Here is a 58,832-nt window from a genome sequence, read left to right on the forward strand (position 1 = left end):
TTATGATAATACATAACATATATATAAAGGTTAAGGATGAACACGAATGCGGCCACTTTCATTTTTGACAATAACCATCTGAAAAATGACGTTTTTTGGCATATTTGAGAGATTTTTCATATTTTAGCTTGAATCGGATCGTTTTTAATGACTAAATTAGTTAAAATCTTTCACAAAAACTAATTGAATCAAGTGAAATAGACATTTAAGTGTTTAAAAAGTGGTCAAAACCTTTCGTCAGATGAAACTGAAATTCGAGGCCAAAATGAGTCCTTACCGGACCTTCTCCTTTCCTATTAAATAATTTTAAAGATATACCGTTACATTGTGCATCTACAACGTATCCAATAATTGATGAACTTTTAACAACGGTTCTCATGCAACCTTGATTTTCAAATATTTGGCTTTAAACGTTTCTGGTGAAGGTAAATCCATGAACACGCTTCGATCGCATAGAAGTTATAAAACTTTTTTTTATTTTAATCTTTTGAAATAACATCAAGTCAGAAAAGGCTTATTCTGAAATTTGGTCATTCCTGAATTCCCTTTTTGATCCTATACATTTTCTTAGTGCGTTAGTTATACATCTCTTGGCCACGAGAGTTTCTGATCATGATATAAAAGGTAAATTCAGAAAAGTGGTTTGGACTCAACACATTTATAAACTTTATTTCCGAATTGTAAAATGTACCAGTAACAAGAAATTTAATTGTTGCTGTATCGAAATATTGAACATTTTAACCTAACTTTTTGTTTTTTTAAGAGCTTTTGTAATCATTGTTTGAGTATGCCTAAAAGAAATTATGGGTAATGTCAATAGAATTGAAAATTGCAACACCTTGGGACAATAGCTTAACATAATCGAAGTTAACATGGAACTATCGCGCATTCAGATATCTTCAGGAAATTTAACAAAAAGTAAATTACTGAAAACATAATATCAAAACATATAACGTTTTTAAAATTATTAAAATTCTAACGATTTTTATTAAATTTTCCTTGAATACAAAAATGTGAGTGTATTTTAAGTATTTTTGAAATGTTTCTTTTGGTCATATAAGTACTCACTGAGCCGCTATATAACATTGTCTTCTAAGTGTTTTGCTTTGAGTCTTCCTTTTGAAGATAGATGAATGGACTTTGGACACATCAAATTTATGAAGTGTAATTTTGTTTCCTTTTAAATCTGACGTCTAGATGAATACCGTTTGTTTATGTTGATTTTTGATTGATTTCCCAATTTTGATTCTCAATGTTATTGCATGATCAAGCAAAACTGGAATCCTCAATTCCGTACCTATTGATCTTTTTGTAAAAGAATAGCAAATGGTGTTCAGGCATACATGTATGTTATGAGCAGCTGATTCAAGGGGATATTTTGTAAAAAAGTTTATATATGTTAAACATGTATTATCAAAAAGGATGTATACATGAGTTAGGATAGGAAGGGGGTATTTACGGAGTTCTTCTTTCACCTTATGCCACCATACAATATCTTGATGTCAAATCTTAAAATGTTGATGTATTTACGGATCATTTGGAAAATTCAAAGAGAAATTAGAAAAGTAAAGTAGATTTCAAACGGGGTTATTTATCATACTTAGAAGACATGACGAAAGTTTTATATCCAAGATATTTCCGACGGACGAACAGACTGACTGAATGACAATTCGGATCGGGTCACTAGAACTGCTTTGCCGTTAGCGATGAGCGAGATATTAAAAAATATTAAAAGCCAAGGTAATAGATAAGTTCCAGGAAAGACAGTTAATGTCAGTTTACATATACTTCAAAAAATGTAAATAGGATATATAACTATAATACTAGTACTAGTTCTATTTTCATGGTTTAGCTGTTATATCCCTAGCATTGGTTTGCAATGAAACTTGAACTTAACTATACTAGAACTAGTTCTGTTTGGGCTATATCTGTCCTACGCCCTATAATAAATATCGTCTTGGAATGCTACTTAAATTTAACTAGAACTAGTTCTGTTTCGGCTCTCTAGCTGTCTTACCCCTATCATAAATATCGACTTGGAATGCTACTTGAATTTAACTAAAACTAGTTTTGTTTCGGCTATATCTGACCTACCCCCTATCATAAATATCGACTTGGAATGCTACTTGAATTTAACTAAAACTAGTTTTGTTTCGGCTATATCTGACCTACCCCCTATCATAAATATCGACTTGGAATGCTACTTGAATTTAACTAGAACTAGTTCTGTTTTGTCGGTCTAACTGTCCTACCCCTATCATAAATATCGACATGGAATGCTACTTGAACTTAAGACCTAGTTTTGTTTCTGCTATATCTGACCTACCCTTATTATAGATATCGACTTGGAATAATATTTGATTTAACTAGAACTTGTTCTGTTTCGGCTGTCTAGCTGTCCTACCCCTATCATGAATATCGACTTGGAAAGCTACTTGAATTTAACTAGAGCTGGTTCAGTTTTCTCTGTCTAGCTGTCCTATCCCTATCATAAATATCGACTTGGAAAGCTACTTGAACTTAACAATAGACCTAGTTTTGTTTCGGCTATATCTGACCAACCCCCTATCATGAATATCGACTTGGAATGCTACTTGAATTTAACTAGAACTGGTTCTGTTTCGGCTATATCTGACCAACACCTATCATAAATATCGACTTGGAATGCTACTTGAACCTAACTATAGCACTAGTTTTGATTCGGCTATATCTGGCCAACCCCCTATCATGAATATCGACTTGGAATGCTACTTGAATTTAACTTGAACTAGTTCTGTTTCGGCTGTCTAGCTGTCCTACCCCTATCATAAATATCGACATGGAATGCTACTTGAACTTAAGACCTAGTTTTGTTTCGGCTATATCTGACCTACCCTTATTATAGATATCGACTTGGAATAATATTTGATTTAACTAGAACTTGTTCTGTTTCGGCTGTCTAGCTGTCCTACCCCTATCATGAATATCGACTTGGAAAGCTACTTGAATTTAACTTGAACTTGTTCAGTTTCGGCTGTCTAGCTGTCCTACCCCTATCATAAATATCGACTTGGAAAGCTACTTGAATTTAACTAGAGCTGGTTCAGTTTTCTCTGTCTAGCTGTCCTATCCCTATCATAAATATCGACTTGGAAAGCTACTTGAACTTAACAATAGACCTAGTTTTGTTTCGGCTATATCTGACCAACCCCCTATCATGAATATCGACTTGGAATGCTACTTGAATTTAACTAGAACTGGTTCTGTTTCGGCTATATCTGACCAACACCTATCATAAATATCGACTTGGAATGCTACTTGAACCTAACTATAGCACTAGTTTTGATTCGGCTATATCTGGCCAACCCCCTATCATGAATATCGACTTGGAATGCTACTTGAATTTAACTTGAACTAGTTCTGTTTCGGCTGTCTAGCTGTCCTACCCCTATCATAAATATCGACATGGAATGCTACTTGAACTTAAGACCTAGTTTTGTTTCGGCTATATCTGACCTACCCTTATTATAGATATCGACTTGGAATAATATTTGATTTAACTAGAACTTGTTCTGTTTCGGCTGTCTAGCTGTCCTACCCCTATCATGAATATCGACTTGGAAAGCTACTTGAATTTAACTTGAACTTGTTCAGTTTCGGCTGTCTAGCTGTCCTACCCCTATCATAAATATCGACTTGGAAAGCTACTTGAATTTAACTAGAGCTGGTTCAGTTTTCTCTGTCTAGCTGTCCTATCCCTATCATAAATATCGACTTTGAAAGCTACTTGAACTTAACAATAGACCTAGTTTTGTTTCGGCTATATCTGACCAACCCCCTATCATGAATATCGACTTGGAATGCTACTTGAATTTAACTAGAACTGGTTCTGTTTCGGCTATATCTGACCAACCCCCTATCATAAATATCGACTTGGAATGCTACTTGAACCTAACTATAGCACTAGTTTTGTTTCGGCTATATCTGGCCAACCCCCTATCATGAATATTGACTTGGAATGCTACTTGAATTTAACTTGAACTAGTTCTGTTTCGGCTGTCTAGCTCTCCTACCCCTATCATAAATATCGACTTGGAATGCTACTTGACTTTAACTAGAACTGGTTTTGTTTTGTCGGTCTAGCTGTCCTATCCCTATCATAAATATCGACTTGGAATGCTACTTGAACTTAACTATAGAACTAGTTTTGTTTCGGCTATATCTGAGCTACCCCCTATCATAAATATCGACTGTGAATGCTACTTCAACTAGAACTGGTTCTGTTTTCTCTGTCCATAACGTTTACTCAGATGATAGTTGAACTTAATCAACTCCTAGTATGGACACTGGGGTTAATCATTCAAAAAATCTAGTATATTAGATCAAAAGAAAATAATTTATTTTCTATTCTTTACTTTTTTCTCAAAGGGTCCAGATTGGTGATGAATGTTTTTTTCTCATTTAACCACCCAGAAATTTATGACTTTCCATCAAAGTTACATTTAAATGATAAATAAATCAGGCTTAAATAGTATCATCCCTTTGAATATGATAATGATAACATTAGAGCGATCATTCGGAATAAAAGGAAGATTTCAATTTAAAAGACCAACAAAGATATTGATGTTGCTCATCATTTTGCGTTCTTGAGATATAATTGACGCCGTATATACGATCATTGTTAACCTCGTGCCTTTCAAATAGTTTCGACTACGTATTTTATTTCTAATAAATGCATTAAAATACTTTATTATGAAAAGTTGGCTTAGGTTAATTTACCATCCGAAGTAGTTGTGAAAACATTTATATCATATTATAATCATACAAATAACGTGTTTTCTGTTTGTGTAATATAGCATAGCAAGAAGCTGTTTTCTACACCGTGTATTAAAAGTCAAATATTAGTTTTTGGATTGTCTTTTTGCACATGAACTGGATATCAAAGACGACAAAAGGAATTTATTCCATTTTTATTATGAATAATTCTATAAAATGATATGAAGAACGCCTTCATTTTTCCGGGTTAAAAGATTCCCATTTATCAGAAGTAAGATGGCTAACAGGATTTATAACGGTGGCCAGATCCCGAGAAAACCTAGGGGCAGGTGCCCGTGGCCAAACTAGCAGATGACTGGTGTTGATTAGAAATTTAAATTAATTAACAAACCAAAATTAACCATTATCCCTTTTTAAACATTTATCATCTTGTGGTCTTTTTGTAATCGGATAGTTAGTACAGTATCTTGTATTCCGTCATAAGATGAATGCGTTATTCGATGTCTAAAAATATCAAATTGAATAATAACTTGGAAAAAATAACATCCCAAAAATTGTGACAATTTTGAGAAAGTTTATTTTTTAATCTAAATTCATTTGTAGCTTAAATGTTTACCTTTCTAAGGTGAAAGTATCAACTTATTGCTCTTATAACTACAATTTATTTAGATTTGATTTCAATAGAGAGGTTGAAATTTGATAAATCATCTGTTTCGTCTTGTCTCGTCTTGTCTTTTTAACAGCTACTGAAAACATACTTTATTATTATTGTATAGCAATAAAATATTTTCCACAGAACGTAACCAAAAGTTAGCGTGCAATAAATCTCTAAAATTCATGACGTCATCAACGTTTAAATCTTAGTTTAAACCATTTTTTACTTTCAAATATTATATTGCTATACCATTAAAGGGTTATTGCATGAATCTTGGGGAATATTGTCCCTCGTAGAACATATATTGCACTCGCAAGCTCGTGCAATATAAGATTCTACTCGGGACAATATTCCCCAATATTCATGCAATAACCCTATATTATCATTATTATTATTATTATTATTATTATTATTATTATTACGGAATACAAGATACTGTAGAATTATTATTATTATTATTATTTTATCATTATTTTATTATTATTATTATTATTATTATTATTATTATTATTATTATTATTATTATTATTATTATTATATTATTATTATTATTATTATTATTATTATTATTATTATTATTATTATTATTATTATTATTATTATTATTATTATTATTATTATTATCATCAATAGTGTTAGGCGTTGCAGCACTGATGCAGTAAAAGTATTTATTTTTAAAAGTCGCAATGACATATTCGATCGAATTACAATTAAGAAAATAATATAGTTCATTGAGTAAGCGTGCATTGAACAGAAGAATCAACGTAGAATATGTTTATATTTTCCCTTTCATCTGCAACCCCACGTCACTACGGTTACAATAAAAATGCAAGCTGATTTTACAATGCAAAAGTCAACAACTGCATGTTTATATCGTTTTTATTTGCTCTCTATTATATTCGATTATAACGGTAAATACCGTTAAAATCACCTGTCAGATATCAACCATACATTTAAATCTGATTGGTCAATCTACCATGCATTCATTCACGCCCCATCGCCCATACTTATTTTCCAATATTTTAATTGTATTTCCGTTGTAAATCGAGTATATGCACAGATACTTGTATTTAGAATGCGATATCACACCTTTCAAAAGGGAGAAATTACTAAATAAAATAGTATATCTATAGAATACGGCAGTATCTATCAACAGATTAATTGCGTAAAACATTCCCATCAGGAATAAAACTGAACAAGATGCACAAAACATTTATGAAAAAAAATGTATCTTAATATAGTTTAAAGTAGACAATCACACACACCTAACGTCTTTACTCGTATACATTCTAGGTATATATAAAATCTTATTTTCTATTCAAAATCTTAAAATAACTCAAACCAATATTCAATTATGAGACAAACAAACTGTAGGAAGTCGAGTTCGGCCAAATATATCTAGGACGAAAAATAAACAACGCTTTTGTTTCATTCGTACGAGAACTTTTTTTAGAGGGATGCGGGTATGTGGTTTATGACATTATTTGAAAGATTATTTAAAAAGCATAAATTTTTCACACTGAAATATATCAAAATTATTAAATCATTTTTATAGTCGATCTATAATGATAGCATCCGAACATTTTAAACGCTCGTGAGTAAACCGCTGCATCCTAGAAACCAGTTTTAGGGGAAATTATGCTATTTTTATTATAACTGACCGATGCAAAAACAATTTGTCACCGTCTTGTGATTTAATTTATTCTTGCAGCACATGTATTGTCAATAAAACGCGAGAAAATTGTTTACAAAATGCATTTTGACAGATTCCTGGTGCGATATTTTGCTAGCCGTGATTATTGGTCACACGTCCACCAGAAATTTATGATGGTCAATTTGCGTAACAATGGCAAAACACGAATTAAAGTCAAAATACATCATGGCAGTTTGAAGATTGAACGATTAAAGTAAAGTGATGATTACATACTGACCATAACGTTTAACAAAGGGATAATGTTAGTAGCCCGGTTACAACTTGTAATTTTTGTGTCAGCACTTCACCGTGATAATAAAAAAAACCTTCCGAACGGCTTCAAACTTTGTCCAGCTTTATTTATACTTAATTGGAATTGAAACAAGACTATAATTATAAATATTTTTCAATAAGAAAACCATGCAAAACAAATTTCAGTGGTCGAGTGACCGTTATAGGGATGAATATTAAATGACAATGGTTAAAATATTTCGTGTGGTTATGAAAATTGAAACTATTCAGAATCTATACATAACATCATGAAACACACATTATACAAGGCAAATCGAGTAATATAAATCATTGAATGTGTTGTTTTAGTCACATGCATGTATTTATACTTAAAACACAGAATTTAAGAATGTGAGAATTAACATCTGTATTTTATGAAATGAAACTTTAAAGTGTCAGAAAATGTCACAATAACTCTTATTTAACGTTTTGGCATTTCTTGTTTACTACTTTTGGGAACATAATTGCTACATATGGAAACTCTATGTTAATAGACCGTATTACTCTGCATTTTCGGTGTTGATGGTTAATGGGGATATTGTATTTTTAAAAATGTAGTTAGTAGAATCAGAGCGTATAATATGTCTCTGGTAGAATTCATACGATGTCCTAAGTCCTGTATCTAAACCGTTTATTTTTTACTGAGATCACATACAAATCTGAGCACACATATACTGGTATATGAATAAGGAGAAGTGTATGCTTGTCAATAAGACAATCTATGTATCCATCAGAGAATAAGCAACTAAAAGTCAACGTGTGGTCTCAGCATACGTTAAACAAAACATACTTGAAAGGCCCGACAGGCTAAAAGAAAATCTCACTTAGATCTTCCTACATAGGATTATAGTTATATATTTCAAAATAATTTTGATCTGAAAGTCAAAAAGAAGAAAAAAAACAAGGATCTAGAAAATATTTACAAAACATGTATGTGTCCCTTAATAGCTTGTTGTTTGGTGTGAGCCAAGGCTTCGCGTTGAAGGCTGTATTTTGATCTATAATGGTTTACTGTTTACAAATTGTGACTTGGATAGAGGGTTGTCTCATTGAAACTCATACCACATCTTTTTATATCTTTATACTAAAAACTAAACTATCAATATATAGTTAAGAGGTGAAAAGTAGCCTTTGATATATGAACAAGGTCCAAGATAGCTTCAACTGGATGAAAAAGTTGTGCAGTTTTAGAACTTACCCGGAATGGAATGAAGAGTGATCAGGTGTATTGTCGCCTATATAGAAAACAATTGTATACAGTTTTCTATTTACAACTGTGTGAAAATTAAAATCTCCCAAACATTCTGTAATAAAAACATTTTTTCCTGATATTCTCCTTCGAAAGTACTATTTTAAGTCTTTAATTTCAACTTTGACTTTCAAAAATCAGTAATCAATGATTACTTAAGAAAAGTAACATAAGAAATTCGGGTTGTATTAACAGATATCTGTTCCGAACAAGCACATGCATATTTTTTTTTAAATCAAAGGCATTTATCGTTTTAAAAATGATCTGAAATGATAAGCTGAAAACAAAAAATAATATGGGAGACTTTGACAAGGTCCTCCAAAAAAAATGTCCCCATTCAATTTTTGCTGGTTATCGAACTCTAACCAGCTTTAACTTTCACATGATTTGAAGAGGATCTAAAACCAAATAAAAATTCTATCTCGTTATAATTAGAATTAATTTGCCATAGTAATGTCAAAACCATTTTGTTTTATTATTATTTACGAACTTAATCGAGTTTTTAATATGTGGAAACTTCTTTTATAGACATTTTAAGAAGAACTGATAAAAATGGAGGAGTAAATGTTCGGGATTTGTTTTTATTTTCATTTTAAGTCTTCCAAAATATGTCCACATTTTAATATCTGATTATTGAACTCATCAAAATTTTGACAAATGATAATCTCGTTTCAAATTTGAAAATAATTTGAAAAATGTAGGCGCTGTCATTTCGACAACAAAGTTGTAGTGTGGTGACCTTAATAATCGGTCAATAGTCCTATACCTCCCGCAATATCTTTACGTTCTGTTTTGATTTTATACCAAAACTTGACAGAAATCATAAATAGTTATTTCTTTTTAATATGTAAATAAACGGAACCTTCTTAAACTGCTTTACTGTAACCTGCTATAGCATACATTTATACACTTTTATTATAATAAAAATGCTTTTATCGAATTTCGTTTTCTTTTAATCACCGCCAAAATTAAATTGATCTGGAGAAGATTTATTGAAAAAGAAGGTAGAACTAATTTGGATTACTTCCCTTGCCTCTGAACCATCACACTTTTTCTGTTGAGATGAAACTGTACTAATACTATACTGAAACTTTACCAAGATACTGTACTGACACAAAGCGATCAAATGTGTTAATAAACAATTTGCTTTATATGATCAGGACGCAAATATTGCACACACACAATACCATTAGATTAGACAAAAATGTGTTTCCGAAAATATAAACAGTATCAATTCAAAAGTGAGTGAGACAGAGTTTTAACATATCGGGGTAAACTTTATATGACAAAAGAAAAGTATAAACTAAACATATCACATCTCTCTTTTTGTGAACAGTCTTGCTTTAGATTGGGCGAAGTAAAGCAGAGTCTAGATTGAGTTTGGTAAAGCAGAGTTTTGACTTAACATTGAGGCAAAATCTGAACTAACCTTTTTTTCATCAATGCGGTTAATTCAAAAAAAAGATGAGGTATGATTGCCAATGAGACAACTCTCGACAGGAGACTTAATGTCACAGAAATTAACAACTTTAGGTCACCGTACGGCCTTCAACAATGAGCAAAGCCTATGCCGCATAGTCAGCTATAAAAGCTCTGAAATAAAGATGTAAAACAATTCAAACGAGAAAACTAACGGTCTAATTTATGTACTGAATACAGGCTCCTGACTTGGGACAGGCACATTCATAGAGAATGTGGCGGAGTTAGACATGTAAGCGGGATACCAGCACTCTAATCTGGTGTTATATGATGCATTGGCCCATGCATTTCCTTAACATTATGATAACTAGAAGTTCGTTTCATATAACTTTAAATAATTGTTGATTTTAAAAAAAACAATGCTAGAAATATAGTTGAATAACAATATAATTCTTCAAAATTGCCGCGGTAATGCAGAGTATTGCTACTCCAAGAATAGATGAGCTCGGAACAAACGGTACACAATTTCAGTAAAAAAAAAGAACAAACATATAGTCTTGCTCTTAAAAGTAAATCAAAGTATTGATGCGAAATACTGTTTCTTAAGTACTTTTAAACAAGTTTAGTCCAAAAATGTGTGAAACAAAGGTTTTAGAATTACTCACATCGATTAAAATCCGTAGATTATTCAATTTGGAGATATTCTAAAATTCGTTATTACGAATGAAAACAATGCCTTTGAAGAGACCATAGCATTTTTGTTTATAAATATGACAAGTTCAAAACACAAGATAATTTCATTTTACACGATTTATCATTGGGTATTTCACTACAACAACAGTGCAGTATGTCAACATGCATGCATTTCAACCTAGCTAGAGTACGGTATTAAAACTTTTTTTTTTAAAGTTTTGTTTGATATGATTTTTCATCTATTTTCAATGTTTACAATAAGGTTTGCTCAGACATCCTCTTGTCGGTTATAAACTTTTTAACAAAGAATTGGTTTGTACATTCAATAGTAAACTTATCATTGCCCGGGTGTTGGCTGATTGTTTATTGTAAAGAATTCCTTGCTAGCTTACGTATAAAGAAAGTTGACACGAAGGTTATCAAGATTTGTTAATACAGGTCGTACACTGGTGTCCCCTGCGGTGTCACTGCCGCTTAGAAATCTTATTAACTAACCTTCGGGTATTTTGCATTTAACCCCAGTTCCGTTACAAAACAGATTGACTTTGGGATTAGGGTAATCCGCCTAACAATGCTTAGATTTAGATTTGTATTAGAAACATTTTTTGTTCGGCAAGTCGATAATTTTTCATTTAACATGAAATTCGGATACTTTCTTCCGTTGACGGTAAACACCCTGGACATCGAAAGGAAATGATTAATTCGTATACGTGACAAATTTATCTTTTTATGAAAAGATTCATCCTCGTTAGATCCCCTTTCTTTGTTTGCATTTACTTCACAGTTATAAAGTATTGAAGGTTCTTACCAAATGCAGTTTATAGAAAAAAAAATACATATAAACAAACACTATCGTAAGACTTGGGATAAATGTCGCATGACGTTGCTATGGATACGTAGTGGTCATAGTGGAACGGGTATGATATAGTTGTTAACAAACTTCTCCTTGTTATTTTAAAGAAGAAACACGTTTGCATGTTTTAATTATAACTAGTCTAATAGATAGTCTGTCGTCACAAGCAAAATGTATCTTTTTAAATGAAATGCATACATGGAAATGATAATTTTTTGTTAGATTATGAAGCGACAAAAGAAAAGAACAAAAACCCAAATATTAGTGTAAGCGAATCAAGATTAAACCTATATAATTAAGTTATTTGGGTTGCAAAAAAGTCTAATGACAAACATAATTTGTATTTTCCGGACAATGAAATATAATTTATTATGCAGAATTATTCTCTGTATACCCCAACGTAATATTTGCTGTGCTAAATAACGAAGCAACAATCCCCACGCAATGCATGGCGCTGAGCCTGGACACTTTATTTTGACTCTGACTCGACCATTTCATGAAACCATGATGTGTAACATATTTGTTTTTCGTTCATTTTTTGTACATAAATAAGGCCGTTAGTTGTCTCGTTAGAATTGTTTTACATTTTTCATTTCGAAGCCTTTTATAACTGACTATGCGGTATTGACTTCGCTCATTGTTGAAGGCCGTGCGGTAAACTATAGTTGTTAATTTCTGTGTCATTTGGGCTCTTGTGGAGAGTTGTCTCATTTGCAATCATGCCACATCTTCTTTTTTATATCGACCAGTCGTTCTTCTTACTCTTGAATAATGAATGGTTAGTCAACAAGTACCAATCTTAGAGTCTTTGACTGGACGTCGTCATGAGAAATTGTATTTTAGAAATAATACGACATGGAATGATTTCCAATGAGACAACTGTCCAGCAGATAGACTTCCGTCAAATGAAAACATTTTGCGTCTTTGATACACAAAGGAAGTCAAAATTAAAGTACTGAAGTTGTTTGCTATGAATTTTAATTTAAGAAAAACATACTGTTAAAAAGGTTATAGTCAATATAGCAGACATATGCAGTGTATTCATCTAAACTGTACTGTAGTGTATTCATCTAAACAGGTACAGTTACAAAGGATGCTTCTAAACAACAGTCAAGGTTTACTACAATGATAAGGATGTCCAATGTTGCTTTAGATAATGATATTGTTTAGTTTAGTATAGTATGCTACATACAATAACGTAGGAGCAGACATTTGTCTTAATGGGTATAAGAGTAAAAGTCAAGAGGGTGTATATACCAATAGGTTAAACTTTTGTCAACTGGGGGAAACGAGCAAGAAATTTTAGTGAGAGACCAAAAGCCGAATTGAAACAAATCAGAATAGAAGGATGAATTTTGCATTTAGGCAAGTTAGGGTGATTGAATTTTTTTATCTTATCTCATTTTGGTAACGCTGTTGCCCGTATCTAGTTTTGATGTAATTGACACTTCTGACAATTTTTTGTATGCTTCCTAAGATGCAAGAAGTATGATGGTCTGAGCGAATATCTCAGACCAAATTAAAACATATCATCACAGATATCTGAAAGACAAACGCATAATGAGCATCGGTAAGTAAAACATATCACCAATGCTAAATGTTTAACCCCGCTTTTTTGTGCCTGTACCCAGTCAGGAGCCTCTGGCCTTTGTTAGTCTTGATTTTTAATTTTAGTTTCTTGTGTATATTTCGGAGTTTAGCGTGACGTCCATTATCAACAAATGGAAGTTTTTAACGACCTTGACTGGCTATACAGCCCTTGCACGGTCGGCTTGTCCATTATCACTGAACTAGTATACGTTTTTGTTAGGGACCAGCTGATCATGAAGAACCCCTCCGGGTGCGGGAGTTTCTCGCTGCATTGAAGACCGATTGGTAGCCTTTGGCTGTTTTCTGCTTTTTGGTCGGGTTGTTGTTTCTTTGACACATATCACATTTCCATTCTCATTTTAACCTGACAACAAGAATTGGTTACCATTAACGAACATCCAATCGTTTCACCAAATTTGATTGGCCACTTATATTAAAAAAATCTGAATAAAAGCAGACTTGAAGTTACCAGGAGTATACCTCTTTTTTCAAAAGAAAACCTTTCAATTCCGAGATTTCAAAATGTATATATACCACCATGGTATTATTTAATCAAATGAAATATAAAAAAAAATATAGTCGATTCGGATATACAATACCGCCGGTATAAAGACCAAAAAGTCTAAACACTACAGAAGTTAAAAAGGAACATCCGTCCAAAGAAAATAAAATTCAATTAACTCTTGAAAGTTAACAGTTTGTAAATGTAAGTTGTGAAATGTTTGTAACAATCGGATTTAGAAACCTGTGAATTTTAACACGTTTTGTACAAACATATCACTACCTAATGGAATGTCAATGGCATATGTATAAATTCAACCCCTAAAAAATAGCTGCAGAACTTTATTTGAACTGTTATCTGAAAGGAGAATTCCAAATTTGTTCAAGCTGTATCTATTTCAATGTGTACTGAAGATTTCTAAATATTGCTTTATTCGACAAAACTTTCAAATCAAAACGTTAAACAGTACGCATTAGCTTGACGAAATCAATTAGTCTCTGAAATTATTTGTAAAATGCATTACAAGACACGCCATTGTTATGAAAGGTCATACATAGACAGGTCCCTATCCAGACACTGAATTTAAAAATTGTCTGACTATACCAAAAAATAGTTTATGGAAATTATGGACCATAGAGCCGACAACAGCTGAAGGCCACTAATGGGTCTTCAATGTAGCGAGAAACTCCCGCACCTGTAGGCGTTCTTCAGCTGGCCCCTTAAAAATATGTATATATATGCGAAAGATATATCATAGTCTATCCGCTTCAAACAATAGTTGTTTACGAACTTGCGGCCAGGCTGGTCAAAAATTTCCATGTGCACTGTGACAATATTTAAACGACCCCAACAAGTCACAAAGAAGACCGTCAAACGCCAGAAATGTATCGGGATAGCGAAATAACAAACTATTTTCATTCAGAATATGATTTTCTTATTAGGGTTAAGGTTTCATATTGGTAAATTTTAAGATGTTCATTGGAAAGATTAGCGGAGGCGATTACAATTTAGCTGACCGGTTTTTTGAATATCTAATATGAACCAACCGTAACCAACAGAATGGGTGCCTCATATATAGCAAGATCAGTATACCGTTTCAGAGCACACCAGATAACCCCGAGTTTTCTTTCAGTGGAATAATGGTGCGGCTTAGTCTTTACAACAACTTTAGGTTCACGCTTACTTTTTAATTTATACAACATTTTCGCCAAATATAAACAGTGCACCTTTTGCATTCGTCTCAACTCGGCCGATTCCGTGTCATCATCTAAGAGGATAAAAAGAAGGATAGTCATAGACGGAGAGTAACGGATTCTACCGAGGATTGCCGAATGCAACCTTTTGCATTCGTCTCAACTCGGCCGATTCCGTGTCCTCATCTAAGAGGATAAAAGGAAAGAGAGTCATAGACGGAGAGTAGCGGATTCTACCGAGGATTGCCGAATGCAACCTTTTGCATTCGTCTCAACTCGGCCGATTCCGTGTCCTCATCTAAGAGGATAAAAAGAAGGAGAGTCATAGACGGAGAGTAGCGGATTCTACCGAGGATTGCCGAATGCAACCTTTTGATGTCAAACGCTACTACAAGAGATCATCGTAAAGAAAGCGATTTATTTAATTGTTCTATATACTGATGCATATCGATGCCACCACTCGGTTATAAGTATGATTGTCGAGTTATAATTGGAGAAAAACAACATATATACATACTACCAGCAAAATAATCATACCAAAATCAAATTTGAATACATCAAATATAAACATGAAATCCAGGAATCCGTAAATCTTCCATAGCGATTTTTCAATCTTTAAAATTAAAGACAACTTGTGATAAAATGTAAAATGATATCTGTTACTCATAGGTTTTATACGAATTACGGTTTCAAAGCTTAGATTAATCGCGTAGTTTTTAATTTGTATATTTTATACCAACGTGTTAATGCAATCACTTTTTTTTATAAAATTTAATACTTTTTTCAGTTAATATAATTTTGTTCTAATTTTTATGCAAAAAGCAAAATAAAAATGATATTTCCTTAACATACTTTTACTTCAGACCAAAAAGAATGGTTGTTTTATAAATAACGCATATTTAACTCGTTTTCTCTTTTGACTAAACAGTAACGGGAATTTCATACACTATATGAGAGGTGATATTATTAAAGATCTGAAATTTTCAACGGCCTTCCATACTGAAATCACGTACATTATATTTAGTAAATAAAAGTTCAGTTAAAGCCTGGAAACTTCTTTCATGAGATTATATGACTCTTTATTTACTAAGAATATTCAAAATAATTTATTATTTGCATTTTTTGCAGTATTTTGCATTATTTGCATTTGTTGCATTATTTGCATTTTTTGAATTATTTGCATTTGTGGAAAAAGTATGTGAAGACTTTCTAGATTTTTAATATAGCATGTAATATAAAACCACAGTGTTTTGTATATTTTGTGTGAATTAAAAGTGAATCGCAGTTTATTAGGGTATAACAGACCAAATTATCTGTTAAAGTAGATAGTTTGCTAAATGGTAAAGACGTAATGGTAAAAGTCCATATTTTGAATATACCCTTTTACAAAATTGATGAAAAATGTTCTTTAGATAATAATTACAGGCAAAACATTAAAAAAAGTAAAAAAACATTATTATTTCTAAAATAAAAATATGTTACATGTATGATATATACAAACATATTATACATTCGCAACTCTTATCCCTCTGAAAAGTTTACCAATAAGATTAAACAAAGAAACATAGATGCATTGTAATAATTCAGCCAAATGTATGTTGTACTTTCTATTAGTACAAAATATTTTGAATTGATGGGAAATTGCAACACAAAATAATTTTATAAAATAAACGTAACTACACAGTGCCCTTAAAAATTTGCAGTAGGTAATATAAAAAGTAGATTTAATCCTCAAATAAACAACACGATATATGAGTCCATTTCTTAAAAAGAAAACAACCGTTTCAACAGTACACAAAAGGCTTTAAAGTTTTTCGATTCATCCCCGAATTATTGCAGCCATTTTCCTCAAAGATGACTGAAGCATTTGGAACATTTGCATGTTTGACTTGCATCGTCTATAATCTGTATCAATAATACATTTATACAACGGCTAGACAAAATATCCTGCCTCTCAAAAAACAAAGAGCTAATAATAATTCCTTAGGCACCCTGTTTATATTTTGGATGCATGGATCACTAGAAACTGAAACATGTCTTCTTAGTGATAACTTTAAAACAAAAACATTCTGTACACATATTTTACTACAAGTCGTTTTTAGGTTTTTTTTGGTCACAAGTAACTTTATAAACAATTATCAAGCAGGCTGTGATCGAGCGCCTTTGTTGACATTTCAGTCTTATACGACTTCCTGATGACACATGAGAAAATAAAATACAAATCTTCTATTGTGGATAGAAAATTATCTCATTAGAATAATTAAGACAGTAAAATAAACAAAGCAATAACAAGTGATAATACATATCAAATCTAGTAATTATTCATTGCTTTTTCAGATACAGCACCAGTATTTTTAGATGTTTTACTACTAAATTCTTTTTTAGCTTCAAACCCACAACCCACATGAAGAGACAAGCAAAGACCATATAAGATAAATCCTTTGCAAGATCAAATTGAAGCAATACTGTATATAGTAAATAGAAGGACGTACATTTGATTTTCCGGGACATTAAGATGTTTTCCTTTCGAAATTGTCCTACATGTTTTAAGAAGAATATTCAAAATTAATTCTAAAAATACTCTACCTCAAACAAAACTCATAATATAAACATTTTCAAGGAGCACTACACATGTGATAAAAAAAAAACTCAAAACCGGTACATTCGAGACCAAACGTTTCTAGGGCTGAAAGCATTAAAAGAGGGACGAATAATACCAGAGGGACAGACAACAAAGAGCATCGACAATCAGAGGGAATAAACTTGATATGTACACTGATTTATTTTATATCATTCAGATCTGAAATACTAACTGTTGATATTATTGTAACTTCGGGGATTGGCAGTCCACAGTCTACAGCTACTTTACTCTGTGTACTTTTTACTTCTAAAACACACTTTAATATAATGCAAGTTTCTAGTATTGCAAAAGTTTTGTATAATTCCAGTACCATACTTGCACAGTCCTGGATGTGTAGTCCGAGTTGTTAGTTATGATTTTATACTTTAGTGTGTAGTAAAGTTTAGATACAAAAAAATATTTTGTACCAGTCCAGTACTTCTCATTTAATTGTACTTTTAATAAACTTACCTATGAAATCATTATAATAAAAAGTACAATTCATTGGTTGAACCTGTATGGTACTACAAAACAGTTAGTAGTACAAAACGGGTGCTTTAAATAGTTCAATACATTCATTACTGTAAAACAGGTACTGAAAAATATATTGGGTAGTCAAACTCATGCCCCTTAAAATGTATGTTTGTTGCCCTCTTGGTGTTTTTTTTTATTATTAATGTCGAGTTACTGTGTCGTAGAAGCTAAATTTGTTTAGGGTTATTCTTTCAGGGGAGTTGCCACTAAAATTGGGAATTATCAAAACATAAATTCTTTAGAAAATTCCATCATTTAAATTATGCAAATACTTAGCACTGCCTACTGAGATAATTACACAATTGGTGATCTACAAATCACTAACAATTCTATGGACTTATGTAACAATGATTAAACACGTGTTTCTGGAATAACCTTCCAATGGCACGCTCAAGGTCACAATAGTTTGTGAAGTCAAATTACCAGAAGCAAACATCAACAATACCAAAAGGGGCGTTTAATGTTCATCAGCTGTCCAATCATTAAGGTATTTTGACAGTGACCACAAAATAACAGGAGAAGGGTTGAATTATGTGAATGTGTAGATCATTTATAATTTCTTTTTACCTTATTAAGATCTAGTAGTACTATAGCGGACATGTCCGGGATTCACTGACAACTGGAAAAAGTATTTCATCATCCATTCAGTAATTGCAAATATGTATTTATACGGTATTATCAGAGACCTATATGTCCGAGACAGTATGTGGTATTATCAGGGACGATTATATTGTCTATATAAGTCCTTGGTATTATTTAATGCTTTTTTTTCCCGTATGTCTTGTGACTGTCTTGGTTTCTTTAATTGTTCATTTGATGAATTTGAAATTTTTCGTCTCAATCAAAAAACTAATATAACTGCGTGTGATTTAGGATCTCCGATATGCAATTAACGCTTGCTTTCCCATGGCAGGAGTTTGCTCATTTGAGTGTGCAATTGTTTTACACTTTTCCCTGATCTATTCGGACATTCTTATATCGACGTAAAAACCAGTCAATCTAATCCACGTCATTTTGGTGGATATTTGCCTTGATCGTTGGCAACCGTTCTACATCTCCTTATTTCATATTCTTCATTTTAAGTAACTCGTCTAATTTAAATAAAATAACAAGGAGGTGTAAAAGATAGTTTTTGACCATGACTTAATAAAATATTATTGTCAAAGTTGTAGATTCTACTTCTTTCTGTTTGAGTGGTATTAAAACTGGTATGCTTTGCCAGATCATGTAAAAGGTAATCATGTGAATTCAAATATAGAATTAAAACATGAAGCAAAAACTCATGAGTAAACTGAGGTCAATGTCGGATTCAGATTTTATATTTTATTATAGATTTCTTTTATACGAATATTTTAAGATGTGATTCTTGGTTACTATTAATTGCTGTAAAAATGAACGATACATTTAAGGAATAACAGTACTGTAGTTGAAGAGTTGCCACCGTCAATTGTAGATTTGACGGTCGCAAATGCAGTTTTACTGGCGACGCGTAGCGGAGACAGTAAAACGGAGATTTGCGACCGTCAAATCAAAATTGACGGTGGCAACTCTTCAACTACAGTACTGTTATTCCGATTCTAATGCATTACAAAAAAGAAAAAATACGATAAAACTTGGAAAAATGTCTAAATTTGACAAATAAAAAAAATAGGCGAAACTTCATGAACGATTTTGGCACAAAGACGTCATGGCTAAACGTGACGTCATACAAATGAAAACTTACAAACTGGAGATTATTACGTTACCTGTACGCTTCAAATTCAAATAAAATTACATTAAAACGGCGAATTCGTGGTAGGTGTTGTTTTATTTTCGATAATATAGTAGTAAACGAACATTTGTTGATTCATCAATTCAAAATGGCGGGTCTCTCCTTAGTTACGCCTGGTCAACTGTGGATTTGACGGCAACTTTTAGCCAATGAAAAAAATTGTTACATCCAAATTGCATTAGAATATTTGTTTTATCATCAATAAAATAAGGATCCCATTGGTGAAAAAGACTGTTTGCTTACATGAGTCATCCTTGGGTGTAAGACATTCGTGGTACCTATGTAACAACCGTTGCTTCATTATAATGTTGTATTATGTATTTACAGAATTGCCTTTTTCTGAATAAATATTATTACCATTATTCATAAAAAGCAAGGTTAGTACGGAGAAATGTAGGTTGCAATATAAACATATAAACTGAACAGCTGTGCTAAATAGTTATTCTTATGAATATTAAATGCAAATTTTAAGAATATCTGTTCTTAACATTGAAACTGGTTTATTTATTGTTTCTAACCTATCCATAAACCTATCCTCAAGTATAATTATTACATTTTATAATAAGACATGTATATTTGTAACTATACTTAAAGTGTTATTCTAAATTTATCCTCGATTGAGATGTTTAAATGTTTCCGTATGCAAAGTTTGTAAGGATGCATTTTTTATGGTTCGACTGACTTTTTACCACAATATGGTTTGAATACAACGTTTTGATAATGTTTCATTTGTCATTATATCTTGACATCTGGCGGTCTGCAATTTTATAACTGACTTTTCTATAGCTCAGACAAGACGTATGGTATACTGACATCCGTTCGCACGACACTGAAATAAATGGCTTATATAAGCTACGTACCTGACCGCAATTCGTACAAAAAAATAATGTTTTGAGAGCATCAAAACATTAATTTTTGTTCGAGGTAGACATGCTTTTTTGAAATATTCAAAAACAAAGCTTTAATAATGCCTTGATAGCAATTAAACCTAAAGGGCATCAGGTAAACAGCTAACACATAATAAACATATGCCATTATTAACTGTTAGTATTACATTCTGATTTAAATTTTAGGATGAATAAAAGACAAGAAACTAACAATAGATGTATTATATCTTTACCTGATGCCGGGCTTTACTGAAACATTGTCTCTTGGGCAAAGTATACCTTCAAGGAATGATAATGAACTGTGCATAAGAAGCGGATAATGCCGCTACAAGGCAGTACTCGCACCGCAAAGTGGAAAGGGATTAATGTAATGTTCCGAAAACGCACTCAATTCAATTGTAAGTTGCAATAAATTGTTTCCCAATCCACTATAAATAAAAATGTTTAAACTAAGAAGCGATACATAACCAATAGAAGTTTAACACTGGTTTCTTCATGCATGACAAATGTTCCTAGAATAATCTTCACCAAGAAATCTCGATACCAAATATTTGGATGACAACATTTTACGTTTATGAGAGTATTTAAACTGAAAGGGCATAAACAGAACAACCACATCCGTGCAAAAGTTAATCTGGAAATGTAACCTTATATATTTTTGCTACAGAGTATCTGATGACCATAGGTATCATATTGGTCGCACTTACATTTTTTTGTCAACAAGACTGTAAAAAAGGCAACAGTAGTATACCGCTGTTCGAAATTCATTAATCGATTGGGGGAAAAAATCCGGGTTACAACTAAAACTGAGAGAAACACATCAAATATAACAGGAGAACTACGACACAACAGAAACACATCATTAAAATGTAGCACACACAGAAACGAACTATTATATAACAATGGCCATTTTTCTGACTTGGTACAGGACATTTTAACCGTAACATGTAAAACGGGCTTTTAACTTTAACAAGTAAGCACTACGATGTCGTCTACTGGTGGGGAATGAAATCCCATTTAGTCTCAAAGTGTAAAGACCCAATTTCAGTTTTTGTTTGGTTTTCTTATTTTAAAGTTCCTCATGTTCATGTAGTATAATGGTTTGTGTTTGTGTTTTTTTTTTTTTTTTTTTTTTTTTTTTATTTTTAATACTACTAGTATTGGTAGGTTTTACGTTTTTTCGTTTTTCTTTATTGTGTGCGTGTTGTTTTACATTGCCTTTCGTGTCTTTACTTGTGTCTGGTCAGTTTTACTTTGACCAAATGAAATATGTTTAAACTAATCTTATTTTTCTATAATGATTTTGTTTAGTTTTACTTTCTAATTTTCTAATTTCTATTTATCATTTACAACATTGTGTATTACAGAAAAGAAAAAAAGAAAAGATATTTCTAGATTTGTAATGTGTCTGTTTTGCCAAACTTTCTATTAAACTTACAAATATGATTTATAGATCAATAATTTATTCTAAAGTTAATACATGGTTTAATTTTCTACATTCTTTTTCAATAACTACACTATTACATGAGTAAGCTTGTGTACATTAAGGTAGATAAACAAAACAAACTAAAAATTCAAAGATAAAACTTAGGATAAATGCAGAATAAATGAAATGACATTTTTAGTTTAACTTGAATCAGGTGTTATCATTTTCCGTATTCATACAGGCTTTGATAGACAAAAGAAAGTTGTGTCAGGCGGAATAGTATCGGTTACCGGACGGTAGGGCTAAATTCTGTTATCACCAGGATAGAACGCAGATAACGGAATACATACTATTTACTTCTATTATTTAAACATAATCAATTAAAATTGTTTAAATTTTTAAATCGCATCGAAATGCAACATTTTAGACTCATAATTATAATGATTAAAAGAATGTTATGGTATCTAAACGTTTGGGGGAACAATAATCTCTCTGTGTGCATATGCATAGCAAGGAACACGTCTAGTTGCTTTGTTGGATAGAATTGTTTTTCAATTGGTCATAAAACAAAATTGATAAGAAAAAAGGCTTGTAAGAACTCAAATTGCAAATCAAAAATGTCTTTTTAAAAATTCATCAAAGATACTAGGCTTATAATTGTGTACGCCTAATGAGAGACTCGTCTTCAAAAGACTCATCGATGATTCTCGAATTAAAAAGGTTAAAAGTCGAAACAAAAAATAAAGTGAAAGAGCACATCTTGGTAAATTTTGAGGATTTTTATGCAATAAGCTTACAGTTTCCAACCCACTATGAGACATTTCATTACCTTGACATCTAGTTTAGAAAAGATACAATTTTAAGGCACAAATGTTTTAATTTTAAAAAGGAATGAATCTTTTCTGTTTTGTTTTGTCTCTTTTGTCTAATGTCATTTGTTTCACCTTTGTTGTTGCGTTCAATTTTAACTATTTACACATGCATATTACCTTTGAAATATGAAATAACGAAACACTACTGCATTTTGCGTTTAAAAAATGTCTTTAGAAAACGATATCACAAAATTTATTTAGACTAAAATATAATACCGAAGCCAAAAAAGATTTAATTTTTGGAATCACCAACATGCTGTGCTTTATCAGTGTAATAAATAGTGTGAAAAAAAACTAAAGAAAATGACGAGTGTTTGAAATCTGAAAAATCACTTTTTATCTCAACATGTCATCAGCGGGTATGGTTAGGATGAATGTGTGTTAAAACTGACAATCACCAGAGGTCAAACAAGGTAGCATTACTAACAGGGTGAAGATGGAATTTTTCCTGATATCCCATATACAGGTGAACATTGCCATTCGTGCGTTTAAAATACACTTCACGCAAAATATCCCTTTAATTTTACTTGTAATACCCCAATGAATGAATCAGAGAATTGAGATTTTCACTTTGGATTCCTCTATCAAGACTGTCTATGAAAGAAAGTGTCCACACCATCAACCAAAGACCGAGTCGAGTTCAGATGTACTACGTAATATGAGCAAATCACAGGTAAAATATATAACATTATATAATAAGAGATTTCTTCAAGTGTCATTACAAAAGTGGAGAGGGCCGAATGTCAGACAGCTAAAAGTCATCAGGGTCGGTTGTTAATCGGTTGTTATTAATTACTCTTTCGTTAGGTCATTTATTGGCAAGATGTTTAAATGGGATTCAATATTCCCTGATATGACCTGACTTGTGACTGAAAATCGTTACATTATAAATGGCTTAGATTAATTTTCTGTTGACAGTTTGTAAGGTCCGCCACTTTGACAGCTACTGTAAAGATGGCCCCCAATTTGATCATGTGACTTAAAGCTTAAACAAAAATTGACTTCTGTTTCTAGAATGTAATGAATAAGTAAACAGCGAGAAATGGTTTCACATCTATAATGTCATTTGTCATTTCAGATCCATAACTGATAAATGATGGATGGTCATAGTACTTATTATACACAACCAATGTTTACTACGGACAATTATGGACCGCCTGGAACGTATCCTGTAAATCAGTCCTCAACTTGTGCCTACCAGAGACATAACCTTCAGGGACCTTACGGCGGACAGACAATGACTGTAGTGGATGAAGCTTTTCATAACGAATCTCAAAATGGCATAACACATCAAATACCATTAGTTGGAATGCAAAACATGCCACAGAGACATTCACAAGTGGCAAACACAACACCAGCTCACATGCAAAATGCACATCAACTGAACAGTTCGTCATTACAAGTGTCTAAGCCGCCTCCGGCACATTCTCAAAATGTTTCCACTACGGCTCCAACAGGTGCGAGCCAGACAGGAAGTAATAATACGGATAATTTACAGTTTCCATGGATGAAGACGACAAAGTCTCATGCTCATCAGTGGAAAGCACAGTGGCCAGGTAGGCAATCCATCTTCTATAAAATTTGTGTGTTTTAAATCTCTCAACTACAGATGCTTTTTCATATTCTACGTCCATCATTTTTTTATGCTGGTGATTTATTTCATTGACTCGACATTAAAGTAATGAAATCTAATTACTGGAGTAATCTTTGCGTTTCTGGAAGATGAGTCTATTGTCCGCGTATAATTATTAATTGTACAAATTAATTTCAAATGACTTGTTATTTCGGCATTATAAATTTGTTGTCAAATGAAAATGAATTTATTTTTCTTGACTCGTGCACATTTATATTGTTTTTAATTATACCAAATAGTAATTTATTAGACGATAAATGGTCCTTTATGGTATCGGTTATTTCTGTATCTTAGAGTTGTTCATTGCTTTCAGAATACTGGAAATTAAAATTGATAAATAACTTGACTTCTTGTTAGAATTCAATTACCTATAGTTATTACAAGTTAAAACTTAAATTAATGGTCCGGATTATCTATAAGTAATTGATCAAGTACAACTTGATGATGACTAGTAATGTTTGAAGGCTATTTAAGTTAGTTGCAGTGTGGGTTGATAGTTTGACAAAGTTTTCAAGTCATCTTTACTTTTGCATTCTATGCATGTAGATATCTTTTGTTTGTCTTGTGATTGTAACACAGGGATGACTATTGTAACCATATTTTGACAATTTTACCGATTATGTCTGTTTTGTTCACGCATCGTTGTAAAAATAACAGAATTTGATGCGACTGTCATAAAAGTGAGAGTTTTAGCGCTATAAAAAATGCCTGTACTAAGTCAGGAATAGGACCGTTTTAATCCATTCGTTTGATGTGTTTCAGCTTTTGATTTTGACATTTGATTTGGGAATTTCCGTTTTGAATTTTCCTTTGAGTTCAGTATTTTTATTTTTTGCAAAGCATTATTCCACGGATTGCGTTGGTAGTGTTTGAAGTACATAGTTATAAAAAGTATCTTTTTTAAGAAGAAGGATTAACATTATAGGTTTATGTACACCTACAAATCCGACCAAGTTCTGATGTCGTAAGCAAATACTACTGTTTACTTAATATTGAATATTTTAAATCTTCTAATATGCAAGTCAAAATAATATTTGATGTTATATATATACTGACTTATATATGAAGGTGAATTTTAAACTAATTTTAATTTTGTTTTTCTACTTTGAATGAATTTATAAAATATTGTTAAATAACATTATTTTTTTGATAATTTGCCTCTAATTCAGCACTGTAAAGGTGGTTATTTTGTTTTATTTCAAATATGTCAATGCTTGGTTTGAATTTCCCCCTAAATTGACAATATGTCGTAGATTTGATTCGATGATGGGTTTTTTTATAATATATTATATATATTCATATATGAACATTGTAATTTTTTTTTATAATTCATGAAATATTTCCTTTTCTCACTTTCCATTTTCCTTGTTTATGTTTTTTTTTTATTTTCTTGTGTTTTTAAGTGTTTGCCTTGGTTTGGGTTTTTGTTTTATTTTTTTAATAATTCATTTCGATAAAAAAAAATGACAAATTGTGTTTTTATTTTAAAACATTACTACTTTACTGCAGAGAAATTGATCTTTTACTTTTGATGCCCTAAAATATTTTAATTTCAGATACATGTGTCCTATATGTATAAGAAAATGGCGTTGTAATTGGAAGTTAAATTTTTGTTTAAATTCTAGATAAGCTCATCGAAAGCGTTACGTAAATGAATAGTCCTAAGTAATGACTTAAAAAGTTGAAAGAAAATAAAAGTGCATGTTTGTTCAAGATAATCCTGCTTTCGATGTATTCATAAAATTCACATACCCACCCTTGAAAGTTTATTATAAATCTTAAACACATTTCTTCATCTCATGATATTCCTTAGTTATGTGGTAAGACCATTTCCGCGTAGTTTATCTACCAACCTTCATTATTTTGATGTTTATATAGTTAAAACAAACATATTTTCACCTCAGTAAATGATTCATTTCTTATGATAAATAAAGGAGGAAGAAAAGCAATTAGTTATATCCATATTTAAATAAGTATATATTCCTAAAATTCTTTAACATAAACTTTTATGTTCATGGAGTACATGGAGAAGTAGAATAAGTTTGTGATGTATTTAATCAGAATGATATAAACATTGGAAGAATTTTTTTCTTATTTATTTTCTTCAGAAAATGTGTGTATCAAGAGCTCTAATGTTTGGTATCGTTTGAATTTTCAGATTTTAGGGATTTCGCCTTTTTGAATTTGATATTATTTGGAACATGATATGACTTAATAAACTTTATTAAAATAATACTAAAATTGCAATATATATAACACATTAATATACAAGATAATACTTTTGATTTTCTTATAGATAGATATCTTCTGTCTTTATTTTATAATGTAAGACCGAGCTATTCTTGGTATTTATCTTTAATGATTGCTGTAATATCATTTCTTACATATCGTTTAAAGTAGAAGTATATGTAGAACTTCCTTTTAAAATAAATATGTATTTTTATGCAAATACTTGAGTAAAAAACTTTTGGGACGAACAAGTATCAGTTAAATCCACAACAAAATATCTATTACAAACTTTCATGACTTTTTGTCTAACTCTAAATACATTGGAGATCCATTTGATATTTTGTAGGGGACATGAACTCATTTATATCATAATGAGGAATGAATATTTGTTTGGCGAAAAGGTGCTTCATGAATACTGATTTTTCCGCATGGATTACTATATATTTTTCACGCACAATTTTTCAACTATTTTTGGGTCTAGATATTCATTTTCATTTTTCATACACAATTTTTACGACATTATGTGGGTTGATATCAGTTTTCAATTTTATGCACAATAATTTCTAACATTTTGTGGATGGATGATTTTTCATTCTTATTGCGCAATTATTTCAAACATTGTGCAGGTTTTGATAAAAAATATTTTTAAGCAAAATTAATTCAAATGTTTTGTAGTTCTGGGCATGATTTATTTGATTTTTCATGCACATTTTCATGCACATTTACTTCTAACTGTCTGTGGCCTTGGTAGTTTTTTTCTAATTTTTTTTACGCAGAGCCATTTCAAACAATTAGTGGATATTTATTTCCAAGATGCCTTTCATTATATTTGACCAGTTGCAGTGTTATTTTATCTACATGGTTTTTTTTTATAATTATATTCCCAAATATCAAATATTCGTTCTCTTACACTATTGATAATGTTTATAAGAACAAACTGAAGTATTATCAAGTTTCAATCGTTAAAATATTTTATTTTAATTTAATATACTGTTTTTAAATATTGGAAAATATTTAATTAAGGCAAGGATTTTCTTCATATATGTATTGGATTTCTTTTCCGGGTATTGCTAAAATTTTGGTCATTTCTGGTTTTAACCAGCTCGTCAACAATTGCAAAATATTTTGGATTTTAATTTTTGTACTTGAGCATCAAACATAACTAAATGAGACATTTACTGACATAATACGTCTCTGATGTAAGAACTATTGTTCCTTAACCCTTTAACATTCAAGGATTTTTAACCTTTTCTTCCCGAATAAAGGATATCTGTTTTCAATCAATTGCACATTTCGATAAAAAGCTCACTCAAAGGACAAGTAAGACTCATCTGATAGATAATTGACCAAGGTTTCAGGAAAACTTGATTTAAGGAAAATAATTCTAACGTTGGTCACGTGATATCTCTCAAAAGTCACGTGACATGCTGAATTAAAGTGACAAAAATGTACAATTCAAGCGGAAAAGCGGTTTTACAGACATTTAGTGACAAAAATAGAACATAGTTTTAGTGTTAAATTAATGCATGAAGACTTTCGGCAACGTTATCGGTGAAAACTTTATACAGAAATATGCAAAACCTGTCTGATTGGTAGAAATATCAAGACTCGAAACACCGAAAAATAGTGGATTTTTTGAGAATTTTTGTCATAGTCAAATAAATGGCCCAAGTTTATGTTAAATAGGTACTATTCATAACTGCCTACACAATGAGGCTTTAGGAAATAATTTTGAGTAAATATTGAATGAAAATCTGGTATTATTGAGTGCCCAGGCTAAGAATGTAACAAAAAACAGAGAGAGGGGAGAAAAAGGGGGGGGGGGGGGGTAAAATTTTCTTTTTGATGTAATCATGTATTTCAGTTGTCTTAATTGAAATTGAAAGTAAAGTTAAGTTAAGTTTCATTTAATATAGGAATTTATTTTTTCATCCTCCGGCAGTGAGGTTTGAACACGCGATCATCCGGGTGTAAGACTGTGCATCTTTCCACTGAGCCACAGAAACCATTGGAAACCTTATGAAATTTAAGCATATAAGTCACCCTCTCTGTAAAACTAGAAATTAATTTTGGGAGAACATAATCCAACTTCGTTTTCTTAAGAAGCAATTTTTTTGAAAATTATTATTTTTTCAAGCAAATTTGTATGAAAGTTATTCAGAAATGTTCGTTTTTTCGTCTATATGTCACTATTTCTATACCTTAGCGATACGATATCCAACACCCTCATAACCAGACACTAAAGAAACAAAGATTTGTTATTGCTATTCCGACTTGGCTAACAATTTTTAACACATTTTAGGTGTTCTCATCTCTTTTGCTATAAAAACTGACAAAACAAAACATGAAAACTCCTTGTAATTTGAGTTTTGTTTCAGTGTTGATACTCTATGAATCAGATTTTTTGTATGTGTATGGGTTTTACTTACAGTTTTGATAGTACTCTTGTAAATGATCACGGCACAGTTATGAAAATTGTCATTTTAAAACAAAAAACAGCAACAATTTGTCTTGTGACATTTTGTGAAAATATTCTATTTAAAAATGAAAATAAAATAGTTTTCCCCAAAAAAATATCTTGTCAATATAGGGCAAATTGACATAATGCATTGCATTTTGTTGGTTTCAGACACCAAAAATCAAGTTGGTGGTATACTGATCTTCAATTTGAGCCCACAACCACATATGTACGTCAAAAATTGTCAACGATACAAAACTTCATGCAAACTACTCCGCCACAAATTAAGCTTAACGGTCAGATTGACCGGTAGGAACGTTAAAGGGTTAATGTTTCGTTGGAATTGGAGTTCATGTGATTTCGTCCTTCTTTTATTTTTTTTGGTTTGTTTTTACATAGAATCATCGTATCTTCTTAATAGATGCGAGATTTGAACATCGATAATTCTAATTAATTATCTTGCCTTTTGTTGAGATATAAACTGCAAGATTTAACCAATCACACAACTAAATGTGACTTTGGAGTTTTCTGACCAGTGATGTAAACAAAGTCGGAAATGTTTAACCTGCATGCCGATGCACGTTATATCTCAGGTTAGAGATAATCTGTGTGTTTGTATCTGAAAGAGTTTCAATGGACGTCGCTATACTATCTTCCTCTATTAGTTCAATTTTCATAAGAGAATTTTGCTTTATATTGAGATCTTTAAAGTAGACAGATTGTCACATCTGATTCCCCCCATATTTGGCATGACAAAACTGTTTTCTTTTGTTTGCTTGTGATTTATAACATATGTTCCAGACTTTATAATATTATCTAACTCAAAATATTTATATGTGCCAAGAATAAGCGAAGGATATGTGTACTATTGATAATGGAGTTATATATGTAACCAAAAATTATTTACTGTATGCGTCTGTTTCAACACTGTCATAATGTGAGAGAAAACGAAATAAGCAAGATTCTAAAGTACAAAAATTATCAAGATATACTCCATAACAAATAATAACAAATGCAAATACATTATAATATATAATAATGACAAATAACGAATAATTAAAAGGTAAAGATCCTTTTGCAAAAGATGTGAAACTATTTATAGATGTTTATTATTACGAGAGATTGGATGATGAAATTGTCGAATTCGACACGTGCTTAAAAAAATCATCCAAGATTCCATTCGTATTATTTGTACGCTAGACTCGCTTTCGTCTACACTAGGTTCATTAATGACCCTTATCAAACAGTTACGAGACCACATCATATAAGTCGAAGTGTATCGAGAACAAAACTATGTACGGCTATTGTAATCTATGGGCTTGTGTATAAAACTTAGATTTCGAATAATGAAATATTTATAAAAAAGGAAATTGTGCACTTTAACAATTGTCATACTTATCTTTTTTATGTTCTTTCTTGAAGAAGATGCATTTCATTCAGGTGTAAATCTAGCATATATATATAATTGTTTATTTTCAATTATTCCTTGTATAGTTTAGTTTTTTCTCCAAATTAAACAATAGCACGGCATTTTCCAAATACAAAGAGCAATTTGGCACAGAAAGGCCTCAAAAAGTAAATTAAAAGACGTAACTATTAGAAAGTTATGAATTATGACTCTTTATGTTTATTTGTTTATGCGAAGATTATTTAGAAACTTATCCTTAAAATATAGCATGATATAAGTCGGTAAGACGGAAATTAAGTCAATAACGGCAACAGTAATATACCGCTGTTCAAACCTTTTAGAAAGCTGGCGACTTTAACAAATCATAGAAAATAGTCCCCCTACTTATTTGGCCGGTTCAAGTGCATTTATGTTTAAACAATAAAGGTAATATCCGAGCAAGTAATACTCATTTGTAATGCTATTTACACCGTTTGAGTGCTCAAGATGAACAAAAAACCTCACTCAGAAAAAAATTAATTGACCAGTATACAGCCAAAACATAATAAGGTCATGACCTATTTTTTTTTTTTCGTTTACTGAAATAGTGTATTCAGTAAAATATTTCCGAATGAGGGTCTTCAAATTCGTCTTATATTTGGTCCTTTTAATGTTTTTAATCAAGTGTCGCTGATGAGTCTTTTGGGTACTAAACTCGTGTATGACGTATCTAATTTTAATCCAGGTATTTGAGGTTTTTTTTTTACACCGACTGTTGATACTTTTAGGCTGTTTGTGTTTACGATTATTGTATCACGGTGTAGTAGTCCAAATAATTGACAATAAATGATCATGCGAAGAAAAATAAAGTGTAAAATTTTTTGTCAAATATTCATATGAATTGTTCCAAAGTGCACCTTATATTATTTCTTATTATTGATAATTCTTTATACAAACTTCGGCTTTCTTAAAAATAAATTTTAAAAAATGGATAAATATTTAGAATTTGAACCCTTAGTATACAGCTAAATATGGGACAACAAATGGTTCAAGGAACTTTATCGTTTAATTGAGACATTCATATCGATCATTGATGTGGTAATTAAAAAAGGGTTTTGAAACTATTTATTAAATATTAAGATATGTGTGTTTTTGTAACTATAATATATCTTAATGACTATTTGACTGTTTGTAATCTTTTGAATTCATTTACACTCATCTAAATAAAATCATCATAGAGACCAGGATTGGATTTTTATATTTGCGCCAGACGACCGTTTCGTCTACGAAAGATGCATCAGTGACGCTCGCAACAAACAAATTTAAAAGGGCAAATAAATGAAGCTGAAGAACATCGATGACCAAAAATTCCTAAAGTTTTGCCAAATACAGGTATTGTAATCTATTCCTGGAGTAGAAGTTTTTTAGTATTTATTTAGTTCATTCTAATTTTAATTTTAGTTTTTATCTTGAGATTTTCTACATTTTATTATTATTTTTTTAATACGATGATGACTAGGGCAATGATTGCTTAAAAGTAAAATAACAAAAATAATGAATTCTGAGGAAATTCAAAAACGGAAATTCCCTAATTAAATTGCAAAATCAAACGAATAGTTATCAACCATCGTATTTCTTAATTGGTACAGGCATTTTGTTAAGTAGAAAATTATAGCTTCAACCTGGTTTGATATATATATATATATATATATAAACCTCTACATATACATGTAAGTTCCAGTGAGTATGTTTTAGATGAGGCCAATTAGTAGAGTAAACGATATGCTTTTTGTTTATGGAATTCAATATATGGAAATATTTACGTAAATTCAATTTGTGCGCGTTTATGTCCACAGAACTGTATTTGATATTCTTCACATTTTTTTCAAAAGTTATACAGTTGATATTTGGTTTGTGTCTTTTTTCACCAAGGACACACATCATTGTTTTGTTAAAAGGTTTTGCGTACAATTGGCAATAAAATACAAAATTTAAATGTCTTACGGGTTACAAAGGTCCATACCCCACAGTGAGACAATAAGTTTAGATTAGCATACTACATAATAAGACAATAGTTGTCAAAGGTACCAGGCTTATAATGGGATACGCCAGATGCGCGTTTCGTCTACACAAGACTCAGCAGTGACACTCAGAAGTAAACAGTTAGAAATCCAACCAAGTATAAAGTTGAAGGTTTAGATAAGTACAAATATACAATACCTCATTTTCCTTCAAATACTTGCATTGTACTAAACAACTTTTTCCAAATAGTTTTTGCTATATGCAATTTTTTAATGGTGGTAAAGCGTTTGTTGTATCATGTAATACTTTCACACGTCATTGGCTTTATTGTTATTAGAAAGTAATATATTTCAATTTAATGTCATGGTTGAAAAATATAAACTTATTTTTTGACGTAGGCATTCAAATATTACTTTTCTGTATCTTTGGAAAATGACCGGTGAAAGAGACCATCTAAACTGCATGTTTGTATAACCAACCGGATGCTACCGGAAAAGGGCAAATACAACACAAGATAGATGTCCGGGGAAGTTGGTAATAAAGAACGCCTTTTTTTATCTAAAAAAGGATGAAATTTCAAACATTATAAAACTAATCGGTAATTCAGATTGATAATCTAGCTAAATGGAAACATAAGATGGGGATAGTCTTTAACGAATATTTTGAGATGTTCGATCTTTTTAAGGTTTCAGAAGAATGTTTCACCTCCTCTACACTGAAGTGTCTGCGTGCTAAAACTCCACCCGTTTTCACTTGCATTGGAGAATATATGAGCTATATTATAAAAGATGCAGCCAAACTTAAGGATTAAAGAGCTCTTTTAAAAAAGTTTTTGCATAAAAAACTTTACTGAATCCGACTATTCACTTTAAGTGGCGATTTTTCGTCATCTTTTTCGTTTAGATTGACTTTACTCCCGTTATTAAAATTAAAACCGAATCTCCTCTTAAATAAGGTTGATTGCGTCTTTGGTAAGTTTGTTTTTACACACGTATGGTAAATTGTAATCCTGATATCTCTGTGTTTTAAGCCAAAAGTGGACAATTTCTGTTGTAGAAACATATTTTCATATATTTGCTTTTTGAAGTATGTTTGAATCATCACTCTGGCAATTAAATGATAAGTTTTGATGTTTAAAGAACGAATCAAATAAATATTTTGTAAGGACGAAATTAAACAAGACACTGTAACGGTTAATTATCCTAACAGACCGCCTGGATGACCTAGCATAATGTGGTAAATGACAATAACAAGACATATATATACACTCTAAATAGTATTTTTCTACATAAGATACTTGTGAATTTTGTTCACATCAACATGTTCTTAATTTGACAATGTTCAACCGTCCGAAAGTTCCTTTCATAGATTCGGTGATCATTATTCCAACAGTGACAACATAAGTTATAATTTCTCTTTTGTTAACGTTCATGGTTATAAGTCTTCTTTAATTTAAGTATGAAGGTTTCTTTGGCATGTTTTTGCATTAAAAGCTTTGACCTTAGACTCAAATGGACGTGGTCGTCATGAAACTTAGCAAGTAAAAAAAATCGATTAAACAGATTTTCATACACCCAAGGGTCTTATCCAGATTTTGCGCCAAATCAACTTACACTAAACACTTGTTAAACGTACTAAATTATGAACCTGGTATCTTTGATTAGGTTTTGCATTTAAATTTGAATAAACTATGTGACAAGTTAGCCGAAATGTTTAATGTTTCTTTTGAGGGGTTAAAACAGCAGCAACGAATATTAAATGTAACACAAGAAACACAAAAAAATAACTAATAAACACGTTTGTACTCAAAACATTACTGTTAAAAGACGAATAAATTAGTAAATATAATTTGAACAACGGTAAACTAATTGTGCCTTAATTTGATAACAAAGTCGGGAAATGAAATCATGCGCATATGTTCAGTTTTCAAATGTTTATAACATTGCCTTTTTCCAACACAAGTACTGGCTTTTCAGACAGAAATCAACAGCTATGTCAATATAGTGTGGAACTTAAGTCTTCCTGTGTAAGAAGTGGAAATGTATAACCAGTACAAAAATTTTCGAAAAAAATAGATTTTAAGATTGGAAAATAAGAAAACAGAAAGAAAATATCGTTAAATAAATAAATAAATTACAAACAGGGAAGCAAAACATTTAAATAATAATACATACGAAACTGTTAAAGGAAATTTACAAAACATCAGACTGATTTCGAAGTCGAGCTTGATCATTGCATAAAAATTCTTTTGTCAAGCCTCATTGTATACATTTCTAATATTGTTTTATTGCCAAATATTTGTATTTACATCGGAATAAACTAAGACTTTACAAACAATTGTGACATCATTCAAGATATTATATTTTACCCTTGACGGTTTACAAACCAGTCAAATAAATTACTTTACTACTATTTGTATTTTCTTCAAATGTCCAGCTAACAATAACACTATACGAAAACGTCTTTCCACTGTCAGGTTGTTTCCTAGATACATTTCTTTCCTCGGATAAGATTTAAATAGGCTTTTTTATTCATTGACGGGAGTAGTAATTTATCATCCCCATCGTTTCATTGCACTTCACTGGGATGACAGGCGAATGCGGGTGTATTAACTAGTTCCTAATCGCTGCAAGATTATCGCTCTCTATATTGGTTTTACTGCTTCGAATCCTACAAATAATGTCATGTTTAGCAACCAAACGTATGCATTGTGCTGTAATATAAATTTAATTAAATTTATAGTGGTGGACAACTATTTGACAGAATTTGTGTGTTTGACATGACTTACTTTGGGAACATCTCAAGGTGGCATACATGTTTATCTACAGGATTGTTATTGTATAGCTGGGATTGATAGACGTCTGGTTTCCATATTGTAGGAAAAAACTAACAGTTTTACAATTCATTTAAGACAATTTGCGCTGTATAGGATTTTTAAATTTCATTTTTTTCCATTGATGAATAAATGTTTAGTTTTAAGGTTATCCTCCTGATACACCATTGCTACTTAAGTAATGTTTCGTTATATTTGGTTCTTGCTATTCAGCATTTGTAACTGTCTTAATTTCTATATTAAAGTATCGAATAACAGTGAAAGAATAAATATTCGAAATCCAAATGTGGTGCCTGAAATCAATTTCGGTCTTGTATTTTTTTAAACTCACTAACGATATCAAACTTATAATCTGTAAATCTAGATGTGCGTTTCATCAACATCCGATGCATCAGTGGTGCTAGAACTCAAATCAGGAAAACATAATTGTACAATAATATAAGCAACCCAAAAAGAGGTTTTACACAGTTTTTATTCTTTCACATGGAGATTGGAGTATTATTATTATTATTTCATACTATTTTTAAGAATTTATAACACATACTAATTTTGTGTTTGAGTTAAAATCTCAAATACTAAATGCCTATTTTGATGTTAAAAAATGATCAATTAAAATTTGCCACTTGATTTTGACCGACTTATCCGTGTCCTTAATTTTTTAGAGCATTCACTATCCATACACTATAATTTAAATCCTAGAAATAGTAGTCCTTGAAAATGCGTAGCTTATTTACGTTTTCTTTTTTAACTTATTTGTCTTTTGAAATTTTTATTTGTGTATTTCTTTGTCCTGAATGTTTTTGCATTTATTTGTAATTTAGTCCTGTCATGTAATGTTGTCATTTTGATGTTATATTTATCATTGCTATAAAAGTGCGAGGTTTGGCTATTCGCGAAATCAGGTTCAACCCACCATTTTGTTCTTCAAATGCCCCGTATTAATAAGGAAAATATCTTGTTATATCAATGTTCGTTTCTGTGTGTGTTCTATCTTAGTGTTGCGTTTCTGTTGTGTCTCAGTTCTCCTCTTTTATTTGATGTGTTTCCCTCAGCTTTACTTTGTAACCCGGATTTGATTTTTTGTCAATCGAATTATGAATTTCGAACAGCGGTATACTACAGTTGCCTTTATTAATATAAATTTTCAATCTTCATTACTACGTATGAAATGATTTTTTAAACGAGAACAACGATTCAATTTCAATTCATATTTTGAAATTGTAACTACTTTAGTATCCCAACACTGGCACATGAAAAACAAGTATTGTGAAAACAAGTCCTACGCAGCACGTTGTAATTTGATGTTCGTGTTGTACAAACTATCTAATCTTTCCAACTTTTTTTTCGATTTACCACAAGTAAAACCCTGTTTACGTTAGAAATTATTGAAAACGTATGTAGCCAAACAGGGTCAGAATATCGTTTTCGAGTAAAAAAAAGTAAGACCATGTAATTACATTCCATCATTCAATTAAAACATAGTTTGTATGAAATATGTAACACAGTGTTTCATAACATAAGAAAATATTGAACATTGTAAATTACAGCTATATTGGAATTTTTTCCATGTTCTGTATGGACAGACATCTCTTATGATTATTGATCCGTTTATGCAATTCTTACCCGTCATCGTACACGAATTACCTCACTCCGACAGATAAAATACAAACACTCTTCAGTTTGGCCACAATTCCGTTCGTCATTGTCGTGCATCAAAGTAAGACCAACTTATGTGCTGCGATACGGCCTTTTATCTCTGTTCTTTTAAAAGCTTTGTATATGACAAACATTCCCTACAATAAAGGAAGTATTGAACTGATACATTTTTATATTTTCTGTTATTCATGAATTTTCAAAACCCGCTTGGAACTTAGCTGGAATTCTCGATAAAAATAGTTATGCAAAAAAAATCGTAAACTATTTGAAGTTGGTTACAAAAATCAAGTATAAATGATATGTATCGTCTTTTTGTTGTTTTTTAATAATAACTATATATAGTATGCAACGGAATGACTGTTTCGTCATAAACTAGCTGTGAAAGGTATGAAAGTGTTTTTGATTGTCTTAGGCCTAGCAAATATGTTCTGTCCACTTGCTTAAGGTTAATAGTCATTCCCCCATTTATTTGTTCGTGGTCTTGTATCCCATTTTCTTATTTTTCTTATGGTCACCTGTCTGATTTTTCTTTATAATCCAATGTTCATTTAACTATGTGTATTGGTGAAGCATACCGTGTTTGTGATTGCCATTTGCTCTTCCACATTATTGCCTAGATTTCGCATAGAATTGCTTGTAATGATGATATATTTAGTAGGTGTAAAAAGTGCTTAGTGCAATAAAAATTCCAGGTTGAATCAAGGTACTATTTATTTGGGTAATAATTTTATAATCCGTCAACCACTCCATTTGGCAGACGTATTTTTTCAATTGTTGTACACTTGCTGTGAAGTCTAGTCAATAATTTTACTTTTGGATGATAAATTAGGACTATCACATACATTAGGTGTTAAATGTTTACATTATGAACGTGTATTTTACCGTCAATTGGACAAAATTACCATTTTGAAGTATCTATAATCGAATGCGGGATTTATGCTTCGTGTTAGGAGTATTGATAAATACCTAACTCCTATGTTGTCGTAAGAATAGAAAGTTAAGAGCAAAAAATAATATTGGATAGATAATTGTTGTGTTGATATCATACTGAGAACTTAGATCTGGTTTTAACTGTCCTATTTTATTGAAGTTTCACTGACGTAATAGTGTCATCGTTCAACATGGATATTATCTAACAGAATTAATTTCTGGCATTTTGGCCAACATATTAAAGATATCCGTGTAGGTTAAAGTGCGAATGTCGCAATTTCATCAGCTGGCGGTTATCGGCTAAATAGGTACAAATGTAGATATATGTCTATTTAGAAAGAGTTGTTTCTCTAAATTTCACAGTTATATCACTATTTGTTCAAATATGGTTTGCATGGTTTTGCATTTTCGCCAATATATCAATGTTATCCGTTTAGGTTTATGTGCAAATGTCGCGATTTCACCAGCTGATGGTTATTTGGCTATATATGTAGATTACTTACTAGGAAAAGTTTATTCTAAATTTCACAGTTATATCACAGTCTTTTTACATAAAATTTGCATGGTTTTACATTTTGGCCAATATATCAATGTAATCCGTGTAGGTTAATGTGCAAGTATCGCGATTTCATCAGCTGACGGTTATCGGCTATGTATATAATACATGTAGATGTGTTTCTAGGGGGAGTTAACTCTAAATTTCACAGTTATATCACTTTTATAAAGGTTTTGCATGGTTACTTTATGTAGCATTTTGTTTTCATAACGTTGTTTTTAGTACTGTATATATGCTGTTGATTGATTGACATTTGTATGTTCTCACTACTTCTCCGATTTATCTAAGATCATAGTTTTTACAGTTCCTCTTTAATATTTTCGACGTTTTTTATAGCTTGACACACTATTATACTGAGGAACACTATTGTTGTAGATCTGTTGTTCTTATGACCGCTTTTCTCCAATGGGAGTATTACTTTTTACTGTAAACGTATGTGCCGATGTGTTAGAAATGAAAAGATGGGAGAATTTTAAAATGTTGAGGCTGAAAAATATCTTAAGCTTATTTTAAAAATATATTATACTTAAATGAAAATTACAAGGTATATATTCAATGCTAAAACGAAATCTAGTGAAAGAACCTAATACAAAAAAAATATATATTAAAAGAGTTGCTTCCCTTGTTCTATAATAATTCTTTCATTCGCTCGTTGTCTTTTCACTGAATTGATAATCAAACTTGTAAATCAAAGTTCATCATAAATATGGATATAAAAAGATGTGGTATTATATGCACGGAAAGTGTCTTGCTGTCAGTAAAAGCTGTTATATGTTAACTTGATATTAGAAAACAACATCTTTACAAGAAATTCGAATTTTCGCATATTAAAATTTTCTTTTCCTCGGTGATGAAATTGAAGTAGTTTGCCCTCTAATAGCATTATGTACAAATATGTATTCCACATTTGATCTGTGTTGCTTAGATATTACAAAACTCTTATTTTGTTTAACTAAGTTTTGTCCATCCTTTCAATCCCCTCCGGAAATCGCAGTAGATTGAAAGTACTCCACCATACTAGTTAAACCGAGCAATCCGCTGCAGTGCTGCACATCTAGATAATCTACCCGGTATCACTAATTGCCATCAGAAAACATCCTGCAATATACAGCAATGAACCGCCGTTTTATTGTAAAACAAACACAATTTAATAGCTCTTGATAGTCGTAACACATTCTACTAATAGGATACAAATCCTTTATAGAGGGGTTGTGACTCTTGTGTTTGTGTAAACATCTTTTGGTATCTTAAATTTGTGATTTCAAACGAAAATATCTGTGTAAAATTGTAAAGTGGTGGTCCCTTTCGTTAACCTGTCAGAAGCTACATTTGTGACACTATAAATTGTCAATTCTTTAAATAGTTAGTAGTTTATAAATCAACTCTTATTTATTTTGTGATAATGGACCAGAACTGTGATCCATCAAACGTTCATTCTCTGTGTTCATGCTTTCTTTTATTCGCTGCTTAAAATAGCAAGGGTGCCACTATATCTTTATAAATATGTTTTGCCTTTTTTATAGATATAGGAAGATGTGGTGTGAGTGCCAATAAGACAACTCTCCATCCAAATAACAATATTAAACAAATCCATTATAGGTCAATCTACGGCCTTCAACACGGAGCCTTGGCTCACATATTTTTGTACCTTTTTTCGGACCACTGTTAAAAAAAAAAAAATTCTCGTTAAACACGATGTCTTTGTTTCTTGAACTCCCTCGTGAATGGAGGATGCCACACTATCTTCAGGTTGAAAAGAAATCTTAAGTGTATTTTCTCTATGTGGGTCCTGTAAGTTATTGCAAGGTTAAAAAAAATTCAGATTCAGCATACCCTCTTTTTCCGTTTTAATCGACCGACCATGAAATAACTCATTCCGAATAATCTGTTATAAAAGGCACTGACAGGGAAAATATGAAGCAATGCAATAGAGAAAGCTAACTGCCATTCATAACAATAAATTTGACGAAAATTGAATCTGACAGACTACTTAATTGTATTCTTAGATCGAGGTTTTAACATATTTTAATGTTTTAATATGTAGTATTCTACTACAACATTACATGAACATGCAGTGACTATTTGGTAAATTGAGGAACAATTTATTGTGAACTTTCTATCCACTTCCTTCTCGTTTGATAAAGTTTCATTTTGATTTCTACTACACGATTACCTTAGATTTGGCTATAAATCAAGAGATTGAGAAACCCCGCTATAAAGTTTTGTTAAATTTTAATCTCAATAGAGGGTAATATTGAACTTAAAAGTGATAATTTTACATTTTAATTATCTGTAAAACGTGCTGTTTACCAAGAAACTATGAAAAGGCAAGTAAAATGTCCACAGTTTTTATAAACTTAAACTCTCAAATCATTTATCATAAATTTGAATTAAGAGATAAATTATACCATGCCAGTAACCACCTTTAAAATCTAATCTATTCTGTATGTTTGACGTTTATTTAATACTGTAAGATAAAAGACCCAACCCCTTTTGTATGGCGTTCGACGTGAAATATTTGATAAATTTTTATATAATTTTTCAATAATTACAGGTGTCCAACAGTGTTATGATTACTTCAACTGTCGAAAATCATGAAGTTTTTTTGTATTACTAATCCCCAAAGACCAAAATACACAGGCAAATATCTATGTTGTAATACTGTCGTAAATTAAATATTTAAAGCATGTATATGTTTGGGTTTTTTTTTAAATATGAAAGGGTTATTATTGAACTTATGTTAATTTTATATATAAATATAGTACATACAATTTTATATATAAATAAAGTACATACTATTCTTCGAACCTGATGTGCCCATCAATTATTTGCGATTGCAGTTGTCTCTCTACAATATAACTACCTGTCGGTTGTTCAGAAGAGCAATTTCGTCTTACTGGGGAAAAGAAGTGACACTCACTCATACAATTTAAAATAATGCTCCAAGAAAAAAATAGAAACATATTTTTCTGTCGATCGACACACTTTATTCAAGACTGAGTGTTGCTTGTTTAAATGTCCAGTGGGAACTATTTCATGCATATATAGGACGATTATATATATGTAGCAAATGATATAAGGTCCAGTGGCACCTATTTCATGTATATTATATATGGGACTATTTTACAACGAATGATATAACATATTTAGTTTTATGTATAATTGTAATATATATATGCATGAAATAGTTGTCACTGCTGGTGAAGACAAGCGACACTCAGTTTTGATGATTAACGTATGTCGACAGGAAAATATGTTTCTATTTTTTTTTCTAGGAGTTATACCCCTTTGAACTTAGAATTTTGGACACATTATTCTACAGCAGTGGTCCTTATTCTCAACTCCCCAGACAACACATCGTCACTATTTTTTTCTAGGGGTTATATCCCTTTGAACTCAGAGTTGCTGCCTACATACATACTACTGCGACAGTTTGTGATCAAAATTCCTCTTAAAATACACATAATAATTTCGTAAAACTTAGTCGATAATAAGGATATGACATGTAAATTGTTCATATCCATTATAACAAAATATCATCAGTTTCTAAGAGTTATTCCCCTTTGAACCTAAAATATCGTCTTTAAATAAATACTACTGCAAACGTTTATCATCGCCACTCCATGTACTATGTCTTCAAATAAAAATATGGTGAACATACACGTTTGAACATACTGGTCTTCAGTAGATTGAAGATACTATATGGAACTAGAAGAGTATCTAAAACCTAACGATATATACAGTTCACAATCTTCAAAATTTTGTAAATGATCAGTCTTATTTTTTGCAGTTGGAAGTGACTTTCTTGTTTAAACCTTTTTGTACTTATCTGGAAGTACTTTTTTGGTCTTGGTCTTAATGCCGACTAAAATCATTAGGTCATCGCCTCTTATTCTAAAAATGCTTGATACCATTAAAAGATACATATACAAAATTCTCCTTTATTTTAATTGATACATACAGTCTAAATATAGCCAAACGTTTAGTTTATGTGTGCTTTATAAAGTATTCCCTGTTAAAAAAAAATCAGAAACTCTGGTATCTCTAAATGACAACGAAAAACTCTAGTCTAAATTCATATTCATTTCTTAATAAAAGATTAAATTAGATATGATATAACTTGTGCATTCTCACAAATGTCACAAGATTAACTTCTTTAGTACGAGAATAAAATCTACAAAGAACAACGAACTAGAGGATTTGGAAAGAACCTTGATTCCATTCAACTAGTTTTAAATTGTGTAACTTAATATTTAACAGATTATCAGTTTAAAACATATGTCTATTTGTGTACGATGTAAAATGAAGAAATAGTTTGGTAACATGGCGTAGTAATACCCGTTATTTGGTAGCATCCGTGAGACGGGGTTCAGCGAGAACTATCCTGTGTAATAAAAACGATGGTATGGAATTCTGTTTGTCGCTGTCTCAAATCCTTTGTGTATCTGTTTGAACAAATATTACATTGATGTCTGGGTAAAAATTGTTTAAACAAAAAAAATAGACTAAAATGTATGTTGGATTTATTGATTAAGAAATTCTTGTAATGGGTTAAACCCTCTTGTTTCCCGCGTAAATCCTAGTTTTTCATTAATTAAATGAAAGTACATTTATCAAGGATGCATGAAAAAAAAACCGAAAAAACAATTGTTGGAGGCATGCAGTTTTATTGTTCTTACACACTCCTGATATGTACGACCAAATCAAAATCAAAATTAGGCAATTTGAGAGAGAGAAAAAAAACAACGTTAAACTTAATACTATTTTTCAGAAGCAATACACTGAAACAAATCTGTAACCAAGTTGACTGTTCAAATAAAAGTTGACACCAGTTATACCCCCAACTGAGTATAAATCAATTTCTATTTATAAAGCAATGTGAGATATGTATAATCATTCTTATATGGTTAATTTTGATGGAATAAGTATTGTGGCTACTTAAAAAGTCAAGTCACTCCCTTGATGACCACTGTGGACCTATAGTTGTTAATGTCCGTGTCATTTTTGTCTCTTGTGGACAGTTGTCTCATTGGCAATCATACCACATCTTCTTTTTTTATATACACAATATATAAAAAGTTATAATACTTCACGTCATGGATACCAGGGAAGGACCCAGCCATTTTTAAAAGGGGCTGACAAATCCAGGACAAAGGGGGCTCCAACTATATGTCCCCATTAAAATTCATTGATCGTCCAAAAAAATGGGATTTCCAAACCCCTAGACCCCCTTATTGTGTGCACTAACTTGCGATACAGAGGGGGGTTTAGAAGAGTTATGGGGTTGCCTTCTTATGGAGTCAAATATATGTTTAATCTTGCCAAATATTCTTTTACATATTTAATTCATGTACGACTCATAACGTTGCCCCACTTTCAGAAAGGGGTAATTTCAGAAATTTTGAAAGATTTGATATTAATCATGTCAGTAGTAGTGATACCCATGGAACTGATAGTCCACATGCAGAGGTATCGACCCAGTGCCAGTGCTGTAAAACATTTAGAACATGATGCGTCCAAATTTATGGTGCCTTGTTAATTCCTTCTTTTATTGGTATGGTGTTGTTTGTCCGTATTTCTATCTAATTACAAGAATTATATATTTTTCAGTTTTTAAAGAATCTTTCTATAATATTGGTCTCCTTATTTTTAATGTGGATGTAACTGTCAATATTGCCTTCCAATATCAACCGTAACTGAATAACATGATAACGTTTACATAGATTAAGAATTTTTTTTAAATGTTGATTCTAATAGACTGAATACGAATATTGTGATGTGGGGGGTGGGGGTCAAGTTTTATGACAATTTCCAGTCTGTTCTTGATGTTCTACATATCTGTACTATTAGGGACGACATCAAAAGATCAATGTAAGATAAAAAAAAAAAAAAAAAAAAAAAAAAAAAAAAAAAAAAAAAATAATTCAAATAGTTCGGGGGTGGGGGTTGAACTGTTGGAAGATTTTGTTATCCGACATTGATTTTTACATATATCCATATGGGTCAATCAATTTTCCCCAAATTAAGTTAATAGGAGGGTAGGGGGGTCAGTGAAAAAAACTATGTGAATTAAGTTTTTTATCCTTATGTCGTCCCTTATATCTCCAATATTTCGATGAAATCCGTCTTTCTCTAGTCACGGGAGTTGTAATGTAAGTTTAAAAGAAAAAAAAAGCTATCGATTAATTTTATTTTATTTTGAGTGTACCTTGTTTATTTTTTTTGTGTGTGTAAAATCAAAGCAGCATTCTGGCTTAAAATTCATTACCTAAATAGGTTATTTTTTCCTCGGATTATAATGAATTTCTATTTTGTTTAATTTTTTTTACTATAGCCTTGGTTCTGTCTCGCAAATATTCCCATGAAGACCTTTAGTTTTTCGTGAATCATATGAAATTATAATATCATAAAAAACGCTGATTTTTTTTGTTTTATCTTAATGATTATTACTATTTATCAGAATAAAAAGTCTCAATTTTTATAGATATGCAAGTTTTTTTTTCTTTATGTTCAACATGAATTTGCTATAAAAAAAAATGCGCGTGCAAAAAACTTCTAATTCTACGTCTTGGAACCCGTTCTGTTTCCTCTCACATCTACTGCAGCCTCACCTTTAAGGTGCAACTGCCTAATACAATCCTCTTTCTTTATCTGTAATAATTCAGTTTTTCTTGTTTTTCAGGCTACTCGAGGGTATTGAATAATGATGATAAATTACAATTGAAGCAGTATTCTAAATGAACATGAATAATTATCTACCCCAAAATACTATCTTTCGCATACAACCAGTTTTGTGTTAATTCATAAATAAATAAGTTTATAAATTGATATAGATATGTAATGAAATTCCATATATACAAATTTGAAAATAAACAGTGGATACTTTTTTTACTTCCTCTCCATGCGAGACTTCATATTTTTACACAGCCGCGTTATACGGATTTTTACCATTTTCATGTTCTAGTCAGTTTACTTTATAATGTAAGTATTTCTCCGTTGTTTGATATGTAACCTACGATATTTCATATCCGAGAGCGTTGACAGACTAAACGTAAAACATATTTCAAAATATTGTGACAGCCGCTCTTGGCAGTTATTTAAATCCGGGTTTACATTACACCAATATCTAGATAATTCTTAAATATATTAAATTCCGAAAACATTCATTAAAATAGCATTTATCAAACATAATTTACACAATATTCATAAAAGACTAACTTGAAAGATTTTATGTATTAACCTATTGATTTTTCACAAAATCTGTTTCATGCAATCTAAAAATTGATTAAATATCCGACGTTAAGGTCCAACAAGACCTTCCAATATTTTTTTTACACATTCTGTATTTACTACTGCATTTATATAGTAAATATTCCGTAAATATCTATAAAAACTTTTTAAAAAATCATTTAAATACATTATGATGTTGATATTGTAAGTACGAACTCAAGGTATGAAATACATAATTTATAGCCCATCATGTCGTATTAATTCCGGGAAATAAACAGAGTTTTGCCCGAACTCCGATTTCCGGAAGTTATTTTATGACGTTCAAAGTGACGTAAATTTCAAACGCAAACATCAACAAACCCAAAGTGCGTTGTGAAGAAGTGAACACATTATGAACTGTCATCAAGGGAAGGTTACGAATTCTGTCAGAGTAAGACTTAGCTTTGATTCAAAAGACCCATTTCCTGAAAAACTATATGATGTTGCAAATAATGGATACTTGGTGAAATGGAACGGTTGTGGCACTGCTGTTCAGGTAGACGACCCTGATTTGTTTGAAAAAGAAGTAATGAAATGTTACCCAGGTTTTCTACAAATTCCTTCCTTTGTAAATTTTAGACGACTTTTCCGAGAGTACTCTTTCGACTGGAAATTTCTTGACGATGGACAAACATTTGAATTTTCTCATCCGTATTTTGTATATGGCTACAGAGATGTCGTTTCTGAAATCCGGACTCGACGGAAATCGTTTTCAAAACCAACGTTAGACATTTCTGCCTTTCAAAAAGAAGTGAATGCTCTCGAGAATGACATTGACGAAGATGGCAAACGTTACAATACAAGAAGGAGCCGACGCACAAAGACCAGAAAATCGCTTAAAACAGAAAATAGAGGCGCTCAGCATTCCGAAGATTACACAAACGATTCTAGATTTGTGATCAGTGACAGTCTTCAAGACGGTAGCAGCAACGATAGTTATAGTTCTAACCAGCCCACTAAACCAGATAATTTAAACAATTCTTCAGTCAACAATAATCATAATAATTCAAGTAACACTTTTAGTTCAGTTGCATCTGATATAATGAAACTTTTTATCAAAAATGAGTTCAGTTTTGAAGATTTTTGCACCTGGACTGAGAGGAATCAATGTGATTTTAACTTGAACGCAAACAAGTGGGACATTCTTGAGACTGTAAACAACCAATCACAAGCATTGTTCACTGTAAACAACACATCGCAAACATTGTTCACAACAAATGATGGATATGCAAACAGTAGCCAGATAGTGTATGCAGATCCCCAATTACAGGAAGATCCATGTGGAAACTGCAAATGCTGTAGAGCTTACCAAATTTCACACTACGAAAACATTTCGTCAGAGGATTTATCTTCACGTGATATGTCTGTACCTGGAGAACTTGATTTATCATGCGATGATGTTTTGGATAGCGAGAGCGAAAAACAATATACAGTGTTGTCTTAATTTTTTTTATAGATTTTGATCCCGTGATAAAGCACAACTGTGATGAAGTGACATAGGATTTTCAAACTTTCGATTTTGAACATGTATGAATTTAGAAAATGTAATTGTTTCAATATAAAACTTTAATTTCCAATATTTTTTCATATTGTTTTCCATACTTCATAATCATAGATCTTACTCAAAATCAAACTACTTCCATGATACACATTTTCTACACTGCTTAGTCGCTACTCGATCATTTTGAAAAGTACAAAGGGACCCCCTGCGTCCAAGCGTTTGGAGATATCGCCCATTATCTGATCTCTTGTATCAATTTACAAGACTCCATTGACTACCCTAACTTTCATTTCTTGACATCAAATGGAATTTAGAATTGTCGACTTGAAAATACATGTCAAGAAGTCTTTGATTTTAAGTCGTTCGGTTGCTCTCTCCTTTTTCTAGGCAGGTCAAGCATGTAATATTTTCATCAGTTTAATAACAAATGGTGTTTGTGTGTGTGTGTCAAATTTCCTGACTTCAAGACAGATATGTACTGGGTGGGGGTAAAACCGGGCTTAAAGATTTGAATTTGATGGTTCCCTGATAACAAGGTTAAGCATGTCATTTTGTCTCTTGTGGAGATATGTCTCATTTGAAATCACACCACATCTTCTTTTTAATAAGCAAGCGGCATTTAAACGTTAAGGCAAAGACTGGTGTGTTAGTAAACTAGTCGGCATAATGTGTTCGGATGGAACGACAGGTCTTCGTCCGTACTGTTCTCTCCAATGTGCTCGAACGTATACTCCATCACATGGAGAGTTTCTTGACCCGCACATTTTGTTTTCCCAATAATGTTATGTCCATGTTTCAAACAGACAATATCTATCAAATTCAGTCAAAGAAACAAACCTTTTGTTCCAAAATGAACAATTAAATTGGTCAATTAATTCAAAACGTAGACCTGACAACAATTTCAAAATTGCGTGAAATGAACAAAATCGTTCAAATGCTTCGATTACTGTGAACATTTATTGTACATTTTAGTAAACCAATAACCTTTAGTTCTTTCGAAATGCCCACTTTTATTACGACCTATAGCGTACACAATTTCCCCGCGTACCTTTTTCAGTCACAAGAAAATTAGATGTATAAATAATTACACAATGACATGTATACATGTATGCATATGCATGTAAAAATATGAGTTTTGGACAGTTTCGTTTTATCAAGTTCAAAGGGGAACAACTACGCAGATGCTCAATGGACAAAAATCGTGGACTTACAATTGCATATGAACTGTTATAATGTTCAGTATCATTCTACCTAATTACCTATCTACTTTTGATGCAAGAAAAGCGTATCTATTTTGTTTTCCTAGAATGAACAGATCAAAACAATTAAGGCGTTAATTCAAAAGTATAACTCAATGACTGCTACGATTTAAAAAAAAGATTATTAAAAAAATAACGAGATGAATTGAATGATGGCAAATGAGACAAAATGACGTTGATGTTAGCAACAATAGATCGCCGTAAACTCTTCAACAATGAGCACAATCAATATCGCAGAGCAAGCTATAGAAGGACAAATTAAGACCCCCAGTTAGACTCTCATACAGAGTGTGAAGGGATTAAACACAAGTACTGTTGAGAAAGAAACTTGTTACAGTCAGCAAATTTATAGAGTTCAACATGAGTTTAAGAATATAAGATGGTCTTGTTTTTACTTTTTGTTAGATATTTGGAACCCTCTGGTTTTATCCATGCAGCATAGCGGGAAGGCAGGTTTGGGGGTTATTGTGCGGATTAACTATAAAAAAAACAACCAACATTTTCATCTGTAACTGTTGCTATACATGTTTTTTTTAGACACGGTAATTTATCTGCACTTACAGCGTAACAAATGTTTCTTGCATTTTGTGTTGCAGAGTATTCATTTTCATCCTGTCTAATGTAAGGTTATTTATCAACACGTGACATTCTATTTCACAATCTTTTAATTTAAAAGTCAATATTAATGTGACAGGAAACCAGTCTCTATTCCATTTACGATAAAAAAAAAAAAAAAAAAAAAAAAAAAAAAATCCCCTCAAAACATCGCCTGAAATCATTCAAATCTCTATTTTTTTGATTTTTTTGACTGGAATCAAAAGAGATATTAGGTATAAGTTAATGAGACAGAAACCCAACAACAACAACAACAAAAAGACATTTTTAGGAGATCACTGAATGGTTTTCTACAATGATGATATATTAATATGAATGTTTAGCTCTAAATTGAGACTAGTTTAGAAAACTGGGAATATATTTGACAGATACTATCAAATATTTAGTATCGACACTAAGCAAGGGTTCTTAATGTCAAAACATAGAGATAAAACTACATGCAGACACCCGCTGGCTTTAGACAGACTTTTGAAATATGGCAAATTCAAATACAAGTATTTAAACTCCTACTCTTCAATTCAACAAAAGCAAGTTAACAACTAGTATAAACAATAGTACCGAAAGGTGACTGAAATTCATAATACTTATTAAACAGATAACAAAGAGAAATTTGAAGTGAAAATAGTGCAATGAGGTAATTTAAGTGTTTCTTGCATATTTCGCCAACATAGATCGCTAGACTAAATGGAATCGTAGTCATATGTGATAAAGATATACTTCTTCTATTGTAAATCGTTTAAGAAATATTTGTGGGAACTTCAAATAAAAGAATTTCTTAACTGAAAATGTACCATCTTTGTTTACACAGAAATTGTGAATTTTGATACTACTTGTTTAGAAATTAAGTTCGGATTTAGTGTTTGTGGTTTAGGAATGTACTAATGGATTATCACCTCAGCTTGGACTGTTTGTCAAAACATGACTGTGTACATAAGATTAGAACAGGTTGACCACGGTCAATGCATCGTTTCTTTGTTGTGAAGTATAAGGATGCTTTACTATTATTTACATGTGTGTCCGTTGTCTCGGTGTTCTTGACAACACGATATTGATACTTGTCTGGTCCTTTTAACTCGGATAAATATTTTGTTATAAAATATATATTTCTGTCATTTGTATGTCAGATTAAATATTTACATTGTATTTAGATAAAAATGTATATAATGTGGGTTGGAATTCCTTGAAACAATCTCATCTCGTTAAGGAAAATTAACATTACAGAAGTAAAAAAAAATTAAGGATTCTGAGTTTTGATTTTTATTAAATACTTTCTTCTTTGTAAATTTGAAAAAGATGACCCAGTAAAAAAAAATTGACGCAACAAGTCGTAAAATAAAAATGATGTTCTTTTCGTGAATCAACTTTCAGAGATACATTAAAATCCAATATGTCGGAGCATAGTTATTCTCATTGTGTGTCAGTCTGTACCCTTAATTTTCCACTTCATCCTTCTTATTCCCACCACTTTTCCCAATGGTATGTAACAGCAATCGCGAACACAGACCCTATATTTTCTATGCCGTTGCGATAGTCGGTAATATATGGGTTTTATGCAAACGATAAGGTCAAATGTTTTCTATAGAACCAAAATCACAACCAACGAACATTTAACATTAACACACTATATGTTATTAATGTACATGCCAAAAAAATAATTATGACCGGTAGCAATCAGTGACAACCATTTGAGATCATTTGATTACAGGCCCCTAAAGAATGTGGCGGGGTGAACATGTTTGTGAACTGTCAACCCTTCGAACCCATTGCAGTGGTGTAAAAGCATAACAATAAACTGTAAAATCACTTGAAAAGGGGTTTGCTCGTCAGATCGACAAGAAACACAAAAAAGACAACAAAAAGTCCCAATCTAAGAGTAGTCGCAGTTGCTAAAAATAACATACTTAAGTGCTAAATTAGTAACTTTTAAGAATAACGTTATTCTGAGGATCAATGAGTTACATTAGTCTCATCTAAGTTTATGGGTTCTATAAACAACATCAGTTTGGTAAACGTTTATGCTTATACTTCGCTTCTAAAAACTTACATGCACAGAGTTAGACCTATTGGCTGTGCTAAATCTCTTTGTCATGATCCAACCAATGCGCCATTATCAGTTCACTAACTTTTGAGCGCATTGCCATTACATTTGCGCGTAAAGATCATAATATTTCGCGTATGATTATATTTACGCACATTAACTTTATATGTCATTATTATTGAGGTTAAATAGAAAAACATAAGTAAATTATATACTTATGAGTATTTATCATCTATTTATTAATTCCCTGTTCACCAATGAGAAGGTACTCGTTAAAGTGCGATTTTTGGCAGGATACGATATTTTCATTTTGAACAAACACCAAGTCTTAGAAACATATAAAAAAAAAATGTAAAAACTTAGCAAACAAAACCACCAAACCTTATGCGATAACTGGATACCTCATGGTCACTTAATATATATTTTAGAGTTCGATATGAACAAATATATATATACGTAAGTGCAAAATTGATAATGTTCGACCTAATTAAGTTTTCCGTTAAACTTACCTCTGCTACCATTGGTCACTGCTCACAAGGTAAACCTCATGGAAAGTCAGATTGGACAATTTTTCAATATACTTTATGTTTGTAATTTATCGTTTCAGGTGCACAGTTCTCAATTGAGGATGAAAACAAACGAACACGAACAGCTTACACCAGAGGACAGTTATTAGAACTTGAGAAGGAATTTCATTTTAACAAATATATTTCAAGACCTAGAAGAATAGAACTTGCCGCCATGTTAAATCTAACTGAGCGACACATAAAAATTTGGTTTCAAAATCGACGAATGAAATGGAAGAAAGATGAAGCAAAACGAAGACCACGACCATTGTCTTCATCGGAATCAAAGAAAAATAGCCCCGAATCTCCAGACTCTCCGTCTTTAACTGAGTTATCTCCCATATCAAACTGTAGTAAGATTTCATCTCCGTCGCGAAGTGACGTGGAAAGTCCAAAAACATTGAAACGAGAATCGTTAACGGAACTGAAAAAATCATCTGTGAAACAGGATTCAACATAAAATCAACTGCTAGATATTAGTGTCATAAATTATATTCATATTGTAGAAGGTTAACAACACACCAAGTAATTCATTCAGTGGATTTTTCATTTTTTGTTCGTTTTTTTTCATTATGATTTAATAAGACTGCATTTTCTATATTTGTTGTTTATTAATGCCTCGTGTCATTTTACATAATTTTGTAAAATGAAGTAAAACATGTTTGCCAAAATGCTACAATCTATGGAAGATGTCAATGTCGCGGAAGCTTATATGTAAGGGACATATGTAAATTGAACTGCATTGTAAACCACAAGCATAGGAAAAATATCTCAAACAATAACATTAACTGTAGTTATCTAACCCCACCGAAACAGAACATTTGTGCTAAATCAAGGCAATCTAAGCTAGTGGTTGTCACGGCAGTCTTCTATGTAATTCTTTTTTAAAGAAGTTGCATCTTTTCGTAAAGATAATTATAACATATTTTGACATCAGAGTGTACTTTGCATGGCCCAGTATCAACGTATAGGTCATCAACATATCGACGGTCAGACACAAACAGATTTTTGAAAACTTCAACAAGGCTTATTAAGTTACATTTCATATCGATCATTACACTTCATTATAACCTTTCAAAAACTACGAAAGGACATACAAAAAAGAGGAAAAATATATTGAATAACACCAACAACTAATATTGAACTCAAATATTCCGAGAAAAATCTTGGTCAACTGTTGGCCCCCGTCATGTTTCTCTTATTTATCAAAAGCATATATATCTTTTGATAAGGCACAATACGACATGCTGTAGCTATGCGAAAACCAAGTTAGTTCTGTCTTTTGTCTTATCATACGAAATCGGCAAGTTCGTAAATCATTGGTACATTAAAGTTCCAAAGCCTTTAAACTTGACCAATTAACAATCGATTGTCATGAATATTTCATATAATATTGATATGAGATAGAAAACCTTTATAAGTTTTAACGAAACGTTAACTTCATCATCTGAAAGATATTTTGAATTATACCATATGACATATGAGCAATCTTCTGGTGTCGACGTAGATTCCAATATATTTTTTTGTACATAAAACTATATGTCTACATTTCTTCAGCTTTAATTTTGTGAAAATATAAAAAATAACACTCATTTTTGGCAACTATATAAGGTAACTAGATGTTCAGCAAGTCCGAAGGACTTGGATTTGAGCAACAATATGACACCATACGGCCTTCAACAATAAGCAAATCATATACCGTATTTCCGTTTAGTCACCTAAATTATGACAAAACAATAAACGAAAAACAGAAATAACAAACAGCAAACAACGACAACCATCGAAAGATAGTATAAAAAAAAGAAGATGTGGTATGATTGCCAACGAGACAACAAAAGACCAAAATGACACAAACATTAACAATTATAGGTCACCGTAGGCTCATTACATTGGAAAATTCATTAAACAAGACTTGTATTTGTCATATTTACGCAAAAAGTGTCATGTATGAAGCAGGACCAATCCGGTGCACCTCAGATCTCCCCCAATTTGTGGCAAGGTTTTTGTTTCTCAGTCTTTATATTTCAAAATAGTGGTTTGTGTCGTTTTTCTTCAATTTTTTTATATAATTCTCAGGTTTTCTTTGAATTTATGTATCGTTGTTGCAATTTTGGATGATTACGGTTTTATCAATTATACAACTTTCGATTTTAACAGGATCTCTTCTCTAAATATGTATAAGACTTTTTAAAATATTCAGATTCCTTATTTTTACACTAACAGATGTTTTTCTAACCTTTCCCGTGCAAAATGAAGTGTAAAAAATAATAAAAGCAGTATGACAATTGAAACCAAAAGTCGAAAGAAAAACAGACAAGACCACGGCCAAATTTAAAGACAGATATGCAAAGAAATTTAACAAACTCTGCACATAGATCATAATACCGACACCAATACTGCACAGAGAACGAAATATTGATAACTGGAACCTCAATCAAAAACTGGAGTAAAATTGAGCTGCTATAGAGAAGACAGTCTTGACACCCATCGTTGGTGATTAATATCAAGTATTATGATGTTAATAATTTACTTTCAAAGTGGAGTTGTAAAGGTTTTTTTTGTAGACATAATTCATTAGTACATTTTCATCGTATATCTCTGATATAAGAGATATAGTGGAGATTATAAAAAATATCTGGAGCTGTGAAACCACAATTATATCAATCGTACTAATATTGAATTCCCCAGCCAACAAACTTTGAAACTTATTCCAAACCGTTAATATTCTTCATTGAGCTCCATGCTACAAAATAGGCAAAATAGGAGCCCCATAACATTTATAAACATTTATTCAATCTTGTTTAAGTATGAGTACGAAGACACCTTTTTAAGGTTGTTTATAGTTTGGGGTCATCTATCCTCTGATGCCATTGCAATTTGGGTCGCTGCAGAAGCACCAATAAGTCAGAATTGAAAATGCTTACAAATAAGTGTGGCGGTTTGGTGTGCCGTTACCCATCTTGGAAATTACCTATTCTATCTCGAAAATTGATTGTACCACTATTTGAGGATCATTTATGTGGATTTTGTCTGTTCTATATCAGGAATATGGAAGTCATTTTACTTTTTTGTATAGGTTTTGTACCGTCGAATCTGGTAATGGGCTCACAAGAAGCATAACAGTATAAGACATTAATTAGACACTAATACAAAGAAACAACAATATAAACCTGTAAGCATACGAAGGAAAGGGAAACAAAACCAGTATGAACTCCACACATATATAGATAAATACAACTTTGCGTTCAATAGTGTTTGTCAAGTACACATCAACATGAAAAGAGGCAATGGTTAAAACATCTGTCATGGATAACAGGGTCGGTCCCAGCCATTTTAAAAAGGGGCTTCCTAACCCAGGACAAATGGGAAGGGGGGTTCAATTATATGTCCCCATTAAAATGCATTTATCGGTAAAAAAAAGGGGTTTCCAAAGCTCCACTTTTGGGTTATTTCCTGGCAGCCATGGTGGAGTAGGCGGGAGTGCCTACAGAAAACCACCGATCTTCGATAGGAATACGTGCTCTTTGAAGGGCATATTAAGAACAATGTAAATATTCATAACATAATAAACCATAAACTAATTTGACAATAACGGTTCATTACAATAATCATTGTAATGATTTTACTACAGCATAAAAATAAATATGGCAATTATTATGGAGGATATTTGAGGACAAAGAGATACAACTCTATCATTCTCATTCTCATTCTCATAGTTCATATTTTGTAATGAATTCTTATTTTCTGTTCGTTCTGGTATCACATTTAATTAAAATGTATATATCAATACTATCTTCATTATTTATTAACCATTCAAATTATTTTTTTCTGAAAAAGTTTCGTACTATTTTTATTTTTATAATTCAGATCACTGATGAATAAATTCCTTCAAATGTTCAAGAACAGGACAGTTTGATAAAAAAAAATGTCTACCGATTGTTTTTTTTTATAAAAGTTACCATTCTGACTTGATTTTTCTAAACTATTAATTTTTCGGGTTATGATCACAAAGTATAAAGTTGGCAAATAATTGTCTTTTGCACCTCTTGGCCTATTGTTAAGTTAGGTTCAAGTCCATATATCTTTTTTTTTACTTGCTATATGTTCTAAACTGGCCCCGTATGTAAATTATATTGTTGTTATATGATTTTAATGTTTTTCTTTTAAATCTTTCACACAAACAAAGATACTATAAAATAAATTCGGTCGACAATCTGTTTTGTGAATGTGTGTCTATAATTCAAAATAGAAATAATAAGATGAGGTATAAGTCGGAGTCTCCGTCAAAGTCTCTAAGTGAAAAAGCAAACAAATATAGGCCAAACTGCGGAGCCTTAACAGCAAGCTTTCAAGGGCTCCAACATTACTAGTGCAAAGCAAATTAAACAGGAAAACCATCTCTATAAAAAGCGAGAAAAACGTATGAACCCCATCAGCAAACGACAACCATTGAACAACAAGTTCCTGACGTAGGTGCAAACAAATGCAGTGAGTTTAAACTTTTGACAGGCGCTAAGTTTACAAATATCTCAAAGCTCCATACTATAATTTAGGTTAACAAACATTTATAAGATTTATAAAATGAAATTATGTACCCTCTTTAAACTTTTTTAGCCAATTATGTGCTCCTGACTTGGAAGAGGCACTTACAGGGAAAACGGTACTATTACATTTTCCCAGCATTATGTTGGCCTTTTGTGTACCCAAGACAGGTGAAGGAAGTCAACTTAGGAGGGCTGTGATTGGATGTAAGGGTACAATTTATTTTTTAATTTATCTATGAATAACTACAGTGTGTAAATTTACAATATAAATTTTAAAACCTATTGAAATATTTTCTAGAGGATTATTCGAAAAGGCTTCCAAAATTTCATAAATTTGGTGCAAAATGACGGTAAACAAGCTCCGTTGGAAATTGGTCATCATACTATTTGGTATCAATTTTTAAAATAGAGTAATAAAGTACTAACACCACACATAACTGTTTTATCCAGGTTTTTATTATAAAAACTAGTAAATTTAGAAAATAATAGTATTTGTCGCCTATGGCAGAATAAATAGTACCGTTTTCCCTACAGAATGGCAATCATACCACATCTTCTTTTTTATATCACAATTATTCGGAAAGGAGAAGTTACAATTTGAGAAATAACAGTATGTAGACCTACATGTATATTATCAATTTCCAAAGAACGGCAAACATCTAAATTTAGTGAACCTTGAAAATAATTTACGAAGGAAATTGCTTCAACTATGTGAATAAAGAGAAGTAACTCTAGCTTAAAATTAATATTTTTTCATGCACTTAAATTAAAATAAAATATTAAGTCATTGGTGAAATATCGGCAAAAATATACAAAATTCGTTATTTCAAAATTTAAAATTTGTGGTAATGAACTCTATGATACACTCTGGAACTTATTCTATTTAGAATTTAAAAAATAATGAAAGGCAATATAAAATTTTACTAGTAAATCGTATACGAATTAACAAATTTAGAAACAAAGATTTAAAACTAATAATAGATTTGGTAAACAGAAATTTAATAAATTGCTAAATTTTTTTATATCATAATTCACGAAATCTAAAAGTTAATAAAAATAAATTGTTCCACTTATTATTTCATAGATAATCAATATAATTGCAAAATAATTCACTTTAAAAGATCGTGATAAAAACTTGTAAAATACTTATCCTTTTTCTGTTTCATACTCTTTGATTCCAAAATGGTACACACTTAATTTCGGTGAATGAAAAGAAGCTAGCAACATAATGTAACCAATGATTTGTATAGTTACTATACAAATCCTTGACGTAACATTGTTTATTTGGTAAACGAATCAAAAACAACTAATAAAGGAAAAGGCTATGAATGTAATTGAGTTATCTTTCTTTGTTCATCGCGTAAAAGTGTTTTTCATCGCCCATTTTAGACACGTGACTCACGTTAAAACATCATCATCAGCGTAAAATTACTAAAGTTTCTGCATCTCGAAAACTAACTTGTATTCTTTTTTAAAAATATTAAGCCCTTTTCAATTAATTTTGATAGTTAGTTCATATTTTGTACTGTAACACCCTGTCACTGGTTAGAGGTAGGTTGGACACTCGCCATTTTGAACCCCGCAACATTCTGCATGTGCCTGTCACAAGTCTGGAGCATGTTATTCAGTTGTTATCGTTTGTTACTGTTTGTTTTCGTAAGTTAGCTTATTTGAATTGTAATAAATTTGTCATTTCCTTTTGTAGGTGATTATGCGGTATGGGTTTTGCTCATAGTTCAAGGTAGTACGGTGATTTATAGTTGTTAATTTCTATTCCATTTGGTCTCTGGTTGAGAGTTGTGTATATTGCTTTTATACTACATCTTATTTACAACCAACTTAATAAAAAGTTCAAAATCATTTTTAGCTTTTCTTGAGCGAGTTGTAATGGCAGTTTGACCATCTAAATCGGTATATTTAAGCTTATTTTGTTGGTATTGTTAAGCAAATTCTTGCAAAAATTTATTATTCTCAAAACTGATCTAATATGGTTGCGTTATCTGACCTGTTTATGCTGAATAGGGTAGTCTTACCTTTGTACTTGCATCGATTTATGAGAAATATAGACAGTGACCAATAGGTGTCGCAGATTCTCCTTTTACTATATATGTGATACGAACGATAACTCGAGTAAATAATTTTCAACAGTTTTTTTTTAAAGTTCTACCCTCACAATATTTTCGTTGGTAACCCCCTTTCTTTATACAATTTATCTACCCTACCCCTGCTCGTTCCCTTTTCCGTCTTCGAACTTTTAAATTATCATTTTAGTTAACAAACAAAAAAAGAGGCGAAATATACCAGAGGGACATTCAAACTAATGAGTCCAATTA

The 58,832-nt window shown here is 31.5% G+C and overlaps 1 protein-coding gene across 3 annotated transcripts; it reads left to right on the forward strand.

The window, feature by feature from the left end:
• The first annotated feature begins 23,464 nt into the window (after positions 1 to 23,464).
• LOC134696218 (pancreas/duodenum homeobox protein 1-like) lies at positions 23,465 to 52,551 on the forward strand. Of its 3 annotated transcripts, none has more exons than XM_063557893.1 (3): positions 23,465 to 23,676; positions 24,082 to 24,559; positions 51,997 to 52,551. In XM_063557893.1, the coding sequence occupies exons 2-3, from the start codon at positions 24,097 to 24,099 to the stop codon at positions 52,413 to 52,415; spliced, it is 882 nt and encodes a 293-aa protein (XP_063413963.1). In that variant the 5' UTR covers positions 23,465 to 23,676; positions 24,082 to 24,096; the 3' UTR covers positions 52,416 to 52,551. The 3 variants fall into 3 exon arrangements, with proteins under 3 accessions (XP_063413963.1, XP_063413966.1, XP_063413964.1); XM_063557896.1 differs by lacking the exon at positions 23,465 to 23,676 and adding an exon at positions 23,717 to 23,769; XM_063557894.1 differs by lacking the exon at positions 23,465 to 23,676 and having other exon boundaries at positions 23,961 to 24,559.
• The last annotated feature ends 6,281 nt before the right edge of the window (positions 52,552 to 58,832 follow it).

The sequence above is a fragment of the Mytilus trossulus genome, chromosome 14, assembly GCF_036588685.1.
Source record: "Mytilus trossulus isolate FHL-02 chromosome 14, PNRI_Mtr1.1.1.hap1, whole genome shotgun sequence".
In the NCBI taxonomy this organism is placed as follows: Eukaryota; Metazoa; Mollusca; class Bivalvia; order Mytilida; family Mytilidae; genus Mytilus; species Mytilus trossulus.

Coding starts and splice junctions, on each gene's coding strand:
- LOC134696218 (XM_063557893.1), top strand. CDS start 24,097: ATGATGGATGGTCATAGTACTTATTATACACAACCAATGTTTACTACG. Junction 24,560..51,996: donor GTGGAAAGCACAGTGGCCAG/GTAGGCAATCCA, acceptor TTATCGTTTCAG/GTGCACAGTTCTCAATTGAG.